Source organism: Coregonus clupeaformis, chromosome 27 (assembly GCF_020615455.1).
Source record: "Coregonus clupeaformis isolate EN_2021a chromosome 27, ASM2061545v1, whole genome shotgun sequence".
NCBI lineage: Eukaryota > Metazoa > Chordata > Actinopteri > Salmoniformes > Salmonidae > Coregonus > Coregonus clupeaformis.
This window is the reverse complement of record NC_059218.1, coordinates 28,009,989-28,082,077: the sequence shown is the minus strand read 5'-3', so window position 1 is coordinate 28,082,077 and position 72,089 is coordinate 28,009,989. Positions and strand designations below refer to the sequence as shown.

At 45.0% G+C, this 72,089-nt stretch overlaps 1 protein-coding gene across 3 annotated transcripts; it reads right to left on the bottom strand.

The window, feature by feature from the left end:
* Nucleotides 1–56,998: 56,998 nt before the first annotated feature.
* On the bottom strand, nucleotides 56,999–71,886 carry LOC121541693 (LIM/homeobox protein Lhx3-like). 3 transcript variants are annotated; one of them, XM_041850935.2, is made up of 6 exons: nucleotides 71,414–71,886; nucleotides 63,613–63,784; nucleotides 63,200–63,399; nucleotides 61,689–61,840; nucleotides 60,294–60,465; nucleotides 56,999–59,910 (listed from the first exon to the last, which is right to left on the bottom strand). In XM_041850935.2, exons 1-6 carry the CDS (start codon nucleotides 71,481–71,483, stop codon nucleotides 59,480–59,482), a joined length of 1,197 nt encoding a protein of 398 aa, XP_041706869.1. In that variant the 5' UTR covers nucleotides 71,484–71,886; the 3' UTR covers nucleotides 56,999–59,479. The 3 variants fall into 3 exon arrangements, with proteins under 3 accessions (XP_041706869.1, XP_041706868.1, XP_041706870.1); XM_041850934.2 differs by having other exon boundaries at nucleotides 63,200–63,402; nucleotides 71,414–71,885; XM_041850936.2 differs by lacking the exon at nucleotides 71,414–71,886 and adding an exon at nucleotides 65,574–65,835 and having other exon boundaries at nucleotides 63,200–63,402.
* Between the last annotated feature and the right edge of the window lie 203 nt (nucleotides 71,887–72,089).

Here is a 72,089-nt window from a genome sequence, read left to right as displayed (position 1 = left end):
GTGAAGATGCTGGAGGAAACGGGTACAAAAGTATCTATATCCACAGTAAAACGAGTCCTATATCGACATAACCTGAAAGGCCGCTCAGCAAGGAAGAAGCCACTGCTCCAAAACCGCCATAAAAAAGCCAGACTACGGTTTGCAACTGCACATGGGGACAAAGATTGTACTTTATGGAGGAATGTCCTCTGGTCTGATGAAACAAAAATAGAACTGTTTGGCCATAATGACCATCATTATGTTTGGAGGAAAAGGGGGGATACTTGCAAAACGAAGAACACCATCCCAACCGTGAAGCAAGGTGTTGGCAGCATCATGCAGTGGGGGTGCTTTGCTGCAGGAGGGACTGGTGCATTTCACAAAATAGATGGCATCATGAGGAAGGAAAATTAGGTGGATATATTGAAGCAACATCTCAAGACATCAGTCAGGAAGTTAAAGCTTGGTCGCAAATGGGTCTTCCAAATGGACAATGACCCCAAGCATTCTTCCAAAGTTGTGGCAAAATGGCTTAAGGACAACAAAGTCAAGGTATTGGAGTGGCCATCACAAAGCCCTGACCTCAATCCTATAGAAAATGTGTGGGCAGAACTGAAAAAGCGTGTGTGAGCAAGGAGGCCTACAAACCTGACTCAGTTACACCAGCTCTGTCAGGAGGAATGGGCCAAAATTCACCCAACTTATTGTGGGAAGCTTGTGGAAGGCTACCCGAAACATTTGACCCAAGTTAAACAATTTAAAAACAATGCTACCAAATACTAATTGAGTGTATGTAAACTTTTGACCAACTGGGAATGTGATGAAATAAATAAAAGCTGAAATAAATAATTCTCTCTACTATTATTCTGACATTTCACATTCTTAAAATAAAGTGGTGATCCTAACTGACCTAAGACAGGGAATATTTACTAGGATTAAATGTCAGGAATTGTGAAAAACTGAGTTTAAATGTATTTGGTTAAGGTGTATGTAAATTCCGACTTCAACTGTTGCTCTGGACTTCGTCACTGGCCTTCCCCCATCTAACGGTAACTCCGTCATCCTCACCATTATTGACAGGTTTTCCAAACTGGCTCACTTCATTCCCCTCTCCAAGCTCCCGTCCTCCAGGGAGACTGCAGACCTATTAGTATCCCATGTATTTCGTCTGCATGCATCCCCACCGACATCGTTTCTGACAGAGGACCCCAGTTTACCTCCCAGGTATGGAGATCCTTCGGTTCAGCTCTTGGTATCAGTGTCAGTCTGTCTTCTGGATATCACCCCCAGACCAACGGCCAGACCGAATGGGAGACTGCCATACGCTGCGTGACTTCTGCTAACCCTTCCTCCTGGAGCGCTCAGCTACCCTGGGTTGAATATTCCCACAACACCCTCACCATGGCTCGTCAGGTATGTCACCCTTCGAGTGTGCTCTAGGTTACCAACCCCCCTTGTTCCCCGCCCAAGAGGTTGAGGTTGCGGTTCCCTCTGTCCAGGACCATCTGCACCGTTGTCACCGTACCAGGAGGAAGGACCGGGCTGCCCTTCTTCGTGCCTCCGACAGGACCCAGTCCCAAGCCAACCATCGCCGCGCTTCAGCTCCAGTCTACACCCTGGGTCAAAATGTATGGCTCTCATCGAAGGACCTGCCATTGAAGGTGGCATCGAATAAACTTTCCCCCCCGATTCATTGGTCCCTTTGAAATTGACCGTGTCATTAACCCCTCTGCGGTGCGCCTTAAACTCCCAGCCTCTCTCAGGATCCATCCTACCTTCCACGTATCCCTGATTAAACCTGTCTGCTCCAGTCCCCTGTCTCCTCCTGCAGCAGCTCCTCCACCCCCTCAGCTCATCAATGACCATCCTGCCTATACCGTCCAGCGGCTTCTGGACGTGCACCGTCGGGGTCGTGGCTGGCAGCACCTGGTGGACTGGGAGGGATACAGGCCTGAGGAACGCTGCTGGGTGCCCCGCCATCACATTCTGGACCCCTCCCTCTATTTCTATACCTCACACCCAGGGGGGGTGCTGTCACATCTGCTCCTGCAACACCCTCTACTGCTCATCCTGTGTCTCCTTGACCTGCCACCACTCTCTGTCTCTGTCTCTGTCTCTGTCTCTGTCTATGTCTCTGTCTCTGTGTGTGTGTGTGATTGTGTGGGTGGGTGGAGACAGGTGTGATGGAGTCAGAGCAGATCCCCACCAGCTGCAACCTGTTCCATAATCAAGGCCTCTACAAATACTCAGTCCTGCCACTTCTACACTGCCAGATCGTAATCTCTGCTCATTCTGCCCGCTCTGACTCTGGTCCCTGTCTCCAGCCCCACGTCTCATCATCCTGCTACTCTGTCCTGGATTCCCCACTATTACTCCCTTGGATTCCCGTCCGGACCTGCTCACCCTGTCTCAACCCCCCTCGCTTCAGACTCAGCCTCCGCACCTGGTTTCCAGCAGTTTCACTTGACCTGCACTCCATCTTGCCCCTGTGTTTCAATAAATACCTTGGTTACTTCATCCCAGTGTCATCGTCTGAGTCTGCTCTTGGGTTCCGCGTAACAATACGTTAATGACAGTAGGCCTATAAGGTGACTCTTTCGGTTAGAATCATTCGATTTTGCAATGGCATAGGCCTACATTATTTGAATTTGTGTGCCCATGAGAACTGTTTTCACGGCGAAACCTAATGAAATGTTATGATGTAGGCATAATTACACTTACAGTGCATTTTCCAAGATCCGTGATTCGTACAGGGTTTAAGTTCAATGTTCTAATGAAATTGTGAAATGCTTAATAATGACAAATAACACTGACATAAATGTCATTAATGTAAGGAAAGAAAGGTTGTGTTTTATGTCACACGATCTGTGAAGACTCCAAGCATTAACACATAAATTAAAGACAAGAATGAACTAAGGTGTGAAACATGTTTTGATTCAACTTATGTATTATATTGAATGTAGGCTACCTGTTCTGCATGTGTTCATGTGTGTAAAATTGCCTCGGCTGAGAGGGTAGGCTACCGGCAGTTGTGTAGGCCTAGTGGAGGACGCCGTTTACCCAACTCTTTCAGAAAAATGCTTTTAAAGTATAGGGAGCTTTCCTTTTTTTGGGGGGGGGCAATCAGAGTTTACCCACCTATTTTTACCACTACATCACTGGTTTCTATTCATCAAATGGCATGAGTATACATGCAGTTTAGATGCTGGAATTATTTTGGAGTGGACAAACAAGCACAGGTAGCCTACTTTTTTAAGTGATTTGACAATCAGAGGAAAATATTATGACTGGTTGTGTTCATGCCACATTAAAAGGTCATTCATTCTTACTGTTTAAATGACATCTTTATTTTTAGGCCCATCCATTTTTTGTTTTACACTCAATAGAGACCCCTGAATGTCATGGTGTAATTCGCACTGATTACAGACGTGAGTCTTCATGGGTAAATCTATAAGAGCTTTGCACACCTGGATTGTGCAACATTTGCCCATTATTCTTTTCTAAATTCTTCAAGCTCTGTCAAGATGTTGGTGATCATGGCTAGACAGCTATTTAAGTCTTGCCATAGCTTTTTGAGCAGATTTAAGTCAAAACTGTAACTTAGCCACTCAGGAACATTCACTGTCTTCTTGGTAAGCAACTCCAGTGTATATTTGGCCTTCTTGTAGGTTATTGTCCTAGTGAAAGGTGAATTCCTCTCCCAGTCTCTGGTGTAAAGCAGACTGAAGCAGGTTATCCTCTAGGATTTTGCTTGTTCTTAGCTCCATCCCGTTTCTTTTTATCCTGGAAAAACTCCCAAGTATTTGCCGATGTCAAGCATACCCACCCAATGATGCAGCCACCACCATGCTTGAAAATAAGGAGGCAGTAAATCAGTGATGTGTTTTGTTGGATTTGCCCCAAACATAAGGCTTTGCATTCAGGCCAAAAAGTGTATCCCTTTGCTATGTTTTTGTTGCATTATAACTTTAGTGCCTTGTTGCATACGTATATTTGTATTCTTCTTTTCACTCTGTCATTTAGCCCATTATTGTGGAGTAACTATAATGTTGTTGATCCATCCTCAGTTTTCTCCAATCACAGCCATTGTACTCTGTAGCTGTTTTAAAATCACCAATGTCCTCATGATAACATTCATGAGCAGTTTCATTCCTGTCCTGCAGCTTAGTTCAGAAGGATGACTGTATCTTTGATGTATCTGGGTGGTTTAATACATAATCCACAGCATAATTATTAACTTGACCATGCTTAAAGAGATATTCAATGTTTGATTTGTTATTGTTACCCATCTACCAATCACTGCCCTTCTTTATGAGCCTTTGGAAAAGCTCCCTGGTCTTTGTAGTTGAATCTGTGCTTTAAATTCAATACTTGACTGAGGGACCTTACAGATGTTGTATGTATAGGGGACAGGGTTAGTTGGACAGAGTGAGTCCATGTAACTTATTATCACATTTCAGGTTGAAGACCCAGATGCAGACAGTGTCGAAGTAACAAAAGTGTATTACAAAAACAGGGGGCAGGCAAACGACAGGTCAAGGGCAGGCAGAGGTCAGTAATCTAGATCAGAGTCCAAAAGGAACAGAATGACAGGCAGTCTCAGGGCAGGCAGAGGTCAATAATCCAGGGTGGTGTGACAAGGTACAGAACGGCAGGCAGGCTCAGGGCAGGCAGAATGGTCAAAACCGGGAAAACTAGAAAACAGGAACTTGAAAACAACAGGAACAAGGGGAAACCCGCTGGTAGGCTTGATGAAACAAAACAAACTGGCAACAGAAAAAACAGAGAACACAGGTATAAATACACTGGGGATAATGGGGAAGATGGGCGACACCTGGAAGGGGGTGGAGACAATAACAAAGACAGGTGGAACAGATCAGGGTGTGACACCTGATTTGTTAAGCCACATTTTATTCCTGAAATAATTTAGGCTTGCCTGAACAAAGAGGCTGAATACTTATGCAATGACTATATTTTAGTTATGAATTTGTATTTATCTTAAATAAATATAAATCTTCCATTTCGACATTACAGAGTATTTTGTGTAGATTGTTGACAAAAAAAAAAAGACAATTAAATCCATTTGAATCCCACTTTGTAACACAATAAAATGTAAAGAAATCTAAGGGGTCTGAATACCTTTGCAAGGAACTGTACATTGTGGGTTATGTATTGTACCCAATGGTTTGTTGATATTCTGCTATTTTCCCCATATAGGAGCACAAGCCTGAAAAATATACATACAGTGGGGAGAACAAGTATTTGATACACTGCCGATTTTTCAGGTATTCCTACTTACAAAGCCTGTAGAGGTAGGTACACTTCAACTGTGAGAGACGGAATCTAAAACAAAAATCCAGAAAATCACATTGTATGATTTTTAAGTAATTAATTTGCATTTTATTGCATGACATAAGTATTTGATACATCAGAAAAGCAGAACTTAATATTTGGTACAGAAACCTTTGTTTGCAATTACAAAGATCATACGTTTCATGTAGGTCTTGACCAGGTTTGCACACACTGCAGCAGGGATTTTGGCCCACTCCTCCATACAGACCTTCTCCAGATCCTTCAGGTTTCGGGGCTGTCGCTGGGCAATACGGACTTTCTGCTCCCTCCAAAGATGTTCTATTGGGTTCAGGTCTGGAGACTGGCTAGGCCACTCCAGGACCTTGAGATGCTTCTTACGGAGCCACTCCTTAGTTGCCCTGGCTGTGTGTTTCGGGTCGTTGTCATGCTGGAAGACCCAGCCACGACCCATCTTCAATGCTCTTACTGAGGGACGGCGGTTGTTGGCCAAGATCTTGCGATACATGGCCCCATCCATCCTCCCCTCAATACGGTGCAGTCGTCCTGTCCCCTTTGCAGAAAAGCATCCCCAAAGAATGATGTTTCCACCTCCATGCTTCACGGTTGGGATGGTGTTCTTGGGGTTGTACTCATCCTTCTTCTTCCTCCAAACACGGCGAGTGGAGTTTAGACCAAAAAGCTCTATTTTTGTCTCATCAGACCACATGACCTTCTCCCATTCCTCCTCTGGATCATCCAGATGGTCATTGGCAAACTTCAGACGGGCCTGGACATGCGCTGGCTTGAGCAGGGGGACCTTGCGTGCGCTGCAGGATTTTAATCCATGATGGCGTAGTGTGTTACTAATGGTTTTCTTTGAGACTGTGGTCCCAGCTCTCTTCAGGTCATTGACCAGGTCCTGCCGTGTAGTTCTGGGCTGATCGCTCACCTTCCTCATGATCATTGATGCCCCACGAGGTGAGATCTTGCATGGAGCCCCAGACCGAGGGTGATTGACCGTCATCTTGAACTTCTTCCATTTTCTAATAATTGCGCCAACAGTTGTTGCCTTCTCACCAAGCTGCTTGCTTATTGTCCTGTAGCCCATCCCAGCCTTGTGCAGGTCTACAATTTTATCCCTGATGTCCTTACACAGCTCTCTGGTCTTGGCCATTGTGGAGAGGTTGGAGTCTGTTTGATTGAGTGTGTGGACAGGTGTCTTTTATACAGGTAACGAGTTCAAACAGTTGCAGTTAATACAGGTAATGAGTGGAGAACAGGAGGGCTTCTTAAAGAAAAACGAACAGGTCTGTGAGAGCCGGAATTCTTACTGGTTGGTAGGTGATCAAATACTTATGTCATGCAATAAAATGCAAATTAATTACTTAAAAATCATACAATGTGATTTTCTGGATTTTTGTTTTAGACTCCGTCTCTCACAGTTGAAGTGTACCTATGATAAAAATTACAGACCTCTACATGCTTTGTAAGTAGGAAAACCTGCAAAATCGGCAGTGTATCAAATACTTGTTCTCCCCACTGTAAATAATATCATGTCAGTCTGCACTTTCACCACTAGACAGAGCTGTTTGTCCAGGATTTCATCCATCTCTGCATGCTGCCTTCTCAAACGCAGTAAGTAGACGATGTACAACGAGAGGTATGGTGAGCTTCACTATTTTATTGTGATAACAATGTACATTATAACTCACAGCTTCTTTGTCTAGCATATTTCACATGTTGCTTTCTGGTCTGTTCTTAGAATAACATAATATAAAAAGTTGTATTAGGTTACATTTCCCTTATACCAACTTACACTTAAAATATACAAATGTAGCACACACACTCACTCATATACAAACTAATGCACCCACACACACTTGGGTCAATAGTAAAGAGCTCTTCCATGGGCATGGCAGCAAAGTGCCTTTTTTCATATAAGTGGGCAAATTTGAACAATGTCCAGCTTATACATTAACAACATATCCTTTGATAAATGGGCAGATTCAGCCGCTATTACAGTTTCTACCTCCTTAAAGCAAACAGCACTAAAATGGTGCCAAAAGTTGATGTCCTTTCCTCCTACAGCGTCTCCTTAATTAATGCATCTAGTCCAGTGCCCACACTGTTATTAAGAAAAACGACTTCCATAAACCGGTGTCTGTGATTTTGGTATCCAAGCCCCTCGTAAAGGAGGTATACTGGTCCTAATAATTAATTACGGCAATATTAGCACCTCATATGTTGTTCCCTTAAAACTCGAGGGCATTTGGAACACAAATCCGCTGGCTACTACATCCTTCCAAAGTTCTAGGGCCACAAATACTGTGTGCAGTTTTTCTTTGGGATTGAAGTTGTTCATTACACTGAATAAACTCTGACGTCAACCCTGAACCACATACAAATGGCAGTACTTTTATATTTATTTATTTCACTAAGAAAAATGCCTGATGCGAAGTTTGCAGTTGTGTGAAAGGCCTGAGAATATGACCTTGTTCGTCAAGCGCTGTTGGCCTAAATCTACAGCAAAATCCCAGCAGCATTTCCCAATACATCGTCGTCCAGCCCTTGAGTGACCACACGGCATAAGATTAAAGGGTTAAGATGTCAAAATCCTCTTAGAAACCCAAATACACTTGGGGTAAATCAATTAATTCATTAACTAAGTAGAGGTCACAGCCAATAGTTGAGGAAAGAGAGACTTTAATTAGAGGAAGTTTAATTAAAAGTGTGTTTGGGGGTGTGGCGTTATGAGCTAGTTCAATGCATCTCCCTCTAAAGATCCATGAGGGCTGTCGCCAAACGCCAGAGGTCCACTGTTCTGTGTCTGGGTGTATTGGCTGGCTCCTTAGAAACCAGGATATGGACTTAAGTGGAATTTGTTTTTAAAGTATTTGGGTTTTCACAGTTTTTATCAAATTGTTTTGAGTTGAGTTTTGTGTCGAGTTGAGCTTTGTTTCATTAGTTTGTTATAAGATGTGAAGAGCTTGTGTGTGTACGCGTGCACAAGAGTGTGTCTGGGTCTGAGGGACAATTTCAGTTTGGGTAAAAAACAAATGGATTTGCAAAGAAATATATAAAGAAATCCCTTTGAAAGATTGAATGTCTCTCCTCCTTCCCTCTACTTTCCCACAATCTTGGATGATGGTATTCCATGTAATTAGAAGCTGGGAAGAGGTTAAAAACACACTGATCCTTTTCGCAGGGATTTGAATTGCTTTTCTGTGAGTAGTTCTGCCTAAGGGCACAGACCTTTGGGGGGGCAAGGTGCTCAAAATAAAAAAGGCCAATTTATTTTCTGCATCATCACACATTGTAAGCAAGCTAGTGCCAGTGACTCATAGGCCTAGAGGCCACGAGAAACGATTGACATCGGGAAAAGAGTGGCTATCAGCTAATCAGACCGAATGATGTAAATATGCTACCTAATCAAATCAAATCAAATTGTATACACGTGTTTAGCAGATGTTATAGCGGGTGTAGCGAAATGCTTGTGCTTCTAGCTCCGACAGTGCAGTAATATCTAACAATTTCACAACATACAGTGGGGGAAAAAAGTATTTAGTCAGCCACCAATTGTGCAAATTCTCCCACTTAAAAAGATGAGAGAGGCCTGTAATTTTCATCATAGGTACACGTCAACTATGACAGACAAAATGAGAAAAAAAAATCCAGAAAATCACATTGTAGGATTTTTTATGAATTTATTTGCAAATGATGGTGGAAAATAAGTATTTGGTCAATAACAAAAGTTTCTCAATACTTTGTTATATACCCTTTGTTGGCAATGACACAGGTCAAACGTTTTCTGTAAGTCTTCACAAGGTTTTCACACACTGTTGCTGGTATTTTGGCCCATTCCTCCATGCAGATCTCCTCTAGAGCAGTGATGTTTTGGGGCTGTCGCTGGGCAACACAGACTTTCTACTCCCTCCAAAGATTTTCTATGGGGTTGAGATCTGGAGACTGGCTAGGCCACTACAGGACCTTGAAATGCTTCTTACGAAGCCACTCCTTCGTTGCCCGGGTGGTGTGTTTGGGATCATTGTCATGCTGAAAGACCCAGCCACGTTTCATCTTCAATGGCCTTGCTGATGGAAGGAGGTTTTCACTCAAAATCTCACGATACATGGCCCCATTCATTCTTTCCTTTACATGGATCAGTCGTCCTGGTCCCTTTGCAGAAAAACAGCCCCAAAGTATGATGTTTCCACCCCCATGCTTCACAGTAGGTATGGTGTTCTTTGGATGCAACTCAGCATTCTTTGTCCTCCAAACACGACGAGTTGAGTTTTTACCAAAAAGTTATATTTTGGTTTCATCTGACCATATGACATTCTCCCAATTCTCTTCTGGATCATCCAAATGCACTCTAGCAAACTTCAGACGGGCCTGGACATGTACTGGCTTAAGCAGGGGGACACGTCTGGCACTGCAGGATTTGAGTCCCTGGTGGCGTAGTGTGTTACTGATGGTAGGCTTTGTTACTTTGGTCCCAGCTCTCTGCAGGTCATTCACTAGGTCCCCCCCGTGTGGTTCTGGGATTTTTGCTCACCGTTCTTGTGATCATTTTGACCCCACGGGGTGAGATCTTGCGTGGAGCCCCAGATCGAGGGAGATTATCAGTGGTCTTGTATGTCTTCCATTTCCTAATAATTGCTCCCACAGTTGATTTCTTCAAACCAAGCTGCTTACCTATTGCAGATTCAGTCTTCCCAGCCTGGTGCAGGTCTACAATTTTGTTTCTGGTGTCCTTTGACAGCTCTTTGGTCTTGGCCATAGAGGAGTTTGGAGTGTGACTGTTTGAGGTTGTGGACAGGTGTCTTTTATACTGATAACAAGTTCAAACAGGTGCTATTAATACAGGTAACGAGTGGAGGACAGAGGAGCCTCTTAAAGAAGAAGTTACAGGTCTGTGAGAGCCAGAAATCTTCCTTGTTTGTAGGTGACCAAATACTTATTTTCCACCATAATTTGCAAATAAATTAATTAAAAATCCTACAATGTGATTTTCTGGAAAAAAAATTCTCAATTTGTCTGTCATAGTTGACGTGTACCTATGATGAAAATTACAGGCCTCTCTCATCTTTTTAAGTGGGAGAACTTGCACAATTGGTGGCTGACTAAATACTTTTTCCCCCCACTGTATACCCAATACACACAAAAAAGTAAGGAATTTAAGAATATATACATATATGGCAAGTGTTACGGATACAGGTATCCTGTGTTACTCTGTTTGGTAACTATTGTGTGTTTCTGGGAAAAGGGGAGTTTGAGCTAGCTGCCCTTGGGCATACATTTCCCGTAGAAAGAACTGTCTATAAACACTAGTTAGACCTGAGCGGACCACCCACTGTATTTTTGTATGGTAGCAGTAGCCTAGCGGTTCTTGAGGCAGGCACGATCAGCTTAGGGGGTTTTACACTATTGTTTCATTTCTTGGGTCCTGCTCAGCCCTTTTTCCCAAATCCTTACCGTGTGTTCAGAAATAAACCATTTGTGTTTGACGGTAGTTCATGGTTGTTGTGTCATATTTGTTCTCACTGTTCCATGCCACACTCCTAATTTGCATAATTTATGTTACGGGTCTCATGTCCATCCACCCTAGATGTTTAGAGCCACGGGGTTCGTAACACAAGCAATGACAGAGCGGCATGGACTAAGCGGCATGGACTAAGATACAGAAGAATATTATAGAATAGAATGCAGTATATACATATGAGATGAGTAGTGCAAGATATGTAAACATTATTAAAGTGACTAGTGTTCCATTTCTTAAAGTGGCCAGTGATTTCAATAGGCAGCAGCAGCCTCTAATGTGCTAGTGATGGCTATTTAACAGTCTGATGGCCTTGAGATAGAAGCTGTTTTTCATTCTCTCTGTGCCAGCTTTGATGCACCTGTACTGACCTCGCCTTCTGGATGATAGCGAAGTGAACAGGCAGTGGCTCGGGTGGTTGATGTCCTTGATGGTCTTTTTGGCCTTCCTGTGACATCGGGTGCTGTATGTGTCTTGGAGGGTGGGTAGTTTGCCCCCGGTAATGCGTTCAGCAGACCGCACCACCCTCTGGAGAGCCCTGCGGGCAGTGCAGTTGCCGTCCAAGGCGGTGATACAGCCCGACAGGATGCTCTCAATTGTGCATCTGTAAAGGTTTGTGAGGGTTTTAGGTGATAAGCCACATTTCTTCAGCCTCCTGAGGTTGAAGAGGCTCTGTTGCGCCTTCTTCACCACACTGTCTGCGTGGGTGGACCATTTCAGTTTGTTGGTGATGTGTATGCCAAGGAACTTGAAGCTTTCCACCTTCTCCACTGCAGTCCCGTTGATGTGGATAGGGGAGTGCACCCTCTGCTGTTTCCTGAAGTCCACGATCATCTCTTTTGTTTTGTTGATGTTGAGTGAGAGGTTATTTTCCTGGCACCACACTCCCAGGGCCCTCATCTCCTCCCTGTAGGCGGTCTCGTCATTGTTGGTAATCAAGCCTACTACTGTTGTGTCGTCTGCAAACTTGATGATTGAGTTGGAGGAGTGCTTGGCCACGCAGTCATGGGTGAACAGGGAGTACAGGAGGGGGCTGAGCACGCACCCTTGTGGGGCCCCAGTGTTGAGAATCAGCGAAGTGGAGATGTTGTTTACTACCTTCACCACCTGGGGGCGGCCCGTCAGGAAGTGCAGGACCCAGTTGCACAGGGCGGGGTTCAGACCCAGGGCCTCGAGCTTAATGATGAGCTTCGAGGGTACTATGGTGTTGAATGCTGAGCTATAGTCAATGAACAGCATTCTTCCATACTGTAGGTATTCCTCTTGTCCAGATGGGATAGGACAGTGTGCAGTGTGATGGCGATTGCATCGTCTGTGGATCTATTGGGGCGGTAAGCAAATTGAAGTGGGTCTAGGGTGACAGGTAAGGTAGAGGTGATATGATCCTTGACTAGTCTCTCAAAGCACTTCATGATGACAGAGGTGAGTGTTACAGGGCGATAGTCATTTAGTTCAGTTACCTTTGCTTTCTTGGGTACAGGAACAATGGTGGCCCTCTTGAAGCATGTGGGAACAGCAGACTGGGAAAGGGAGAGATTGAATATGTCCATGAACACACCAGCCAGCTGGTCTGCGCATGCTCTGAGGACGCGGCTAGGGATGCTGTCTGGGCCGGCTGCCTTGTGGGGGTTAACATGCTTAAATGTCTTAATCACGTCGGCCATGCAGAAGGAGAGGCCACAGTCCTTGGTAGTGGGCCTCGTCAGTGGCACTGTGTTTTCCTCAAAGCGGGCGAAGAAGGTGTTTAGCTTGTCTGGAAGCGAGACGTCGGTGTCGGCGACGTGGCTGGTTTTATTTTTGTAGTCCGTGATTGTCTGTAGACCCTGCCACATACGTCTCGTGTCTGAGCCGTTGAATTGCGACTCCACTTTGTCTATATACTGATGTTTTGCCACTTTAATTGCCTTGTGGAGTGAGTAGCTACACTGTTTGTATTCTGCCATATTCCCAGTCACCTTGCCATGGTTGAATGCGGTGGTTCGCGTTTTCAGATTTGCGCGAATGCTGCCGTCTATCCACGGTTTCTGGTTCGGGTAGGTTTTAATAGTCACAGTGGGCACAACATCACCTATACACTTCCTGATAAACTCAGTCACTGTTTCAGTGTATATGTCTAAATTATTTTTCTTGAAGAGTGGATTCCGATTGGTCAGACCAGCGTTGAATAGTCCTTAGCACAGATACTTCCTGTTTGAGTTTCTGCCTATAGGAAGGGTGAAGCAAAATGGAGTCGTGGTCAGATTTGCCGAAAGGAGGGCGGGGGAGGGCTTTATAACCATCCCGGAAGTTTGAATAGCAACGGTCGAGGATTTTAGCAGCGCGAGTACAAAGTCGATATGTTGATAGAACTTCGGCAGTCTAGTCCTCAAATTTGCTTTGTTAAAATCCCCGGCTACAATAAATGCAGCCTCAGGATATGTGGTTTCCAGTTTGCATAAGGTCCAGAGAAGTTCTTTGAGGGCCGTCGTGGTATCGGCTTGAGGGGGGATATACACAGCCGTGACTATAACCGAATAAAATTATATTGGGAGATAATACGGTCGGCATTTGATTGTGAGATATTCTAGGTCGTGTGAACAGAAGGACTCGAGTTCCTCTATGTTACTACAATTACACCACGAGTCGTTAATCATGAAACACACACCTCCGCCCTTCTGCTTCCCGGAGAGATATTTATTCCTGTCTGCGCGATGAACTGAGAACCCATCTGGCTGGACCGATTCCGACAGAATATCCCAAGAGAGCCATGTTTCCATGAAACAGAGTATGTTACAGGCCTTGATGTCTCTCTGGAAAGAAATCCTTGCCCGTAGTTCGTCAACTTTGTTAAACAAAGATTGAACATTAGCGAGTAGAATACTTGGAAGCGGTGGGTGGTGTGCGCACCTCCTAAGTCGGACCAGCAGGCCGCTCCGAGTGCCTCTCCTCCGCCGGCGATGTTTTGGGTCAGCCGCTGGATTCAGTTCAGTTGCCCTGGGGAGAGCAAACAAAGGATCTGCTTCGGGAAAGTCGTATTCCTGGTCGTAATGCTGGTGAGTTACCGCCGCTCTGATATCCAATAGTTTTTCCCGGCTGTATGTAATGACGCAAAACACTTTCTGAGCTAATAATGTACAAAATAATACATAAAAAAACAAAATACTAAGAGCTAGTCGCGAGGCCGCCATCCTCGTCAGCGCCAGGTCTATCTAGCTAGCTGGTTACCTATGCTGTCGAAACAAACTCATTTTTAGTTGATTTGAGTTTGTTCTGTTGCTGACATCTGCCTCTTACTACCAAGCAGTCATTTCTCCATAACAGCAGCTATGTTTCCATTAACTTGTCCAGTGATTTTTTTGTAGACATTTAGTTCACATATAAACTAGATGCGACAATTGCCTGCTACGGCACTCTCACTCTCACACACAAGCACACACACACACACACACACACACACACACACACACTACGCACTTGCAGTGTTATAGCACCAAAAAATGTGCTTAGGGGCAAATATGTACAATTATTGTATTCATTCAATTAAGTCATTTTACCTGTGAATTCCCTGTGTAATTGATTAATGACAATTAATTACTTTTAGGCTTACTTTTAAAAAAATCAAACCACTTTTCAGTTGAGTAGAAAACAAGATAGAAGTCAAGATGTTAAAACAAAATATATATATATATTTTTTAAAGACATCAGTCTTGGTTTGGGGCGAACGGGAGCAATTCCCTCCTCTCCTCTCTCCATCCCTGTCCCCATGCATCCTCAGATTGGGCCTGGTGTTAATCCCTGGCATAAGGGAGCTTGGCTGGATTACAAACTGATGTGGAAACATCTGTATGGGGGCTGGATCAGCAGGGATAGGGCCTGGGGGGAGCAGGGGTGTGTTTGTGCGTGTGTGCGTGCGTGTTTGCGTTTGTGTGTTTGCTGATGTTGGGGCTATGATGTGATTGGGAGTGGGGTTTGAGCCCAATATTTCCTGGATTTCCTAGGATGTTAATTTTACTGTAGGGGGATGTCTATATGGTCAGGAATTATAGCCTTGATCTATTTATGTGTTCACTGCAACAACCTGCTTAGCAGTTCACATGGTCAAACTGTGTGTGTGTGTTTTTGTGTGTGTGTGCTAGTGTGTTTGTACTAGTATGTGTGTGTTCTTGTATTCTTGTGTACTAGTGTGTGTTTACGTGTGTGTGTTTGGGGGCGGGGGGGGCAGCTGGAGCTCTTTGACATTTTACCCTTTTGAGCTTGACATGTTACAGTGATGAAAAAAAGTATTTGATCCCCTGCTGATTTTGTACGTTTGCCCACTGTCACGCCCTGACTCTGGGGACTCGTATATGTTGAGTCAGGGTGTGTATGTTCTATGTGGTGTATTTCTATGTTGGGTTTCTATTATGTGTAGATCTATGTTGGCCGGTGTGGTTCCCAATCAGAGGCAGCTGTAGCTCGTTGTCTCTGATTGGGGACCATACTTAGGCAGCCTATTGGCACTAGTGGGTTGTGGGATCTTGTTCCGTGTTAGGTATGTTTGTTTTGTGTACCTTGGACTTCACGTTTCGTTTATTGTTTTGTCATTGTGTTTATTCTGAAAAATAAACATGTACGCATATCACGCTGCGCCTTGGTCCGTCCCGTCTGTAAACAAACGTGACAGAAGATCCCACCAAACGAGGACCAAGCAGCGTGTCCAGGAGCAGACAGCCTGGACCTGGGAGGAGATCCTGGACGGTAAGGGATCCTGGACTTGGGAGGAGATTCAGGCCGGGATGGATCGCCGTCCTTGGGAGGAGACAGTGGAGGCGCGGTATAGAGAGGAGCAGCGGCAACGCAGAAGGCGCCGGCCGAGGAAGAATGCCCGAGAGACAGCCCCAATAAAAAAAATTTGGGGGGCTAAAAGGGTGGTTGGCGGAGCCTAGTGTTAGAGCAGAGCCAACTCCCCGTACTCACGCGAGGAGGCGTGTGACTGGGCAGGCTCCGTGTTATGCGGAGCTACGTACTGTGTCGCCAGTGCGCCGGCACAGTCCTGTACGTCCTGTGCTTGCACCACGCACGTGCCGTGCGAAGATGGGCATCCAGCCAGGACGGGGTGTGCCGGCTCAACGCTCCTGGTCTCCAGTACGCCTCCTCGGTCCCGCATATCCTGCACCGGTTCTACGTACTGTATCGCCAGTACGCGTGCACAGCCCAGTGCGTCCTGTGCCAGGGCCCCGCACGTGTAGTGCGAAAGTGGGTAGCCAGCCAGGACGGGTTGTGCCAGCTCTCCGCTCCAGACCTCCAGTCCGCCTTCGCAGTCCGGTTCGGCCCGTTCCTGCTCCCCGCACTAAGCCAGTGGTGCGCGTCGCCAGCCCGGTCCGGCCTGTTCCTGCCCCTCGCACCAAGCCAGTGGTGCACGTCGCCAGCCCGGCCCGGCCTGTTCCTGCCCCTCGCACCGAGGCAGTGGTGCGCGTCGCCAGCCCGTCCCAGCCTGTTCCTGCCCCTCGCACCGAGGCAGTGGTGCGCGTCGCCAGCCCGGTCCGGCCTGTTCCTGTCCCTCGCACCAAGCCAGTGGTGCGCGTCGCCAGCCCGGCCCGACCTGTTCCTGCCCCTCGCACCAAGCCAGTGGTGCGCGTCGCCAGCCCGGCCCGGCCTATTCCTGCCCCTCGCACCAAGCCAGTGGTGCGTGTGTCCAGTCTGGCACAGCCCGTGCCTGTTCCACCGGTGCCTGGTCCGGCACCAGTCAGCTGCTCCACTCCGGAGCCAGAGCAGTCCGCTCCACCGGTGCCCAGTTCAGCTCCGGTCAGCTGCTCCACTCCGGAGCCAGAGCAATCCGCTTCACCGGGGTCTAGTCCAGCTCCGGTCAGCGGCTCCACTCCGGAGCCAGAGCAGTCCGCTCCACCGGTGCCTGATCCAGCTCCGGTCAGCTGCTCCACTCCGGAGCCAGAGCAGTCCGCTCCACCGGGGTCCAGTCCAGATCCGGTCAGAGGCTCCAGTCCGGAGCCTGAGCAGTCCGCTATACCGGTGCCTTGTCCAGCTCCGGTCAGCGGCTCCAGTCCAGACCCAGACGTCAGCCCCTCTCCAGGTTCGGGGTCTCCCACACCAGGGTCCAGACAGGGCTTGGTACTTCGTGGGAGGAAGGAGAGGGGAAGCAGCGCGCCGAGGTCCAGACCAGACCAGGGGCGCAACAGGGAGGCGGAGAGTAAGTGGTCGTCACGCCCTGAGCCGGATCCGCCTCCGAGGCGGAATGCCCACCCGGCCCCTACCCTGTTATGTTTATGTTGTGCGGTCGGAGTCCGCACCTTTGGGGGGGGGGGTACTGTCACGCCCTGACTCTGGGGACTCGTATATGTTGAGTCAGGGTGTGTATGTTCTATGTGGTGTATTTCTATGTTGGGTTTCTATTATGTGTAGATCTATGTTGGCCGGTGTGGTTCCCAATCAGAGGCAGCTGTAGCTCGTTGTCTCTGATTGGAGACCATACTTAGGCAGCCTATTGGCACTAGTGGGTTGTGGGATCTTGTTCCGTGTTAGGTATGTTTGTTTTGTGTACCTTGGACTTCACGTTTCGTTTGTTGTTTTGTCATTGTGTTTATTCGGAAAAATAAACATGTACGGATATCACGCTGCGCCTTGGTCCGTCCCGTCTGTAAACAAACGTGACACCCACTGACAAATAAATTATCAGTCTATAATTTTAATGGTAGGTTTATTTGAACAGTGAGAGACAGAATAACAACATAGAAATCCAGAAAAATGCATGTCAAAAATGTTATAAATTGATTTGCATTTTAATGAGGGAAATAAGTATTTGACCCCCTCTCAATCAGAAAGATTTCTGGCTCCCAGGTGTCTTTTATACAGGTAACGAGCTGAGATTAGGAGCACACTCTTAAAGGGAGTGCTCCTAATCTCAGCTTGTTACCTGTATAAAAGACACCTGTCCACAGAAGCAATCAATCAATCCGATTCCAAACTCTCCACCATGGCCAAGACCAAAGAGCTCTCCAAGGATGTAAGGGACAAGATTGTAGACCTACACAAGGCTGGAATTGTCAAGGCGTGCTGTAGGTGCAGTGGCGGAATCAAACGCAGGACGCAGACGGATAATCCAACAGACTTGTATTAAGCCGAAACACGGCAAACGGACAACACTTGCCCGAAGGCGAAATACGCACGAAGGCAAAAAAGAAACAAAACAGCGCACAAACAGGTGCGTAAACTCCAGCGCAGTGGAGAGAAGCTCAACCGAGCGAAAACACGTCTGACACAATCAATAATACACAACACCTGACAAACACAACGGGAACTAAATAGGACACTAATGACACTAAATGAAAACAGGTGTGACAACACTCAGACAAAAGCAAACGAACATGAAACATACAACGGTGGCAGCTAGTATTCCGGAGACAACGAACGCCGAAGCCTGCCCGAACAAGGGAGAGAGGCAGCCTCGGCCGAAACCGTGACATTACCCCCCCCTTGACGCGCGGCTCCAGACGTGCGCTGACTCCGGCCTCGGGGACGACCCGGAGGACGCGGAGCCGGGCGCGTCGGGTGCCCACGATGGAATTCCGTCAGAATTCTCCTCGGCACCCAGCACCGCTCCTCCGGACCGTACCCCTCCCACTCCACTAGATACTGGAGACCCCCCATCCGACGTCTCGAATCCAAGATGGACCTCACGGAGTACGCCGGTGCCCCCTCGATGTCCAATGGGGGCGGAGGAGTCTCCCTGATCTCACTGTCTTGGAGTGGGCCAGCTACCACCGGCCTGAGAAGGGACACATGGAACGAGGGGTTAATACTTTTATATTCAACAGGTAGCTGTAATTTATAACACACCTCGTTCAACCTTCCCAGGACTTTAAATGGCCCTACAAACCGCCGACCCAGTTTCCGACAGGGCAGGCGGAGGGGCAGGTTCCTGGTAGAGAGCCAGACTCGATCACCAGGTACGTACACCGGTCCCTCACTGCGGTGGAGATCAGCGCTCGCCTTATGACGTCGGAGGGCCCGCTGCAGGTGGACGTGTGCAGCGTTCCATGTCTCCTCCGAGCGCCTCGCCCACTCATCCACCGCAGGAGCCTCGATCTGGCTCTGCTGCCAGGGTGCCAGAACCGGCTGGTAACCTAACACACATTGGAAAGGGGTTAGGTTAGTGGAGGAATGGCGTAGGGAATTCTGGGCCATTTCGGCCCAGGGAACGTACCTTGCCCACTCCTCCGGCCGGTCCTGGCAGTATGTTCTAAGAAACCTGCTCACATCCTGGTTTACACATTCCACCTGCCCATTACTCTCCGGGTGGTAACCCGAGGTGAGGCTCACCGAGACCCCCAACCGCTCCATAAAGGCCCTCCAGACTCTGGAGGTAAATTGGGGACCCCGATCAGACACAATATCCTCGGGTACCCCGTAGTGCCGGAACACATGGGTGAATAGGGCTTCGGCAGTTTGCAGGGCGGTAGGAAGGCCCGGCATGGGGAGCAAACGACAGGCCTTAGAAAACCGGTCCACAACGACCAGTATAGTGGTATTCCCCTGTGAAGGAGGAAGGTCAGTAAGGAAATCCACCGAGAGGTGGGACCATGGTCGTTGTGGCACGGGCAGGGGTAGTAACTTACCCCTAGGCAGATGTCTAGGCGCCTTACACTGGGCGCACACCGAGCAGGAGGAAACATAAACCCTCACATCCCTTGCCAACGTGGGCCACCAGTACTTGGCACTAAGACAGTGCACTGTCCGGCCGATACCCGGATGTCCAGAGGAGGGTGACGTGTGAGCCCAATAGATCAATCGATCCCCGAACCTCGAGCGGAACGTACTTCCGACCCTCCGGGCACTGTGGTGGACTAGGGTCGGTGCGTAACGCCCGCTCGAGTTCAGCATCGACCTCCCACACTACCGGTGCCACCAGACATGACTCCGGCAGTATGGGAGTGGGCTCCACGGACCTCTCCTCCGTGTCATACCGCCGAGACAGCGCATCTGCCTTACCATTCTGTGACCCAGGGATGTACGTGATCTTAAAAGTAAACCTGGTCAAGAACATATTCCATCTTGCCTGGCGAGGGTTCAACCTCCTCGCTGCCCGGATGTACTCCAGGTTACGGTGGTCCGTCAAAATGAGGAAAGGGTGTTGAGCCCCCTCAAGCCAGTGCCTCCACACCTTTAGGGCCTGTACCACGGCTAACAGCTCCCTGTCCCCTACGTCATAGTTCCGCTCCGCCGGACTGAGCTTCTTAGAATAAAAGGCACAGGGGCGGAGTTTAGGTGGCGCGCCAGACCGTTGTGAAAGCCACGGCTCCTAGACCGGCCTCTGACGCGTCCACCTCTACCTGGAACGGCAAAGAGGGATCCGGATGCGCCAGCACCGGGGCCGAGGTAAACAGGTCCTTCAGCCTCCCAAACGCCCTGTCCGCCTCGGCCGACCACTGCAGACGCACCGGACCCCCCTTCAAAAGAGACGTGATGAGAGCTGCCACCTGTCCAAAACCCCGGATAAACCTCCGGTAGTAATTCGCAAACCCCAAAAACTGCTGCACCTCCTTCACAGTGGTTGGTGTTTGCCAATTACGCACGGCCGACACCCGGTCTACCTCCATCTTCACCCCTGACGCAGACAACTGATACCCCCAAAAAGGAGACCGACTCCTGGAAAAACAGACACTTCTCTGCCTTCACATACAGGTCGTGCTCCACCAGCCTCCGCAACACTCTACGCACCAGGGCCACATGCTCGACACGGGTAGGCGAGTACACGAGAATGTCATCAATGTACACAACCACCCCTGCCCCTGCATGTCCCTGAAGATCTCATCCACGAATGATTGGAAAACTGACGGAGCGTTCATCAACCCGTATGGCATGACCAGATACTCGTAATGGCCCGAGGTGGTACTAAAGGCTGTCTTCCATTCATCGCCCTCCCTGATGCGCACCAAGTTGTATGCGCGCTCCTGAGATCTAATTTAGTGAAGAAACGCGCCCCATGCAACGACTCAGTCATGGTCGCAATCAGCGGGAGTGGATAACTGTACTTCACCGTAATCTGATTGAGACCACGGTAATCGATGCACGGGCGCAAACCACCATCCTTTTTCTTCACAAAAAAGAAACTCGAGGACGCAGGGGAAGTGGAAGGCCGTATGTATCCTTGTCTCAGAGATTCTTCTATGTAAGTCTCCATAGCTTTCTTCTCCTCTTGAGACAGAGGATACACATGGCTCCGTGGGAGCGCAGCTCCTGCCTGGAGGTCTATCGCACAATCTCCCTGCCTATGGGGCGGCAACTGCGTCACCCTCGCCTTACTAAACGCAATAGCCAAATCCCCATACTCAGGGGGAACGTGCAATGCGGGCACCTGGTTTGGACTCTCCACCGAGGTAGCCCCTACGGAAACGCCCAAACATCTACCCACACACTGAGCAGACCACTCCATCAGAGCCCTCTCCTGCCACGAAATGGATGGGTTATGGGTACTCAACCAGGGCATGCCCAGCACCACCGGATACGCAGGAGAGTCAATCAGAAATAGCTGAATCATCTCCTGATGACCCCCCTGCGCACACATCCTAAGTGGCGCCGTGACCTCCCTGATCAAGCCCGTACCCAACGGACGGCTATCTAGGGCATGAACGGGGAAAGGAACATCAACAGGAAGAAGGGGAATCCCTAACGCTAAACAAAACTTTTTATCAATAAAATTCCCAGCCGCGCCTGAATCTACCAGCGCCTTATGCTGGGAATGAGGTGCTACCTGTGGAAAACGCACAGGCATACAAAAATGTGCAACAGAGAGCTCTGGGTGAGTGGGGCGCCTACTCACCTGGAGGGAATCCCCAGTGCGGGACCTGTCGTCCTCTCCCCTAGGAGGCCATCCCCAGCACCTAGCCGCGGTGTGTCCTCCCCGACCACAGTTGGTGCAAGGGATGGACCCCCTAGTAAGCCGACCCCTCCTCTCTCTAGCGCCAGCGTCCCCGAGCTCCATGGGGCACGGCTCGGAAGCGCTGGAGGGTGAAATGGACGGACCCCCTCGGACGCCCGCGGGTAGCTAGCAGGTTATCCAGCCTGATGGACATGTCGACCAACTGGTCGAGCGTGAGGCTGGTGTCCCTACAGGCCAGCTCCCGACGGACGTCCTCTCGTAGACTACACCTGTAGTGATCGACGAGGGCCCGATCATTCCACCCTGCATCTGCCGCTAGAGTACGGAATTCGAGGGCGAACTCCTGAGCACTCCTCCTCCCCTGCCGGAGGAAGACCAGACGCTCCCCCGCCGCTTTCCCCTCCGGGGGATGGTCAAACACCGCCTTGAAGCGGCGGGAGAACTCGTTGTACGTTATGGTGTCCGCGTCGATCCTCCTCCACTCCGCGTTGGCCCATTCCAACGCCTTCCCGGACAGGCAGGAGATCAGGGCGGACACGCTCTCATGTCCCGAGGGCGCCGGATAAACGGTGGCCAGGTACAGCTCCACCTGGAGAAGGAAACCCTGGCACCCGGCCGCGGTCCCATCGTAAGCCCTCGGGAGCGAGAGTCGGACTCCTCGGGGTTCTGGTGCGGGAATAGGCTGACTGGCCGATGGTGCTGGCACGGAGGGTGGCGGTGGAGGCGTCCCCCAGCCTCGGATGGTGGTGATCACCTCCTGCAGTGCGGTCCCCATCTGCAGGATCTGGTCCCCTGCTCCCGGACCCTGTCCTCCAGAGTCGCCTGGGCTGCTGCGGCTCCTGCTGATTCCATTGTGGTGTATTATTCTGTCAAGGCGTGCTGTAGGTGCAGTGGCGGAATCAAACGCAGGACGCAGACGGATAATCCAACAGACTTGTATTAAGCCGAAACACGGCAAACGGACAACACTTGCCCGAAGGCGAAATACGCATGAAGGCGAAAAGAAACAAAACAGCGCACAAACAGGTGCGTAAACTCCAGCGCAGTGGAGAGAAGCTCAACCGAGCGAAAACACGTCTGACACAATCAATAATACACAACACCTGACAAACACAACGGGAACTAAATAGGACACTAATGACACTAAATGAAAACAGGTGTGACAACACTCAGACAAAAGCAAACGAACATGAAACATACAACGGTGGCAGCTAGTATTCCGGAGACAACGAACGCCGAAGCCTGCCCGAACAAGGGAGAGAGGCAGCCTCGGCCGAAACCGTGACAGGAATGGGCTACAAGACCATCGCCAAGCAGCTTGGTGAGAAGGTGACAACAGTTGATGCGATTATTTGCAAATGGAAGAAACACAAAAGAACTGTCAATCTCCCTCGGCCTGGGGCTCCATGCAAGATCTCACCTCGTGGAGTTGCAATGATCATGAGAACGGTGAGGAATCAGCCCAGAACTACACGGGAGGATCTTGTCAATGATCTCAAGGCAGCTGGGACCATAGTCACCAAGAAAACAATTGGTAACACACTACGCCGTGAAGGACTGAAATCCTGCAGTGCCCGCAAGGTCCCCCTGCTCAAGAAAGCACATATACAGGCCCGTCTGAAGTTTGCCAATGAACATCTGAATGATTCAGAGGAGAACTGGGTGAAAGTGTTGTGGTCAGATGAGACCAAACACTTTCAACTCAACTCGCCGTGTTTGGAGGCGGAGGAATGTTGCCTATGACCCCAAGAACACCATCCCCACCGTCAAACATGGAGGTGGAAAAATTATGCTTTGGGGGTGTTTTTCTGCTAAGGGGACAGGACAACTTTACCGCATCAAAGGGACGATGGACGGGGCCATGAACCGTCAAATCTTGTGTGAGAACTTCCTTCCCTCAGCCAGGGCATTGAAAATGGGTCGTGGATGGATATTCCAGCATGACAATGACCCAAAACACACGGCCAAGGCAACAAAGGAGTGGCTCATGAAGAAGCACATTAAGGTCCTGGAGTGGCCTAGCCAGTCTCCAGACCTTAATCCCATAGAAAATCTGTGGAGGGAGCTGAAGGTTCAAGTTGCCAAACTTCAGCCTCGAAACCTTAATGACTTGGAGAAGATCTGCAAAGAGGAGTGGGACAAAATCCCTCCTGAGATGTGTGCAAACCTGGTGGCCAACTACAAGAAACGTCTGACCTCTGTGATTGCCAACAAGGGTTTTGCCACCAAGTACTAAGTCATGTTTTGCAGAGGTGTCAAATACTTATTTCCCTCATTAAAATGCAAATCAATTCATAACATTTTTGACATGCGTTTTTCTGGATTTTTTTGTTGTTATTCTGTCTCTCACTGTTCAAATAAACCTACCATTAAAATTATAGACTGATCATGTCTTTGTCAGTGGGCAAACGTACAAAATCAGCAGGGGATCAAATACTTTTTTCCCTCACTGTATATTTGTTACAATAATTTCAGTATGTTAATGTCTGTATGAGTTATTGTAATGCAATAATCAATAGATATATTTCTGAATATTGAATAGAGAGTGCAATGTATTGTGTTTAGCAGGTTAGATTTTTGTATGAAAATAGTAAGGAAAGTGGTATGAGAGTGATACGGTAAATGACTGCATTGCATGTTAAATTTGAATAGAAAAATCTTTAAATAATCATAGTTTTACTATATTAAATCTAATATAAAAAAACTGACACAAATCAGATTTCTATGGTATGATGGAACCATGTGAGTCTTGGTTTAGAGAAAGATCTATTTTACCTGCCTATGTATTGTTATTGAGGTGTACCTTCACAATTTCATTGTTTAGAATTGTTTTATTTTTACCTTCATTTCACCTGTTATCGTAAGCTTCATTCAACATCATTAGTAAGTCATGGAGAACATAAAACAATATTGTCCATTCAAAAGATAATACATATGGAACACGTCCAGACTTTTTGTTTGCTTACTTCCATCCCACAATAACAACTTGTTCATAAACACTGTTCTCCGCTCTCGGAACACTATACAACTTACATACAAAATACACAATTTGAAGGAGGACCATTTGTTAAGAACAACATATCCACAATTGAACAATTAGAGAAACTGCTGGTTTCCAATGAGACCACACAGTAGGCGCTAGTGAAGCATTTAGCATATATTCATATTTCATAGGTAACATAGGCTACATAGAGCTATTAATATCTCTGGATGATTTAGAAGCCAAGGGAGACAGGGGATTAGACCTTTGGCTCCCACCGTAGCTGAGGACTTTACAGAAGGAGGAGGTTTGCATCAACAAGACATGTTTTACATTGCAGAGCAGATGGCAGAGAAATTGCTCTGTTTGGAAAATATGTGCAATTTATTCCTCATGACATTGTCTGTATCGCAGGAGAAGGCTCTCTTGGCATGCAACTACACACAAAGGAGGAAGGAGAGTTGGTGTAGAGAGACAGTTTTTGTTTTGGTGCGTGTGATGATGAGAAAAGCCAGCTTTGAGACCATTAGGTGGATGTCAGGGAAGAGGGATGGGGGGGATGAGGGGAGAGACATCCGTGAGGGAGTGGTGAGGAGGCTGTGCGTGGGTGGTGCGTTGCAGTTGTGTGTATGAGTGAGTGCCAGCAAAAGCAGCTGTGGTGGGGCTGATGAACCACACACACATACTCACATACACATACATGTTAGAACAAACACACACACAAACCTGTGGAGCTGTCCCCCACTGGCCAGCTTAATTCCCTCTGACACGTCGCCTGCCAGGCCGGAGGGCTCAGGAAGAGAAGACCGATCAGGAAACTTAGTGTGGAGCTTACAGTGGCTAATCCTCCTCCCAGGCCTGCAGCCTGCAGCCTCACAGCTTCTCATCAACTTCCTCTAACCCAAATCAATGGGATTTACAGTACACCCTACCAGCCTTATTTCACCACTCGCCAACTAGTGCTCCCTCCACATCCCACTGGAAGGAGATGATGTGTGGAGTGGAGGCCTTTCAAGTCATGGAGTCAACTTGGTGCTGGTCCTGTGGTTCCTTGTTGTCTTCATAGAAAGGAATGGAATTCAACCAAACCTGCACTGCAGGTGTATACTTTTTTGCGTTGTGAAAGTGACGCTTTTGTGTTGTTCGTTTTTTTGACAATGCTCACTGTGTCCAACATGAAACTGTGTATTGTTGTGAATTGTTAGATACTACTGCACTGTTGGAGCTAGGAACACAAGCATTTAGCTTCACCCGCAATAACATCTGTTAAATATGTGTATGTGACCAATACAATTTGATTTGATTTGGAACTGCAATGTTGCCGTAGTCTCTAATCAATGTGCTGTAATACTGGGTTCCATGCCATAGTCCTTACCCCCACCACATCCAACTCCCTTAGTTTTATGGGGTAATTGTTTTATACAGATTCCCACTGCAGAAACCTATTGATCAAGATGAGGTGGTCTGGATGGAATATGGTGATTTCTAGGTTTCATGGTACACCTTACGATACTCAAGTGGCTATTGGGATTCCCCCTCAAATCTCACTGTTTTGGCCTAGAAGTTTGTTTAGAACTGAATTTGGCTTCCTTTGCAATGTAAACACTAGTGAAAGCCCCTATGGCTTAGCTTAGAGGTCTTCATGGATCCACCTGTACCCGAATACCCAAGACCGGATCCAGAATTCTAAATAATGGCACGGGTCTGGGTCGGATCTGATATGATTGTCACATGTCTCGGGTATGTGTAATTTCAACTGACTTGTCCGGAAGGGCCCATACAGATCTGAACTAATCTAGTTTGTTGGCCAATCATGAGTCATCAAAGTGGCAATAGGCTACAGTCATAGAGAATCACTCCATGTGTGGCAAAAGTTAGGAGACATCAAATCAATGAAAGATGGAATTAAAATGACGGAATTAAAAGTTAAAGAAGAAGGATAGGCTACAATGACCAAGAGCCAACAGGTAGGATGCTCCTTAATATTCTGAATGGAGTTGTTGTTATTTGTAACTGTATGATTAGCTAACATTAGCTAGCTTAACTAGCTTCTCCTGGTTAGATGCAGTCAAGACAGGTAATACGCAATCATATTTGAGGATAAATAACCTAGCTATGGCAGCTTCAGTATTAGTCTACTATAGTGCGAGTAGGCTTGGTTGGTAGCTGTCTCTCGCTCCTTCCTCCCTGTGTCACTCGCTCACAGTATGGCACCTCTCTCCCTCCTCTCGCGTTTTATCAGCTCAGGTTAATAAAGTAGCTGCTGCTTCCCTTACTCGGATCGGATCCCTGGTCCATTTCGGAACGGGTCCAACTTTTTGGAACCATGAAGACCTCTAGTTTAGCTGGTCTCTTTGGCTGCATTATTATGAAGTGGTCGACGGCAGGGGCTGTTGATTTGAACTACCCTGCAGAGAAGGAGAGAGGTCAGCACTAACGAGACTGCCTCAATGAAGAAAAGCGTCAATACAGGCAGTTGAAGTTGAGACAGGTTAGACACCCGGGGTGTGACATCACGCGGTGGTGTGAAGGGTGTGGGTATGTGTGTGTGTGTGTGTGCGTGTGTGTGTGTGTATGGTGAGGGTGGGTCACTGAGGACCATCAGACCACTGCCACCATTAGTCTGATTGGCCAAAGGGGTCAACAGGGGTCAATCAAGGGGTAAATCACATTGTCGATTGGATGATCCGCCCCATTGGAGTGCACGGAAGGCCGGTCCTTTAGCTCTACCAGCCCGAGTTATTGGCCATGCCAAGACCTGGCTACATCAACACAGAAAAATCTATCAGGTCACATATTGTGATTTACGCTTGGGCTACTGAGCCCCACAAACCTCTTGACCAGCTCAAGTGAACAGATTTATGTCGTAGTTACTTGACTGTAGTTAGACATTGGGGAGTGTTTCGATATGTGAACAATGTACGTTTTTTTATGTTAGATGATTGCTTTTAAAAATAAGACTTTGAAAGAAATGGTTGAGTGTCAAGTAAGAATTTATAACCCCGGTATACCGGTAGCTCCTAAAATCAAAAAGATTCTTATAGAATAATCCCAATGAATGTTGTTTTAAATCCTAGCTCTAACCCAGCTCAAAAGTTCATACATGAATAATAAACTAATAAAATCCACGTGACATGAACCAAAACATGACCTGGCTAGATATAGAATAAGATAAAAGCAGTTTCCGAACCGAGCGACGTAATCCATTGCCCGTGCTACGGGATCTATATTCCTCAGGGCCCATTAGTGTTACAGCAAGTACAAAAATATCGTAGCTCGGATACCACGCTTCCTTTAACCCGTCCAAACCGGATCTCCAACAGCCGCCGGAAAGAAATACCTCAACACTCTGCTCTGACTGAGGGACATGATGTCAGAGGTCAGGTGGTTAAGGATGGGGAAACGGCCTTACCGGTGACCTAACCCTGTGGTTGCATCACCCTGAATGGGGGGATGAAGGGATGAGAGGATGGATGAGGGGAAGATGAGGGGAATGGGGACTGTGGTCTTACTCGCTCTTCCTCCTTCATTCTCTCATTCTGTTGTCATTTTATGCTTTACTCCTCTCTCTTCTCCTTCACTCCTTATAACACGTATCCCTCTCCCTACAGTATAACTCCTCCCCTCCCTTTCCCTTCCTCCCTCTGCCTCACTCCTTTTCCAGCACCTGACTGAGGCTTTACCACCTCTCCCACCTCCTCCTCTCCTCCTCCCCCCTCCCTCCTTCCAGATGTCAGTACAGGGCTCTAAGTATCTGATTGATCACTCTCTGTGGTCATATTTCTCTACTCTGTGGCAGGAGATTACCAAAGGTAATTTGTGTTCATAGGATTCCCGAAATTCGCTTAACAACTGGCCTCTTATTATAAGGTCAGGCGGCGAGGTGGGAAGGAGATGTTTCCCGGTTTTTGCTCTGCTTCTCTATATGTCCCTGCGTGTCTGTCATTCCAGTCTGCAGATAGATATGGCTCATAAATGGGAGGATTGGTTCTGTCTGAGTTAAGGGCAGGGAAGACACCCATCTCAGGGACAGTCTGTGTGGATAGGTCATTCTGCAGGTGAACCACCTGTGAGTGTGTCTCATCACTGGCTTATTGGAGACATTTTCTGAAGTTATATATTCTTCAGGAATTTAGGGGGGGCATAACCTCAAGAAATTGGAAGTTGTAGGCTGAAGCTCTGCATGTTTCGTGTTAATGTACAGTAGGGTATAGCTTATCACAGGTAAACCACATTTCTTGTAATCTGATTATGCCAATACAGTACATAGCCTATTCTCACAGTAATTCAAGATAAGATTTCTAATACATACGGTACCAGTATATAAGAAAACAAATAAGAGTACAAAAATACAACCATAATCAGGTTAAAGATATGCCTGTGGCTGTGTTTAGAATGGCTGCCGGTCTGGTTTCAAGTTTCACACATGGTGACCCCAGGTTGGGAGGTTTGCGGTTACCTCAGCTCCTCCAATATTAATCACACCCCTCCATTATGCCCACACAGGCAGGGACAATGTGCTCTTTACCACACACACACAGGAAGACGGACAGGCCCAGAATAAAATATTTATAAAAGCACAGCACATAGGCTGTGAGGTGTTAAAGGTCGGATAGCCAAAAGAGAGGAGGAGGAAGATAAACAAGAGGGAGTGGAGTTATACCCTGACATGCACAGTGAAACTCCATGATGGTGTGTGCGCTGCTTTTTTAAGTGTCTTTACTAGAGGTCTTCATGGGTCCAAAAAGTTGGACCCGTTCTGAAATGGACCAGGGGCTTTCCCACCCGGACCCGATATGCATAAATTAACTTTTTCAAATATAGAGACCCGTTCTGAATGGACCCGAGGACAACTAGACCCGTTCCGTATAGACCTTGTCGGATCCAGACCTGGTCCGATCCGAGTGAGGGAAGCAGCAGAAAAGTCATTTTATAAGCTACGATATTAACCAGAGCTAATAAAGCACGAGAGGAGGTCGAGAGGTGCTGCTCTAGCAGGCGGGGAGGGACCATACTGTGAGCGAGTGAAACGGGGAGGAGGGAGCGAGAAACTAGAGACAGCAACCAACAAAGCCTACTTGCGCTATTGTAGACTAATAGTTGCCATAGCTAGGTTATTTATGATCAAATATGATTATGTAGTAACTGTCTTGACTGCATCAAATCGGGAGAAACCATATAGTTAAGCTAGCTAACGTTAGCTAGCTAGGCTAACTGAGGCTGCAATGAATACGCTTTCTAATCCTACAGTTACAAATAACAACAACTCCATTCAGAATATTTAGTAGCAGCCTACCTGTTGGCTCTTGGTCGATGTAGCCTATCCTTCTCCTTTAACTTTTAATTCCATCTTCCACTGATTAGAGATCTCCTCACTTTTGCCACAGAAGGAGTGAGGCTCTATGACTGTAGCCTATTGCCGCTTTGATTGGCCATTAACAAGCCACACTCACCACGCTCCACTCTCGTAAAAAGCAAGAGCAGCAGCATAAATGAAAATATTTCTCTCTCTCTCTACTGCAGCAGTCATGACTGGATCTGTATGGGTCCTTCCAGACAAGTCAGTTAAAAATACACATACCCAAGACCCGTGACAATCATATCAGATCCGACCCAAACCCGTGACATTATTTAGAATTCTGGATCCGGACCCGCTCGGGTCCCGGATCGGGTCTCGGGTATTCGGGTACAGGTGGATCCCTGAAGACCTCTAGTCTCTAATGCATCGCTGCACAGTGTCCAAATAAGCATTTATTTGGTTTATCTAAAGCACAGTAAAGCTAAAACTGCATCTCCACGGTGTGGCTCAGGCTGTGGGCTTGCAGCAGAGCCCTAGTGGCTTAGTGGTCCTGCTGGAGTTTTGTCCCAGTCAGGTCACTACAAAGAGCGTTTAGCCACTCCTGGCAGATGGGGACCTGGGGTTGGTTGAAACAGGAGAGGGACACCTGAGGAGGGAAAAGGCAGAGACCTGGGGACTGGCTGGTCCTTAGGTGTGGTCACGGAAGACAGAGACAGAGAGGGTCGTGGCTAGGTTAAATACACTCATCCACCTGGCTATGTGAGGAGTGTCTGGTTTCGGTTGATTGTCTTGGGATGCTTGTTGTGCCAATAGTGTGGTGGTGGTATTTTACGTGTGTGTGCGTGCACGTGTGTGTGGAGGGAATTATGGTGTTTTTTATGTTTGACAATAAAAGTAGAAAAATTGTCTCAAAATGCCTCAGGTAGATGGTGTATTATGGTTTGTAACTTATCATGAGGTACATTATTTCCCATGAAACAATGTTGACGACTATCCATGACAATGCAAGGTTGTTCTCTGCATCTTTTAAGTGCAGTTCCCGCCAAACACAGCAGGTGCAACACCCCAAAGTGTTTCATGTTCCAAGCTGTCAAGCCATCACATTTAGGGCTGGATTCAATCTGCAGCGCGGAAGAGCTGCGCTACAGTGCGAAATAAATTGAAAAGCAATGTTCCTGAGTTAGCGGAGACTGCATTCAAGGTAAACGCTGCTCAGTAACTTATCCCCCTGTCCCTAACCTTTCTGTGCAGGAGGGGTATCCATCATGTCAAAGTGCGATCCATTCCAGCCCAACTTAAGCCGGTGGAAAGGCCTTAGCCAGCTTGAGTGTGGGTACAACTTATGAGCTGTCACTGCAAAGTGCAGAGCCTTGCCGGAAACTGACAACCAGGGAATGACTGACACTGACATTGCAGCGAAGAAATGTGTGTGTGCGTGTGTGCATGTGTGAAGGCAAAGTGCTCACTCTCACTTATTTCTTATTTTTTATTTGTTCTCTCTCCTTTTCTCTCTTTCTCGTGTTTTGCATCTCCTCCCTCTACCCCATCCCCTCCGCTCTCATCCCTCCTTGTGATGTTGTGCAAAAAAAGTCCCACTTATCACTGATACTGCTTAATCAGTGTCACCTCCTGAACTCCCACTGAACTGGGGCTAGGCAGGGTATTAACGCTCCCACTGAACTGGGGCTAGGCAGGGTATTAATGCTCCAACCAAACTTTGAGATATCAGGGTATTAACGATCCAACTGAACTGGGGCTAGGCAGGGTATTAACGCTCCAACTGAACTGGGGCTAGGCAGGGTATTAACGCTCCAACTGAACTGGGGCTAGACAGGGTATTAACGCTCCAACTGAACTGGGACTAGGCAGGGTATTAACGCTCCAACTGAACTGGGGCTAGACAGGGTATTAACGCTCCAACTGAACTGGGACTAGGCAGGGTATTAACGCTCCAACTGAACTGGGGCTAGACAGGGTATTAACACTCCAACTGAACTGGGACTAGGCAGGGTATTAACGCTCCAACTGAACTGGGGCTAGACAGGGTATTAACGCTCCAACTGAACTGGGGCTAGGCAGGGTATTAACGCTCCAACTGAACTGGGGCTTGGGAGGGTAGCAATGCTCCCACTGAACTGGGGCTAGGCAGGGTATTAACGCTCCAACTGAACTGGGGCTAAGCAGGGTATTAACGCTCCAACTGAACTGGGGCTAGACAGGGTATTAACGCTCCCACTGAACTGGGGCTAGGCAGGGTATTAACGCTCCATCTTAACTGGGGCTTGGAAGGGTAGCAATGCTCCAACTGAACTGGGGCTAGGCAGGGTATTAACGCTCCAACTGAACTGGGGCTAAGCAGGGTATTAACACTCCAACTGAACTGGGGCTAGACAGGGTATTAACACTCCCACTGAACTGGAGCTAGGCAGGGTATTAACGCTCCCACTGAACTGGGGCTAGGCAGGGTATTAATGCTCCAACCGAACTGGAGATATCAGGGTATTAACGATCCAACTGAACTGGGGCTAGACAGGGTATTAACGCTCCAAGTAAATTGGGGCTAGGCAGGGTATTAACGCTCCAACTGAACTGGGGCTAGGCAGGGTATTAACGCTCCAACTGAACTGGGGCTAGACAGGGTATTAATGCTCCAACTGAACTGGGACTAGGCAGGGTATTAACGCTCCAACTGAACTGGGGCTAGACAGGGTATTAACGCTCCAACTGAACTGGGACTAGGCAGGGTATTAACGCTCCAACTGAACTGGGGCTAGACAGGGTATTAACACTCCAACTGAACTGGGACTAGGCAGGGTATTAACGCTCCAACTGAACTGGGGCTAGGCAGGGTATTAACGCTCCAACTGAACTGGGGCTTGGGAGGGTAGCAATGCTCCCACTGAACTGGGGCTAGGCAGGGTATTAACGCTCCAACTGAACTGGGGCTAAGCAGGGTATTAACGCTCCAACTGAACTGGGGCTAGACAGGGTATTAACGCTCCCACTGAACTGGGGCTAGGCAGGGTATTAACGCTCCATCTTAACTGGGGCTTGGGAGGGTAGCAATGCTCCAACTGAACTGGGGCTAGGCAGGGTATTAACGCTCCAACTGAACTGGGGCTAAGCAGGGTATTAACACTCCAACTGAACTGGGGCTAGACAGGGTATTAACACTCCCACTGAACTGGAGCTAGGCAGGGTATTAACGCTCCATCTGAACTGGGGCTTGGGAGGGTAGCAATGCTCCCACTGAACTGGGGCTAGACAGGGTATTAAGGCTCCAACTGAACTGGGCGTAGGCAGGGTATTAACGCTCCAACTGTACTGGGGCTAGACAGGGTTTTAACGCTCCAACTGAACTGGGGCTAGACAGGGTATTAACGCTCCAACTGAATTGGGGCTAGACAGGGTATTAACGCTCAAACTGAACTGGGGCTAGGCAGGGTTTTAACGCTCCAACCGAACTGGGGCTAGGCAGGGTATTAACGCTCCAACAGAACTGGTGCTAGGGAGGGTAGCAATGCTCCCACTGAACTGGGGCTATAGGGACTCAGCAGCACCTCTATTCCTGGCCTCAAACTCTTCAACATTCATGTGTCAGATCCTAGGTGCTCTCCAAGGATCTATGTTGTAACTTTTATTTTGTTTAGTTTTCAAGTTAACATAGAGTTTCTATCTTGACTAACGTTTTTTTCCCCAGTTGGTAATTCTCCAAACCACTGCCCAAACCACGTGATCCCCCCCACCCCTCCTCACCCCCTTCACTCACTTCTCTCCTCCCCCTACCTCTTCCCATCAGCACCCAAGGCTGATGAATGTGCGGCCTCCTATTGATCGCGATGGGTGATGGATGATGGGCCTGAGATGAGTGATGGGGTGCAGGGGAAGGTGCCAATAAGGGGGCCTCGAGTGGGCGGGGCCTCCCCCGCTGAGCCTAATGCCACGAGACTGGGGCCACGACTGCTGTGGAAACCACTCTGCCCCGCCCCTTAACCCCCCACCCACACACACACGCACACTCACCCGTTTGCGTTTCTTCCCACACACCACCCCCATGTCGTCCTTACCACTCTTTCTCTTTCAGCTTTGTGCTATGTGGATGTATTGTGGAGGGAGGGGTGCGAGGCGGAGGTGGAGAAAAGTGGAACATGATGTGGGTGAAGGGGGATGAGGAGTAAGGGGGATGTGGGGGGTGTAGTGGAGTGGTGAGCTCGCGAAAAGATGATGGATGACGGGGCAGAGGGGGAAGACTGCTTCGCCGCTCGAAATTGATATCCAGGCAAATGTTTTTGTCTGCTGTGAAAAATGTTGCCGCAACACTCATCTCTACTACCCCCACTCCTCCTTCCCTCCTTCTCTCCTCTCACTCCTCTCTCTTCCTCCTCTCATTTCCTTCTCCCATCCTTCCCTCTTTAGCTTTCTCTGACTGCAGTGAATCAAACACAGCAATCAAATCCCGGCCCATGCTTTTCCCTCTTGCGTTCCGACAGTGCCAGATCATTGCTCCGGCTTCCCGCTATTCCTCTGCTTTTATTTCCTCGTCGTTATGGAAACCCACACGGATTACTGCCCAGCACTTTTCGTTTCTCATTCCTCTCCCCACGTCTCCCTCTTGATGTACCATTTACAGAACACCATGCAAAGCCTACTATCAATTGCGGGCGGAGAGGTAGCTATTGGGGACCAGAGGTAATGCTAAAAGGCCACTTGGGATAGCATTGTTGATTTGCAATGTTTTCAATTTCCCTGCTAAAAGTCGCAGATGAATGATCTTTAGACCTTTCAAAGCTCAGGGTAAATTTTTTGAATACAGTCTTTTAGGTGTTTAACATTTCTGGTGGTTTGAAGGGTGCTTCATTGAAATCATTTTCTTCTGTTTGTTTTTTTGACTGTTTGACTGTATGTAGGTTTTGGGCTGGATGGGCATGGGGAGGCCTGGTGCTTCCACCTCTGACATCTGTGATTAGGGGAGAGAGGGAGAGAGAAAGCGAGAGAGAGGGAGAGGGAGAGGGATGAGCGCAGTTCTTGTGCGGTGATTAAGGAGAGAACCATCTGCAGGAGAGATTCAGGGTTAGATTAGGAGCGAGGCGAGGCTCCAGCACCAGGATTACGGGTGCGAGACAGCAGCAACACGATTAGGAGAAAATTCAGCCGCCTGGAACAAACTCTGCCACCCATCCACCATGGGAACACACACAGCCGGACATCAGTGGATTTGGTCAGCGGTGTGTGTATGTGTGGCTTAAGCAGCAGTGTGGCCGTGATCCAGGGGTCACATCTGGATGATACGTCATAAATCAACCTCATAATGCCCCACCTTCATTATTATAAAACTGAGATGATGTGCTAATTGTCATTTATATCTTGGACTTTGTCCTCATAATAGGATTATCGAACGTTCATGGTTCTACATTATATTACTGTAAAGACTATCAGAGACTGGGTCAAATGAATGAACGTAGTGAAATCCACATTTCTAATAATATTTAACAACTTGCAAATGCAAGTCGGTAGCTTTGTGAAATATGCCATGCCATGTGTAAACAATATAGTTTCATGCATCTTTCATGCATGATCAGATATGGAAGCAGGGCACCAGTTGTGCCAGGGCACCGGATGTGCTGTAACTGTAATCCCAGTTCACCCACTGGGCGGCCCAGTGAAGGATCAGGCCAAGCAGGAACAGGATGCCACCATGTTTCTCCTATAAGACCACTCTTCCTGACATCTGGGCCTCAGCCTTTCTCCTGACTCCAGACAGATGTTGGCCTCTGATGCTGCAGCTCTTTTAAGCTCAGCGTTTTAGGGAGTATAGAGACATTACTGTTCTTTACTGAGGTTTACAATTAGGTTTACACTACAGAAACCTATAGGTTCAAGGTCAAAAGGGCACAGGAGGGATTTAAAATAAAGGGTGACATAAAATAAAGGGCGTCCTTAAAGATGTGGGTGGATAGGAAGTAGGTGAATGTGTTCTAGGTCTGTGTGTTTTTTGTCTGCTGTAGTTTAGTGTTTATATGCTGTGTGTATTGTGTACAAATATTATGGAGGATTAAGGCAGATGTAGCAGATTTCAGTCTGAAAGGTAGCTTTGCTTCCTGCATAGAAGTAACTGTGGCCCAGAAGTGACTAGGTTTCATTGTTTCAACTTTAGGGGTACTGTTGGTTGACTTTGGAATGTGCAGTGCTTGTATTGCATATAAGTATGATTGGTACATAGTACATATTAACCTATCACATATAAAACGGCCATGCTAGGCATCTTACCAGTATAGTTTTTACAAACAGGTCATTAATAAGTTAACTTCACAGAAACTACCTCTTCCACCTTGCCATTGTACCATAATCATAACAGAATAACCTACCCCAAAATCAAACATTTAAACATTGGTTAAAGTCTTATCAGTTTAGTATCCTGCCCTTCAGCAACTTTTACAGCCTCTCCCAGATTTACAGTTGGGGGTCAAATCCCTTGTTATTCCCAGTCTCAGTGGATTTATAGAGTTTTGGCCAGTCTGTTTGGTAGGCCACCACTGTAATAATTAAATGGATGATTTGCTGAGCTGAACTGAAGGGTCAATTATGATCATAAATCTGGATTATGTAATTAATAAAGATGAAAACCCTCTTGGGCACACACATATGGAAGCACGCACGCACGCACACGGAAGCAAGCACGCACACGGAAGCAAGCACACACATGCACACACACACACACACACACACACCTGCATGCATACACACACATTCAGATGCTGTTTTATATATAAATTGCAGCACTGCACGTGGAAATATGAATATCTATTTTTTGTATGTGAAGTAATTTATTAAGTGTTTTATACACAAAGTGGACTAACACAGGTCAAGTTATGATACCTCACATCACATCAAAACATTTTGTTATGGAATACACACGTTTGGAGAAAGTCATACAGTATTGCCTCATTTCAGCACTGGACAGCTCCTGTTGAAGCATAGCCTGTATGTTACATGATATAGAAAACCAGCCTGCTTGGTAGTGTCATTATTATGTAGTCGGCCATGTTATGAGACTGAGGTAATGGAGGCTACTGTACTGTAGATGTTATGGAAATGGATAGGTGTTATGCAGTAAGAAAGGAGACACTTTCAACAGGTGGTAAAGCAATAGCTGGCAGGGGGTCTGCTTATCGTTGCTCAAATCCTCCCTAACGCATGACACAGACCCTACCACCCACACACACACACACACACACACACACCCCTGTATATAGCGTACTTACTTACTTACTTATTGTGCTCTTCATATTTCTTCTTATTTCTAGTGGGTTAATTTCTAGTATTACATTATTATTGATTATTGCATTGTTGGGTTTTGAGTTTGCAAGAAAGGCATTTCACTGTACTTGTGCATGTCATGTGACATTAAAAACTTCATGTTGTGATCCACTCTTTTCACATATTGTACATCAGAAATCTACCAAAGCCACAACAGTCTGGCAGACAGTGCCAGTAGGGCCTATCTCTCTTCACAATGGCCAATCTCTGCCTCTAGCTAAAGAAAACCAGGTGATCTATCCATCCCCAGGGTGATCTAAGGGAGTCCCAGCCTCAGCCACAATCTCCAAATCATCCGCTGCCGAAATCTATGCTGTTGTAAGGTAAGGGATTACACTGGTACTGGTTATATGAGATCCCTCAATACTTCCTCCCTGCTCTTGTATTCAGAGATGAACAGAAATCTTTGGGAGGAGAAGTTTCTACAGAACACATGTTCATAGATGGGATCATGTGGCTGAGTTCTGTCATGTGGAGTTCTTTAAATTCTCTACTGATATGCTGTGTGTATTGCTTTTTTTATCCTGTGCATATCTTCTTTATAGGTACAATATGAGTACTCAAAAGTCAAATTCAGACATGTCACTCACAGGGACCTATTACCCGTCTGAGGATTATACAGATAATACAGTTTGATTGGCAAATTAAATGACAACTCCTCCCTCTAATCTGCCTCATCGATTCCCTCCCACCGCCTCCCTGACACCCTTAAAGGTGAGGTGGATGCTCACTCTGATAAATGGCCAAGGATTGATTTGTATTTAATTAACAATTTGCCAGAGACATTTGAAAACGTTCTCTCTCTCTCTCTCTCTCTCTCTCTCTCTCTCTCTATCTCTCTATCTCTCTCTCTCTCTCTCTCTCTCTCTCTCTCTTTCTCTCACTCTCACTCTTTTTTTCTCTCTATTTCTTTCTCTCTCTCTGTTATTCACCTGGTCTCTGATTTCTGGCGAGGCGCGCAGGGGTGGGGAGGAGAAGGGATGCATATGTAATTTACGGTGTGATCAATAAGTCCTGGCCTAACATCCACGGGCTGGGATAAGAGGGAGGACTGTCATGGTCTACACACTGAAGGGAGTGTGAATGGAGAGATACTGTATGAGAGAGAGGGAGAAAAAAAGGAGTGATGGGAATTTATATTCAGGAAGAAGAAAGATGGGACAGGGAGAGGAGAGAAAGGAGAGAGGGACACAGGAAGAAAGGGAAGGAGAGAAGGTTCACTAAGGAAGAGAGGAGAGCTGGAAGAAAGGATGAAGTGAATAGAGGATAAGGAACGTGTGAGGAAGGTAAGGAGGGAGGGAGAAAAAGAGTGAGAGATAAAGGAAGAGCTCTGCACATAAGGATAGTGTGAGAGGCAGGGAGAGGGATAAGTGCCATTAAGGACAAGGCAAGTGACTGCAAAGCTTGTAGACTTGGCTAAAACATCTGATAGCACTCTAAAATCAATGACTACTTGTGTATCCAGTCCAACAAGTTAAACTCTTAGAGACTGAGAACCATTTGTGTTCAATCCAAATACAAAGAAGATGTTAATAAGCTAGCATAGTTGAAGTATCCATACATATTGTTCTACTACATTATTTACCTGCCATCATCCCCTACTGACAGTGTTATTCTGTGCCATCCCCAACAGGGGGCAATAGTGGATTTAGGTACCAGTATCCCCATTTCAATACCACACTGCACTCCTCCAGAGAGCATCCTCTGTGCAAAGATAGATAGCACAACCGTCTCTCTCCAAATGGAAAAACAAAAACACCTTTTGGGGCCAACCTGTACAAACTTATATAACGCCTGCTGCACGCTGTAAAATGAATGTCTCATTACGGTAAAATCCCTAAGAGAGAAGAGACACCCGTAAAAGTAATGCACTTCAAGACACAATGACACATCCTCCATCAGAGAGGCTCATAACAGGTATACACACAAGGCGAGGAATGCGCCGACCCATTTTTGCAGCAGAACTTGGGCCAAGGTGAGAACAAAAACATTAGTCATATGCAGCACTCACCCCGGCGATCGTCGGTCCCTGGTTCCTGACCCATTTTATGGATGTGGCCTTCAAATGGGGCCCTGAACGGGCCCGGTGCAGGACTACACCGTACCTTTTACTACCAGCCCATAAAAGTGTTTTATAACATATCTTGTAGTGCAGCACGTTAAGGTTGCTGTTGTTATTTCTAGCAAGGTCATTTTTCCTCCCTTCCTCCATCCCTCGAATGAACCCCCCTCTCGTCTTGCTGTGATGGGCCATACTTAGCATGCTGTGACATCAAACTGTGATGTTACTATACACATAAATAGATGAACATGGAGAAAATATACACACGTATGAATAACTATGAGGACGGTATCATGACAAGGTTATCTATAGTACCGGACGCAGATTACCTGTGTTGACCGGACACTTGGTAGCCATTGGTTAGTGGGCCTGGGTGTGTGTGTGTGTGCGTGTGTATGTGGCCCCGTGTAGCTCAATTGGTAAAGCATGACGCTTGCAACGCCAGGGTTATGGGATCGATTCCCACGGGGGGCCAGTATGAAAATAAATGTATGCACCCACTAACTGTAAGTCGCTCTGGATAAGAGCATCTGCTAAATGACGTAAATGTATGTGTGGGTAACTATTAGCATATCTATGTGTGAATCACTGATTGGTCATATCCTGTCTTTTGTCTTAGTTCTAGCTAACCTCCACCATTAAAGATAAGCTAAGGATTAGCACTCCATCCACAGTAGACCTAGTTCTACCTTTTTTATTTATAGCTTTTCATCATTCATATTTGTCCTCTGCTTGTCTTCATACTTTTTATTATTCCTCTCTTCAATATTAAGTCCCAGGGCTTTTCTTCCTAATCCTGTCAGTCAGACCAGCCCCCCACCCCTCTGTTCTGTTGAGCAGTAATAAAGAAATGTATAATCCAGTGTTTAAAAATATGAGATTTGCTTGTTGGAATCCAGTGGTGCATGTTAGATTATGGTTGACCTGGCCTTGACCTGGATTGGCCTGACTGGTGAGGCTGTGGCTCATGCCCCCTGGTGACTCCTCAACCCAGGGTTCAACCCTCAGCTCTGGATGGAGAGAATGAGAGGAGAGATTGGAGAGAGAGAGGAGCGAGAGAGAGCAAAAGAGAGTGAGAAAAAGAAGAGGGAAAGAAAACTATTGAGTGTAGTATTACAATTTCCTTTTACCAGCTCCTCTTATAATCCCCCATCAGGATCTTTTCAACCGCACGTCTGATTGAATGTACTGGAAGTCACATAATAAGTGTTTAGGTGGGAATCATTTAGTTTAGCATTTAAAGGGAATATCAAAAAGCTACAAGGCAGATTTTCCTTTGAAGAAAACACAGGCTAAAGAGATTAATAAATAAACACAGTTTTTCCTATTTGATTCAGGAAAAGTATCATGGCCATTTAGGATCTTTTGTAGGTTGATATCAACCTCAGATCTCCATAAGGTGTAGGCACTTATCATCAGGGCTTTATTAATGCAGGGAAAACAACAGGCATCTTCCATTGTGTGTGTGTGTGTGTGTGTGTGTGTGTGTGTGTGTGTTGTGTGTGTGTGTCTGGGAGTTTACTGTTATTTCTAACTGCCCGGATCTAAGATTATTGGGACTGGAAACTGACACTTTTCCCTCTTTCTTTTGTTTTTGTTTTTATGTTCCTTTTTGTATTGTATTTTTTTGTTTATTTTTTTCACCCCTTTTCTCCCCAATTTTGTGGTATCCGATTGGTAGTTACAGTCTCGTCCCATCGCTGCAACTCCCGTACAGACTCGGGAGAGGCGAAGGTCGAGAGCTGTGCGTCCTCCGAAATATAACCCAACCGAGCCGCACTGCTTCTTGACACAATGCCCGCTTAACCCGGAAGCCAGCCGCACCAATGTGTCGGAGTAAACACCGTACACCTGGCGACCGTGTCAGCGTGCACTGCGCCCCGCCCGCCACAGGAGTCGCTAGTGCGCGATGGGACAAGAACATCCCTGCCGTGCAAACCCTCCCCTAACCTAGAAGTGGCGGGGCCAATTGTGCGCTGCCCAATGGGTCTCCTGGTCGCAGCCGGCTGCGACAGAGCCTGGACTCGAACCAGGATCTCTAGTGGTACAGCGCCACTCGGGAGGCCACTTTTCCCTCTTTCTTTTCTATTTTTTCTGTGCCACGCTCATTTCTTTAATACGTTCTATAATGTAAATCCGTATGCACACATGCATCCCCAACAATGCCCCCGATATGAATTTTATGTAAATCGTACCTATAACTCTAGCCAATGATGGAACATATGAGCGCTTGTAATTTCATTACGTAAAAGGGTTGTGTGTTTGTGGGAGAGTGTGTGTGTGTGTGGGGGGGGTGGAGGTCTTTATAAGCCAAGGATTGTGTGTGTGTGTGTGTGTGTGTAGATTTAAGTAAGGATGGGGATAGCATCAAGATCAGTGAAGGACCATCACATTAAATAAAGGGGAGAGCCTTTTACCAACATTAGAATAATCTAAGCATGGATAGTAGCCTGGCATGGGGGGCCCATCTTAGATTTAAAATGCACTTATGCAGGTGAGCAATCTGAATATAGAACCGAATGAAAAAGGACAATTTCAATAATTATAATATTTTAAGAAAAAGCAGAAAGGGGACTGAGTGACCTCGGTCTGATCCTCAATCAACCGTAATAATAAAACACACAGAGAGTGGAGGGGTGGATGTTCTCACTTATTTGTGTTTAGTTGTGGGCTGTGCTTTACCTACTGTATCTATTATATCAAAAACAATTAATCGTTACAATTTATGCATCTATTTGTTCATCTATGTTGAAAATGTCCATGTCTGCAAACAGTTGTTGCTAATTTTCAAAGCCTTATTGATACCCAATACTCAGTCGTGAATTCCCCTTGTAAGGTTGAAAGCCATAAGTTACGCCATGAAGGTGTGTGTATACAGTATGTGTGTGTGTATAGCACTGTGCGTGTACAGTGGGGAGAGCAAGTATTTGATACACTGCCGATTTTGCAGGTTTTCCTACTTACAAAGCATGTAGAGGTCTGTAATTTTTATCATAGGTACACTTCAACTGTGAGAGACGGAATCTAAAACAAAAATCCAGAAAATCACATTGTATGATTTTTAAGTAATTCATTTGCATTTTATTGCATGACATAAGTATTGGATACATCAGAAAAGCAGAACTTAATATTTGATACAGAAACCTTTGTTTGCAATTACAGAGATCATACGTTTCCTGTAGGTCTTGACCAGGTTTGCACACACTGTAGCAGGGATTTTGGCCCACTCCTCCATACAGACCTTCTCCAGATCCTTCAGGTTTCGGGGCTGTCGCTGGGCAATACGGACTTTCAGCTCCCTCCAAAGATTTTCTATTGGATTCAGGTCTGGAGACTGGCTAGGCCACTCCAGGATCTTGAGATGCTTCTTACGGAGCTACTCCTTAGTTGCCCTGGCTGTGTGTTTCGGGTCGTTGTCATGCTGGAAGACCCAGCCACGACCCATCTTCAATGCTCTTACTGAGGGAAGGAGGTTGTTGGCCAAGATTTCGTGATACATGGCCCCATCCATCCTTCCCTCAATACGGTGCAGTCGTCCTGTCCCCTTTGCAGAAAAGCATCCCCAAAGAATGATGTTTCCACCTCCATGCTTCACGGTTGGGATGGTGTTCTTGGGGTTGTACTCATCCTTTTCTTCCTCCAAACATGGCAAGTGGAGTTTAGACCAAAAAGCTCTATTTTTGTCTCATCAGACCACATGACCTTCTCCCATTCCTCCTCTGGATCATCCAGATGGTCATTGGCAAACTTCAGATGGGCCTGGACATGCACTGGCTTGATCAGGGGGACCTTGCGTGCGCTGCAGGATTTTAATCCATGACGGCGTAGTGTGTTAGTAATGGTTTTCTTTGAGACTGTGGTCCCAGCTCTCTTCAGGTCATTGACCAGGTCCTGCCGTGTAGTTCTGGGCTGATCCCTCACCTTCCTCATGATCATTGATGCCCCACGAGGTGTGATCTTGCATGGAGCCCCAGACCGAGGGTGATTGACCGTCATCTTGAACTTCTTCCATTTTCTAATAATTGCGCCAACAGTTGATGCCTTCTCACCAAGCTGCTTGCCTATTGTCCTGTAGCCCATCCCAGCCTTGTGCAGGTCTACAATTTTATCCCTGATGTCCTTACACAGCTCTCTGGTCTTGGTCATTGTGGAGAGGTTGGAGTCTGTTTGATTGAGTGTGTGGACAGGTGTCTTTTATACAGGTAACGAGTTCAAACAGGTGCAGTTAATACAGGTAATGAGTGGAGAACAGGAGGGCTTCTTAAAGAAAAACTAACAGGTCTGTGAGAGCCGGAATTCTTACTGGTTGGTAGGTGATCAAATACTTATGTCATGCAATAAAATGCAAATTAATTACTTAAAAATCATACAATGTGATTTTCTGGATTTTTGTTTTAGATTCCGTCTCTCACAGTTGAAGTGTACCTATGATAAAAATTACAGACCTCTACATGCTTTGTAAGTAGGAAAACCTGCAAAATCGGCAGTGTATCAAATACTTGTTCTCCCCACTCTATATATCCATGTGAGAGTCTGTATATGTTTTATATGTGTGTCTCTAGTGTTTAAAGGCCTTGATTGTTTAATTCTATCATTAGATTATTCAAATATATAATACAAATCTCCAAACTTCTTTTGGTTTTGTTTTATAGCACTATTAAATGCACCAGCGCTAATTTTGTTAGCATTTTGGCATGTTTTTCTAGATTTAGAATATAAAACAACATTTATAAAGCAAACATTATCCCTTAGGTGTAGCACAGCAAATAGTTCAATTGTTTAAGTATATGTTGCAGAACAGTGATAAAAATATTTTTTCTCAATATTGACAAAAATATACTGACTCCATCAGTGACAGAGTTGACAAGCCACTGACGTGGTTGACAACAGGACTGGGCCTCCCTCTCTACACCTCTCCCCCTCCAAGGCCCAGCATGCGTTTGTCAAGCTGCTGTTTGATGCTGTCCACTGAGCCGCCCATTGGGCCGTCTGCCTTTTGAACTTGGAAGTGTCCCAGAGGAATTAATTTTTTAATGGCTGCTTGGATTGGAAGATTAAATAGCCCCTTCAGTCAGATCCACAGTCACCACACAGGGTAAGATAGGAGCTCATCTGGCCCACAAACACAGTCCTGAAATGTCTAGTTTGGTGTTGTGGTATCTGGCCAATACTAGTTCTATGTAGATTTATGAACTGAGTGTGGAACTGTTTTTGTCACATTTTGAAATGATCCCCATCCGCTTCTGGAATTCACATTTTTGAATGTGCTCAGGATAATAGGCATAACTGAATGGAGAATATCAAGTAAAGTAAAGGGCACACACACACACACACGCACGCACACACACACACACACGCACACACACACACACACACACACACACACACGCACGTACACACACACACACACACACACACACACACACACGCACGCACGCACGCACGCGCGCCGCACGCACACACACACACACACACACACACACACACACACACACACACACACACACACACACACACTCACACACACACACCTATTCTATTAATAAGGAGGCTGCCAATCCATAATGTGGGAATCATGCTCTGGTGGTATCGATCGTGGGGGGCCGAAGGGGAAGTGCGTGTGTGTGATGGTGATGGTGGTGGTGGGGGGGGGGCGGGCTGGACCAAGGAGCCCAGACACTCCAGTCTATTGGATTGAGATTCATTCGCTATTTAAAGGTCAGGGATCAGGCCATGGGCACGGTGCGAGTCTCTCTGATCAATACCAACGCCACACACCCTGTCTGACCTGGGCATATTGTCACCATAAATACACCGCTTGCTTTTTCCCTCCTGCACCTGCTCTTTTTTTCTCTTAACACACAGTCATTTAAAAGAAGAGATGGAGTCAACCGGGATCTTTGTAAGAGCTAAATACATGTAATATATCTAAGGATGGCTGTTGAAGGTTGGATGGCCAGTGCTGGGCTGATCTTGGAGAACTTGCCTTGAAATGTTTGAGCTGGAAGAGAATATCCTCATCTAGTTATCTGTATTGAGTATCAGCCTGTCATTTCTATTCCTAATAAATCATATGTTTTATTTGATTTCAATTTTCATTATTGACATCAGATTTTCATTGTATAGTTTATTTATTTAACCTTTATTTTGACAGGGAGTCATGCTGAGACCAAGGTCTCTTTTACAGATGGGCCCTGTATACTCATCAATATACACTATATTTTTTTACATTTACATTTTAGTCATTTAGCAGAAAATGTTATCCAGAGCGACTTACAGTTAGTGAGTGCATACATTTTTCATACTGGGCCCCGTGGGAAACAAACCCACAACCCTGGCATTGCAAGCGCCATGCTCTACCAACTGAGCTACAGGGGACTACACCTCAATATACACTATACACATCAATATGCACATCAATATTCATCAATATACATTATACACATTCATATACACTCAATACACATCAATATACACTATACACATCAATACACACATCAATAATATACACATCAATACATATCAATATACACATCAATATTCACATCAATAAATGAAAAGTAAAACATTTCATATGAATAGTCCCCTTCATATGAATATGCAGTACAGTATATCTCTATCTCTGAAGTGGTTTCCCTAGCCAACGATGAAACATATGAGCATGTGTGTGTGTGTGTGTGTGGGTGGGTGGGTGTGTGTGTGTGTGTGTGTGTGTGTGCCTGCATGCATGCGAGTGTGTGTGTTTGTATGTGTGTGTGTGTCCAGAATGGAGTAAGGAGGGCGGAGGGGATAGCATCTAGATCAGTGAATTGCAAAGAGGACCATCATATTAAATAAAGGGGAGAGCCTTTCTTAGGCAACACACACACACACACACACACACACACACCCCTTCCTTAGTGTCCTTCACACACCCTTCAGCTCCTCCTCATTTCCATACAGAATGCAAACAAGATGCCCCGCCACACCACTCCCCCCACCTCTACTCCTCTACATGGTCCTTCCATCCCTCCCTCCTTCTTTCCTATCCTCCCCCATCTCCAGGCTGACAGTGGGACAGACATCAGACAGCACAACATTCCGCTCCCTGCCTGCCTGCCTGCCCGTCTGTCTGTCTGTCTGTCTGTCTACCTGCCCTGATATAGTGGGATGAGGTTTCGATGAACACCAAGGTCAGGGACGACCAATCTATTCAATCCACTCACTTATTAGGGATATAAATTTTTTTGGATTGGGACTGAACCTTGAACCTTGTACCCTTACCCTGAGAGATAATAATAACAATAATACTTTTTTTCTCTACTACCCCTGTATCTCCATCCCTCGCTCCCTGGCCTGGTGTGCATGCATTTGATCCATTAGACATCGCAACTCTGCACATTTTGTTATGGTGAGAAAATAAAATATTTTCTTCTCCATGCACTGTTGCTGGGCAAGTAGATTAACATGTGACTATTTAGGGTGCTGTGTTTATGGGGTGAATGCCCTTTTCTAGAAGTCCCAAATATAAGAGAAGAGGGGGGGGATTTAAATAGTGTGACACCTCTAAGAGGAACATATATGGTCCGTGACAAGGTGAACACAAACAACGGTGTCCCACTGCTCCATAAGTGTTGCGTATAAAAGTGAGAATTATGTTTTACTTGGGGCTTCACATATAATAATTTCACCATTAGGATGACGGCCTGTTGAAATATGCATATGTCTTAGAGATATAACATCCCATTGATATGAGAGGTCAGGCTAGTTCTTTACATTCAGTATGTTGAATTATCAGAGAGGAGGGGAAGATATTAATAGTTACACATCATGTCCCAGAAGGCCACATAAACCTCTCTCCGTACCTTTTCAGATATTAATTTAGTTCCCTAAAGCTGAAAATCTATTGTAGCCTGCCAGTCAATATGGCCCCTACCTCTGTCTTTGCCACGGAACAACATTATAAAATCATAGGAAGCATGATGAGATTGCTGTTCTGTTATTAATCTTCAATAAATACATCTTGACCCAGGGATTAACTCCTCCCCCTCCTCCCCCCTTCCTCTCCCCCGCCCATTTCTCTAGAGATAAGGCGATCTGATCTTGCTGACATTAATTATGAAAACACAATGGATTGGGAGAACAAATGTTCTAACCTAGATTGAGTGCGGTATTCCGTGTCACTGAGGCCTGTGTCTAGATTACTTCTGCCCAGGGAAAAATGGTATCAAGGGAATACTAGTACTAGGGAATCTTTGACTTGTGTGGGTGTTGATATTAATAGCACTTTTATTGCACAAAATTGTTTCTGCCAAAACCCCAAATAAAGAAACAAAAGACAAGGATGCTAGTGAAATGGAATAAGACAACATTTTGCATGACATAAGGTAAATGCAAGGTAAATGAAGGAAAAGGGTGTACCAGGTATGTTGTAGATACAGGTAGTTAAAAAATCTGCCAAACGTGTATTCTGGTTTGCAACAATATAAAAAATGGAGCACAAGAAAGCAGGTAGTTCCAGACTGTGGTAGAGGTCTAGGTATGACCTGGAATACATACAGTATTACTCCTCCAGAAACCATTCAAATCTCTTCGATTTCAAATAGCATTCATAAACGATCAGTCACCTCACCATGTCGCCTATGTATCCATCTAGCATGTTAATGATGTCCCCCTGTTACCCTTAGCCTAATGCGAGGAGACCTGGGCCCTGCCTGCTGCTGCTGGCCTCATCGATTACCTGTCCCCCCGCCACAACATGGTATCATTGAATATAATACGAGGAGGAAACAGACAATGGCTGCCATCGCTTAAAAACAGTTTGCTTATGTTCACTAGTCAAGCTCTGACGACTGTGATGGAATGTAGATGGATTATGGTGTTTTTGGTGCTCAGGTAGAGTATCTACTGATGTGCTCTCTTAATTTGATCAGTCTGTTGTTACAGATTATTTTCCTGTGCAGTTAATTCAAGGTTTATAAAAGCTTCTAAAGTTTGTAATTTCCACTTTAAAATGTCAGTCATGATTTGCCCTAATGAAAAATGTATCAATCCCTACAAAAATGGCTATTCTAGTTTCAAAATTGACTACAACGTGTAAATAGGATAGTTTTGGTCATAAAGTCTCATCTAAAAGGGAATTTGGAACGTCAGTGCGTCACAACGAGTAAATTAAGGTTGGGTTTGGATTACAATTATGTCAACAAATCATGCCCCCTTTTGCAAAGCTCCACGTGCTAATCGCCCCTCCACCCACTTCGCTTCCGTTGTTTCATCGCCCCCAAATGCGTTCAAAGTATCACGTGTCCTATTCGGATTGACCATGCTTTCACAGCTTCACAGTGCTATGGTTTGCATGCCGTGCACTGGTATGTAGTCGGAATAGGAGCTTGGAGTTAGTTGGTCCCCAAGTCTGCACCAGTAACACTAGCTTGGTGTGCAACGACCAGTGGTGGTAAGTATAACCAGAGATACAGGAATATAATGACCTCTCTGGTATCACTTAGTGTGGCGCCCCCGGTGATGCGCCCCTGGAAAGTCACTGTTTGGAGTGTCAGTCACACCCCACAACCAGCATTGTAGGCTGCAGCAAGCTAGGCTGCAGCAAGCTAGGCTGCAGCAAGCTAGGCTGCAGCAAGCTAGGCTGCAGGGCTACGCCCACACCTGAGGCCACCCGGCCTCGTTAGGCTGCAAAGCACCTGGGGAAATGTAAGGGGCTGCTTTAGTTCAGCACAGGGGAGCTCCTGGCTGGACGCTGGAGGCTGAGCTCTACAGACATTTGTTTGAAGCCCTGGACGTTGTGTTCTTCACAGGAAGAAGTGACCGGCCCATAAGTAAGCTGTGTAGCAGCCCAGCTAGTTTTCTTTAAGTTAAGGCTAACTCTAGGTTCAGTTAAGTAGCCACGCCTAGCAAGTCGTTACATTGGTGGAGAATGCAGGCAGTGCGACATCATGTGGCTTGGAGGCTTAATGCATGAGGAATAATACAGAGCTCAACCACATGGCAAAATGGCTCTTTCAGAGCATTGGACCTCAGATCCTCAAACCCTCCAATGGCTGGAGAGCCAATGAAGCTGTTTCCTCTCCATAGAGCACCAGCACTTCATAAAAGTTTTCTTGACTGCAAGCCCAGCTATTCAGCGTCCTTTCTTGCATGGCATGGCCCCTGAGGTCTCGGACGCTATCAATGCCATGGAGAGAGTGCAAGAACAGCTGAAGAAGGCAAAGGAATATGCCTCCTGCTGGCTGTGTAGTGAACCACAGGTTGAAGCGGGAAAAGTAAAAAGGGAGGCCACTCAGCCTCATTAGGCTGCAACGCACCTGGGGAAATGTAAGGGCTAGATCTTTAAGGCTAACTCTAGGTTCAGTAGTAGAGTGGGAGAGTGTTTTGTTTTCAGTTCATGTTTGAGAACCAGCTTTGTTAAACTTTTATTTTGAATAAATATGCTAGCCTAGCCTGGTTTAAGCTGTGCCCCTGTGTGTTGGACTTCTGTCAATGTTCCTCTTTGATGCCTTCCTACCAGCCATGCCTAACCTCATTATACTGTAACTTAGTTAGGTTGTAGCTCATACAAGTGTATTGTATAGATACTGCTGGTTATGTAACGTTATCATTTGATAATGCTTTACAAATGTGGACTGACCATAGCTCCAGATTGGATTAGATTCAGGCCGGTGACGCCGTTATGGTTTGTTACTCTTAGTTCACTGTATTAGTCAGACTCAGACATGAGTTAGCTACCACCATAGCTGCATCCATTATTTAGTTTTGCCCTAGACAATACAGAATGCACTTGTATGAACTACGAACTAACTTGGAAATCCAACTTGTAGGCTGACATTAGCAAATGAACATTGCTAATGGTCAGTCCACATTTGTAAAGCATGGGATTTGGGTTTCCACTAGTTGCCACAAAGTCAAATTGGCCTATATCGTCCAAATTCATGAATTGTTTTTTTTTGCTTTTTGGTCTTAATTTAGGGTTAAGCATAAGGTTAGCAGTGTGATTAAGGTTAGGTTTAAAATCAAGTTTTAAGAACATAAATTGTCTATGTAGGCAGCCTGTATGACTTTGTGGCTGTGGTAACTAGTGACAACCTAGAATTAGCTTGACCTGAGTTACTGCCCTGATGACAGACTGCTTCATCAACAATGGTAATGTGTGTTATGTGAAAAGTTGTATAACAAAAATACCCGGTTTGATAAACTAGTAGGTTAATTACCCAGCCAAGCAGATACAAGTAGTGTCATTTTGGTTGTGAAGTGCATTATCAAAAAGCTTTGTCCTTTATAACAAAATGCAATTTACCACTTGGCTGTCTATTGTATCACCCTGTTACAGGCCCTGCCAGTCAACACCACCTCATAAGATGAAGTACATTGTTTATGAGGATTGCCTGCTGCAGTTGTTCGAGAGATGTCCAGTTTGCAGCCAAACATGCAACATCGAGAAGACTAGCAAGGGGACCATCAGCATCACATAGACATGCCCTCGCTGTGAGCATTCCTATAAATGGAACAGGGAGGACACTTGAATCAGTTTGGTGACATTTGACTTGATCAAAGGTCAAAACAGTTTAGAGTTTTGTCCCAATTCACCTTCATAACCTAGCCTGGTGGAACCATTCTGATCGTTGCGTTTACCATTCTATTTCACTTCACATATCTTGATATCTGAAGTGAAATAGTAAGATGAATGCAGCAATCAGGCTGGTTCCACCATGCTAATCATAGCCACCATTGATAATGTAATCAGTGCTCTGTGTGTGTGTGTGTTTGCGTGTGACCAACCAGTATGTTTGATTAGGGGCCAGGAGCTGATCTACGCTGCCATGCCCATCAATGGGACTCTGGCAAAGATCCTCCAGCCTCAACTCTTGCCTGCTCACCAACGGTCGTCAATGGGGAGACCAGAATTAGGTAGGTTTAGTCTGACCTGTCCAAACTTCAACATAGTATACATACACTGAGTATACAAAACATTAAGAACTGCTTTTCCATGACATAGACTGACCAGGTGAATCCAGGTGAAAGTTATGAACCATTATTGATGTCACCTGTTAAATCCACTTCAATCAGTGTAGATGAAGGGGAGGAGACAGGTTAAAGAAGGATTTTTAAGCCTAGAGACAATTCAGACATGGATTGTGTATGTGTGCCATTCAGAGGGTGAATGGGCAAGACAAAATATTTAAGTGCCTTTGAACGGGGTATGTTAGTAGGTGCCAGGTGCACCGGTTTGTGTCAAGAACTGCAACGCTGTCCACTACCCAAAGGACATCCAGCCTACTTGACACAACTGTGGGAAGCATTGGAGTCAACATGGGCCAGCATCCCTGTGGAATGCTTTCGACACCTTGTAGAGTCCATGCCCTGATGAATTGAGGCTGTTCTGAGGGCAAAAGGGGGCGCAGCTCAATATTCGGAAGGTGTTCCTAATGTTTGGTATACTCAGTGTATGTTTGTTTGTCAGATATCACCTATCCTAACTGCCATTGGTAATACAACAGTGACTGTGTATGTGTTCACAGATGCATCTATGGAGCCAGTGTAGCACATGGGGATGTGTGAAACTTACTCCTCAGCCTGAAGTGTCCCCACTTGAGCCAGCGAATAGCTAGCTTTTCGCGTGGCGCCGACTGGTAAGACTCTTCAGGAGGGCGGTCACGTGTGCTAGCAAGGCAGAGGTCCCGAGTTCGCGCCAGGTATGGGCCGAATCGGGAGGAAGTGGTACTCGTTAAGCAAGCAGTGTGACGTCCTTTACAGTGGTGCCTAGTGACTCGGATCTACAGTTGCGCTTAGCTCAAAGCTGGGGTCGCTGTTGAGTAAGTTTGAGGGGTGAATGTAGCACATGGGGATATGTGAAACTTACTCCTCAGCCTGAAGTGTCCCCACCAGCGAATAGCTAGGCTGAGGTCCCAAGTTTGCGCCAGGTATGGGAGGAAGTGGTACTTTGGTGTTATGATGAGATTGGCTGTCATGGACAAAGTGTAGTTTTTATGTGACGTCCTTTACACCAGCACTTGGAGATTTGCAAGATGATGTGATAAAGTCCAGACTGGTAGACGGGCTTGATACTGATGTCTCTAAATGGAGAGAGACCTGGCATCCGGAATTAAAATGTTACTAGACACAGCTTTTAATTGTATCGTCTTTTTTTTGATTGAATTGAATGGTATCAGTCTAAATGGGGATGGAGAAACCCTGTGTATTCTGCACCAGGATCAGGGAACTCCTGTTGTATACGGGACACCACACAGGAAGGTATGACCACTGACATGTTCGCCAAGGTAGCCCCATTACCACCAGACAAACTGCCAATAGGCACAGTATCTGTATCGGTTGGGAATGACAATGAAAGGTGAAAGGTGCACGTTGTTATATTAGCAGAACACTGCTTCTATGGTATTATGTAAAGGGTTGCTTATTCTACATGGACCTGTTACTACATTTGAAAGTTATCAAAACACTTAGTTTAGAATATCTACATAAATTCAGCAATTGCATTCTTCTCATATTACTCTGTAGGCTACTGACCTATTCAAAGCTTCCTCCGGCATCTCACCATACATCTGCCTGTAGTTATTGAACTCAACCTGTAGGAGGTTTGTTGTGATTGAGTGGGGGGAAACAGCTGTGGACAAGGTTCTGACAGGTGGGTGTGTCTTGGTGGTGGCAAGGACACACCCAAGAAACATCCACATCAAACCACACCCCCAAGCCATCTCATGTTTAGCTTTTGTCATGGCCGCCAGCATTTCTTGAGGAGGAAGCCAAAAAACGAGGCCAGATCAGCAGGTGCAGTTCCCCTTTAATTATTATCCACATAATAATTCACATTTCCTGTTGCTGCAGAATTATTTTCCTGCTGTGAGAAACCAGTCAAATTAAGAGAGCATATCTGTATACATATGAAAGGACTTTCATATTTTGTTTGGGAGTGTTCATTGGTTTGGCATTCCACTTGCATTTCACTCGTAAGCAAGGTATGTGGTTATAACTGCCAAAGCTTGCTTAATGGAAACTTTAAAATGAAATATAAAACATGTACTATTGTCTCAAGAACTAGCTGTATAAATGAGACCTTATGAATTTCGTAGCCAGAACAAAATAGAAAACCTTTGGTGGCGATACCAAGAACGTTTTTTTGAATGTTCTGGAAAAATGGGTTGACATTTTTCTAACTGGATAAGAGTGTCTGCTAAATGACTAAAATGTCAAATGTAAAGAGGGCCTGGTGAGGTTATGTTCAGAAATATTATTTGAATAAACCTATTTCTGAAAAATGAAAATAGGATCCCACAAAAGCGGTCTGGAGGGTAGAGTCCTAATGCTAATGAGGGATGGACAATATGAGGGATGCTGGCACCTAGTGCTTTAACACCCCCAAGCCCTGTAAAGCCATATTTAAATTAAAAACTCACAAGTGTGTACAGGGGTGTCAGCTGAGCCCGTGCCCCTTGGACCCCACCCCAGCTCCCGGACTCGCTCTCCACGCCTTGGAGGAGACATGCGTGGGCAGGAGTGCCCAGACTTCCCCCTCCCGTCTCCCCTCCTCTCCACTGGAGCAACAATCTCACTAAGTGATTTATCACCTCCTCCAATCAGATATCAGGCTGATACTAGGCTTGGAAGGCCTCTTTTGTTCCTGGACTGAGACACTCTACCATCCACCATAGACATGCTGCTGCTCACTTATACCAAACAAAGTAATTCCCCTGTTGTCAACATGTCGCTGCCTCAGTCCCTCTGCTACAAGGGGAATGTGTAATCTATGCAGATCAATATACTGTCAGGTGTGTGCCGGGAGACATGCTGAATTTTTCTCTACCTTTTTTCTCGTTCTCCTGTTCTCATTTCTATTTTTCCCTCACCCCCTTCTCTGTTTTTCTGTGTATATCGCCTTTTTTCCACCCCCCATCTTCCTCTCTCTTCTCTCTTCTCTCTTCAACCATTCCTCTCTTTACCCCCCTCCCTCCCTACCTTCCTTTCCCTGTACTGTCACAGAGTGGTGGCTGGTGAGGAATGGCCTCTGCTGGTGGGATGGTAATTGAAAAGCGTGGCGGATGGAGGGCGGCTGTTGGGCCCATCTGTGTCTGTGAGCCGTGTGGCTGGCTGTGGGGTCGTGGGGGGTCTGGCAGGGCCAGACAGGGCCCCCCTGGGAGCTGTTAACAGCTCATAGACGTCAGGGCCCCCCAGGGACCCGCAGAGCAGCCCCGGCGCCTTAATGAGAAAGCAGGTGATTATCCCACCTTGGGAAAATAAATGTGTGCCATTATGAATCGTGATGACAACTCTGTGAGGTACTACTGTGTCAACCACAGCATGCAGCCACAGGGTTAAGGAGCAGTGTGTAGCGGCAGTAGGACCCATTGGTAATGAGTAAACCAATACTGTGACATGATACAACAAGTGCTACTCTTAGTTAGTTAGTAAATGTCAGTCAAATAATGATTAAATAAAAATATTATGCTAACAGTGTAAAGCAACAATTTACATTACACAGAGTCCCCAGGAATAACCTATGTTATATTATCCTGCAACAAGCTAGTAAGTACATGAAGTGCTTACCACATTTTCTTGGAAAATCATACTTACCATTTTAACAATGGTAAGTATTACATAAATGATGTGTTTCCCAGTGATATTACATAAATGAAAAATGGCCGACATCTAAGAGCCAGCTTGAGGAGGTCGAGAGATGAGATGATACATAGCTTACACATTCGCTATATGAATGGTCCTCAATACATTTCAGTCAACCATTCCAGATTACCAGACATTGTATTCCAGTCAAAGTATGAAATGAAGAGACAATTATGCTGAGAGCGGATTATCGCGAGGCAGGTCTGTAATGGATTTGATTAAAGTCGTCAGTAAAAACATGGTAATGGGCGTGATGATTAGTTTGATCGCTCTAACAATGCTGTGGACATTAATCTGCGGTATAAACAAAAGTGTTGATGCTGTGTTTGCAGTTTTTACGCGTTTGTGTGTGTGTGTGTCACAGGTGGCTGGTGTATTTTTCTAAACTATGATATGCGCTAACATTTAGATGCCTGTCAAATTGTTAAGAAGCAACATTCCTGTCAAACCATTATCAAACCATTTCTAGAAACCAAAACCACACTCTATCCTTGTAGCCTGTTAGAACATCTCTACCAAACACAACGACACAACACTCCCCCTCCTCAACCAACAACTTAACCACTGCATCTGTGCTGCTACAGGGCCACAGAGACACCACCACCACAGGCTGCTATTCATTAACAGTTTGAGTTAATTGATTGTTTACTGAAATCAGCGCCTGGGGTAATCCTTTGAGCCCCTCCTCTCCTCCCTCTCCCTCTTCCCCCCTCCCTCTCTCCCTCTCCCTCCAACCCTCCTACCCTCCTCCTCTCTACCCTCAGCAACAGGACTGGCTGGTGGCTCCCCCCCACGACTGGCTGTGACATGAGGGGCCCAGTGGAGGTGTTACTGTCAGGCCTGATTTACTCCCAGCCATCTGACATGAGGCGGACACTCGCTGGGGTCTTAGAGGGAAGGAGGGAGAGGAGAGAGGAGAGAGCCAGCAGCCAGGCATCAAGCTGCTTAGGGCAGGGACAGCTCAATACAACAGCTTAAACCAACAGTACACTGCTACAGTGCAACAGTAAACAGCAACAACCTCATGCAAAATACCAATGTTACAGTCAACTAATGTAACAGCCTGTTAACAGCTGACATTAAAAGTCAAAGTAACATTATATCCTGAAACCACTGATTGTGACAGTGATATTTTTGTTACTGAATGTCTCGTATCTATCGATATAAAATATAATTTGTGAAATGAAAAAGTGTGTGGATGTCAGTTGTATTTCATTTTCTTTTTTTTATTGTCAATTTTAATTCATTTTTGCACATCTGACTTTGAATGATTTTTCTAAATGCTCCATTGGGGATTATATATCTGGTTGAGTAGCTTTCAATCAAATACTCCTACTGCCAACAACAATCTATACCTCCTGGGAGGTGGTCTACACACTACAGGATCCAGCTATTGTCTGCAGAAGAATATGTGCCAGTCACCTGTCATGTCAAACATGTAACACACACACACATACACACTGAGGCCTTTCACTAACATTGAACCCGTACAACAAATGATTATACCCTAAATACTTACAACATACACCTGATATCATCACAATACATTCACACTCAACACATTCCCTTTCCCCAAAAGATAACACACATTTGTCTAATTCCTTTTCCTCCATCCACTTAAAACTACCCAGCCACATTCAACCCCCAAAATTACTTACACATACAAAGCCACGGAGGAAACCCAAATTAATCTGAAAGAGTGGAGGGGATAATCTCACTTGTTTACATTGTACACAGTTCATCGTCAGGTCATCCCGATCTCACCTTTTTTCTCCCAGGGTTCCTCATACCAGTCGAGGGAGTAGAGGGAAGGGGTGGGGCAATATTAAACCAGGAAGCTGGTAGGGCTTAGAAAGGCTGTTGTGGGAGCTTGAGACATCCTGATGTGTTGTGTTCCTCCGTCTCATTGACAAATCCGCCTGGCTCAGCCCAAATGGGAACTGCTCAGTAAACTGACCATGGCAGGGATCGGGGGAGATTAGTACTGCCTTTGACACTTCACTCTCACCCAGTCTTTGCAGGGCACCCTGGGATAGGGTTACGCACCTGTTGCCTTAGCATGGCAATAGTGACAGCCGCCACTCAGGTGGAAGGATTGGATTTTAAGTTGAAGTGTTGTGTTCTTGTTCTGGCAACCTGAGAACAAGAGCCAGCCGTCCAACCCTAAACTGAAGAAGTTACGGGCTTGTGTCAAAAAATCTAAAATACCTGTGTCAAAAAGACTATTAAAAGGCCATTTTAATTTTGGGACTAATATGTCTATGTCAAAACACACACAATGCACAGTCTGAGAAACTTTCTTCAGCCAATGTTTCTAAAAGCATCTATCTTCCAACCCCTGGAAATAATATTTAGTTGCAGCAATTATGGTAAGTGCTTAGGTTAAATCTGACAATGCACAGTTATTCAAACACAGCGCCTATTGTTTATCAACATGCTTGGTATTCTACTCTCATATTAAGGTGAGATGGGGTGAATCCTCATGTTACAGTGCTGCCATAGGCAGATCATTATTATTAGACCAGGGAGGTACGTCTTTTGGACAAACATCAGTTTGTGCAGAGAGTTTGTGAGATCTTGTTGGTTTTACTTACCCCCCAAAATCTAAAATTGTACTAATATTTAGGACGTCTTAGGTTATAAAGCATTAGCTAAGTAAAGTCCAGAGTTGTTCATGATCAGGTCTCCTGGAACACTCTGCAAATTGCTGGTAGATGGCGAAAGGGTCAATCTAAAAGATGGTACAGATTGATGGTCTTCGTCAGGGTGAGCATGGTTTTAAATGTGTCATCTATGATGCTACGCACAGATAAAACTGCAATGCAAGTCTTCTCTGTCACTGGGTGAAAAAAATAAGAAATTGACGTCACACAGACGCATGCACGCCCCAAGCACGCACGCGCGCACACACACACACCACACTGTTTAATCTATTTAATTGAACCCGACTTTGAATAAGTAAACAAATGAGGAAATTCACAAGGGGCATTCGATCCCTCCTAAGCTAATGGATTGAAGATTTTTATCCCGTAGGGGCATTTGGGCAAACAAGGCACGGTTATCTCTAAATCGACATGTTGCCTCTCAGTCTGCATCAAATTTCTGCACTAAAGAGCCGTTGAACTCTTGATACGGCTTTGGTAATTAGCCAGACGGCCCATCTGCAGACTCAGCCAGATCTCCAGATCTCCTTTTCTCCTACAGTATCTGTAGTCTGATGTAAGATCAATGCAATTAATACTCCAGGAAAATAAATGATGAATATGAAAGATAAGCTACCAACCCAATTACCCTAGCTTCTGTTAGTGTTTTGCAGAATTAAGATATGTGTAAAACATTTATTTTTAATCTAACATAGAAGAGAACCAAAGATACAGCCCATAGTCAATATAATAAAGATGTGATACAAGAGCCAGTGGTCAGTTTGGATTTAGCTGACACATTTATTAAAGACCTGTATCACTTAATCATCATCATCATCATCATCAACATCAGAGAGAATAAATAAGACATAAAACATCTTCCACCTAAACAAACACGTTCCCCCGCCTGGGTTTCAGCATGCCCAGGTAGCTTAGAACGAAAAGAACAAGATACATCTGAAAACACACAAATGCATAGAAGTAACTGCACCTCTAGTTATCGGTGGGAGGCGACATCTACAAAATGTCTAGATCCCTGGCTGTCAATGTACAAAGTAATAATATCTGTGGTATTCATATTGTTGAAGGGTTGTATAAAAATAAATTCTCCACAATGATAAACCGTAATATATATAGACATTTGGCAACAACCAGACACGTAAAGACTCTGACTTGAACGAAAACCTGCATCGGTACACATAAGAAAAACAAAGGGAAGAATAAGGTGGAAAGGATTGGCGATAGAGTCTATCGCAATCCAATTGGGCAGGAGTCTGACTTTGTTATGTTGTCACAACGATATCACAGCTGGAAATAGTGTGTATCTGTGAGCTTCCTCTGGTGTAATATTGATGACACCATAGGGATCAAAAGCATGACCGTCCAAAGCCGCTGTACACATAGTTCAATGGTGGAGGACAGTTTGAGCAGTGCTGTGAAAACTTAAGACAGAGATGGAGTAGTCTGTCTGTCTGACCGTTAAAAGTTCTGATTGTAGAAGTGAGGTGCTTTCCTTTCAGACCCTACTCTTGACGCTATCGAAGCGACATATCAACACCCCGTCAGTAGCGCTAAATGATCATTCATAACAGGTCTGCACGCCATATTTCTCAGTCTGGTTCTCTTTGAGGAGTGGAGTGTGTGAGTTCAAGGTGCAACCATTCATACTTTTTGATGGCCCAATCCTTCCTTCCAGTCCACTCAGATGAGGAGAAATGAAAAAGATTGACAGTTAATTGATAGAGAGCGATTGAGTGATCCAAGGAGGGTGAAAGACATCAACCGTCCGACCCGGTCTCTCTGTTTCACAGGTCATGTGTGACTGTCTCTTTCCAGTTCGTGACACCCGCCAGGAGAAGTCCTTAGACCACATTGACCAATCAACCCAGCTCATCAAAACTGGCCGTGGTCCACTTCGTCCAACCAGGAAGCTGGGCTTGCTGGGAAGTCTGGGTAGCCCCCACTGCTGCCAGTGGACAGATCCGAGCTGGGGCCGTTAGCGCCCACCAACACTCCTCTCATGCCTGTGTTCAGCCCGGGGGGCCCGCCTTGGGTCATGATGGACAGGCCGGAGTCAGGGTAGACCAGGCTGGAGATGGGGGGCTGGTGCCTGGGCAGGGCCTGAAGCGAGCCTGGGGACTGGGGTAGGCTGTAGGGGCTGCTGGAGCGGATGTTGTGGTACTGGTCTTGGGACGGGAGGACTCCATGCTCCAGGGGGAAGGGGCCGTGGCTGCCATCCTGGCGGCCCCCCATGGCCAGGGACGACTCGCTCAGGCCGCTGTAGATGCCGTTGGAGTGGCTGAGCTCTGACATGGGTGGCTCGTCTGGAACACAAGGGAGGATACTTAGTCAGGGTGTGGCTTTATTTAAGTGCTAGTTCAATTTCCTGCTGATATTAGTTTGATTCTGGTCATTCATATACAATTTAGATGTAATAATTAAAATTATTTGGGTAAATAGAGGTTTCATTCAAATTTGAATGGGAATAAACCAAAATGTGTGGTTTATAAATTTGCTATGTCCATTTCCGCCATGCACTTTAGGGGATAACAAATAATTTCAAGAAGACATTTGTATTATAATTGTGATAATAATATTTCTCATAATTCCTCAAATAGGAGCGTAAAGGCTGCCATCTGTATCCCTTTCGTTAGATTCCTGTGAATACATCATCTCAGATGTCTGTCTGTTAGTTTTCCCATCATACCTGTAAAGGAGACCTCAGCGTCGCTGTCCATGCCCTCCTCCTGGATGCTGTCCTTGTCTGATTTTGAACTGCCTCGCGATCTCTTCATGTTGCGGAAGTACTGACCCCACCTCTGTCTGCCTGCATCCTTCTTCAGCCTCTTCTCTTTTGCTCGCCTGTTCTGAAACCAGACCTGGAGGGCAAACAAGGTGTTTGGTACATATTGGTTTTGTTTTATTTATTTGAGGTATATAATTGGGAAGTTGGGAATTTCCCGTTGAAGGCAGCTCCTCCAATAAGCCTTCTCCTACAATACACTTGTGAGTGAAGTTAAATTGATTTCTTAAAATTAGAAATATATAATTTAGTGTTACATTTGCAGAAGAGTAGGCTATGCACAAGTATTCCGTTTTATAACATGATCAATTTTGTTTCTTTTGAACTGCATTTTTCGTTAATAGACTATAGGACATATCTGTCCTGATGCCAAACTCCTTTCCACTTACTGGACAATTCCAGACATCATTTTTCTTGACTCTTTCTTCAGTGCAACTGCAATGCTTTTAAGCGGTCAGGTACAGCACATGAACATTAAAACAAAATTAATTTTCAAGGACTGTCTGGGGACCAGGTCACCTCTTTTTAACTCAAGAGGGAGATTAAAACAGTGGGGCAGAACACTAATGTTGGGACCGACATGCCCTGAGATTTATCACGCGCTTAATTAACTTCGCGACAACTACAAGTTGTCCTTAACACTGGGAGCAGACAGGTTGCATGTTACCCTCTCACTGGGATCTACTAACCGAAGTTTCTTTTAATTATTAACATTTCACTATGGCCACGTTCTAAATTGTAGCTGTAAATGTGTGTGATAATGTTGAAAACATTTGTATTTCATTTTTAAGAGACACTTGATTGACGAACCATTCAATGTAAGAACATATTTTGTTGTTTACAATCCACATCATGCAAAGCCTAATTGAATTTATCCTTTCTCCCCTACATATTGGCTAAGGCCTATTTCATTAATGATATGGAGCCGAAGTGAACCCTCTTAACCCCCATTTCCCCTTCCGTGAATAATGAAGCGCGATAGTGGCTTCCGTACCTACTTTAAGTGTCCTTGCAAATAAAACAATATATATGACCATAGTCAACCACAGTAGGGATCTTTCACAGACAGACAATATGCGAGGCTCCCTCTTAGCATTGTTAACGAGCTCGTTCTTACAGTTCTGACTTTCAAGTGTGTGGACATCATTTTAATCCATCTCACCGTAAATTCTAACCATTCAAACCCGCTGGGAGGCCATTTCAAGCACTATTTCAATGGAATCCCATGCATGTCCTTAGATAATAATAAAATAAGGACGCTAATGAAATGGTCTATAATGGAGGGGAATGGACAGTTACCTGAACAACCCGCATATCGAGCCCGGTTTCTGACGATAGCTGTTCTCGTACGTGGCGGGCAGGTTTGGGAGAGTTGTTGTAAGCGTTTTTCAGGGTCTCGAGCTGTTTGGCGGTGATAGTCGTTCGTGGCCTTTTTGCTGTTGAGTCTGCCTCTGAATAGAAAATACAAGACACACAATGTTTACCAGACCTTACACAAAAATGCACCCCAATAGGGCTACTTTATGCTAAAAGACCTCATATTCGATTCCAAGCTGTTGACAAATAGGCTATTTATAGATATGCATGTTCAGCCATTGAAAAGTGTAAGCGACATACCAGAACTGAAAAAATAAAATTGTAGAAAACAATGGACAGACAAGTAAACTTCATAATTTGGCACCATAGACATTTTCTGACTTATTACGTTCGTAGGCCTAATTAAACCCAAATAAATGCTAACTCATAAACAAAAAGCCTACGAACAAAAACATATGCAAGACCATCCTCCAAGTGGGCAAATGCACAAGTAATGGCGCCCTCTCATTACCAAAATAAACGTGTGTGTTTTTCCATGAAAACTCATCTTAACTCAATGCGTAAATCAGCAGTTGGTTTAGGCAGTAAATTCACACAAACAGATGGGGAAGATAAAACTTGAGTAACGCATAAACTATTCACAAAGAAAATGTAGGCCTACACTTGCTGGATTTCGTTGTGTTAAAACAGATTCTCTGAGGTCAGTTGTAATCAATTTAGCATGCAATAAATAAGCCTTTTTATTAAACAATTATTAATTTCAAATTTAGTGAGAAAAAAAAATCTCGTAAACTTGATTTCGTTTTCCCAAAAAGACGTTTGTGATAGAAAACATGGCCATTTTGGTCATAGCATTTGACATCATTATATCAGCCTAATTCAATTATTTTACTTGAAATATGAGGCCTTATTATAGCCTATGAGCTATTTTAGCAAAACATGGTCACCAGCGCTTTTAACACCTTTGAAACAAACCTTCTGAATAATCTGTTGTGCAGATAAGGCTGAATTTAATATTTTTAGTCACTGTCGGTCTGCTAATAAAATGAAACAGAATGAACTACGTTTTCTCTCTTCACTGCAATTGGATAGGCTGTATCCATATTGCTATCGATTGGGATACGGGATACGACGCAATTAGCGCAGGTGGGTCAAGTGTTTATGGGTGACCTCATAGTCTTGGAGATCAAGTTCACAGCTCCAAGCAGTTGCTCAATAAAAGGTAAATGGATCAAATAAGTAAAACATTACATAACTTATTGGGTGATGCGGTGCTTGATAGCCTATAATAGGTATAATCCTTTTTCACGTTGTTATTTAGCAGACAGAAATTAAGATGTGGGGATTGTAGGATATCCACATTCTTTGATATGGCTGAAATATCAAAAACAGTGGATTCATGCGTAATTACTCGTTAGAGTCTAGGCACTCAGATCTTGGGGACACTAATTAGGTGTGATACAGTTATGTTCAGGTATACCGTGACCTCTCACCTCTCTGTTTGGCGGTCTCGTAGTCAGCCTTGCACACGAGCCTGCTGTCCTCCATCAAGTAGTACTCGTCACCTGTAGCGAGCTGCCTTTTGCACACGATGCACGCGAAGCAGTGCAGGTGGTACACGAAATCCTGCGCCCTCCTCACCACCTGCGTCGGCGGAATACCTTGCTGACACGCGGCGCATTTGGTCCCAAATCTCCTTTTAGGAAATAAGAAGGTTATCATCAATAAATTGACAAGTGTTTCATCATATTCACAACCTCAAAATAAAATGCAGACCGTGTGATTCTATCGAATAATTAGGCTTGTTTTCCATGAAATATTAGGCTACACACCTAAAATATTTTCTATAATTTGTCTTTCATGAAATAATAAATTATGTATTTCATGGCGTATTTCTTGCACTCACTTAAAGAAGTCTTCTTTGCAGTAGACGCGATCTCCCCGGCTGAAGCACTTGTCCGCTAGTTGGGATTGGCAGTCGCTGCATTTCAGGCACTTGCTGTGCCAATGGCGGTCCAGCACTTTGAGGATGAAGCGGTCCACGATGTGTTGATTACAGCCCGCGCATACAGGAATCTCTGGAGGGGAGAAGACAGGATAACCATGAAGCCATTTTGAATTTAAACACTGCTTAAGAGATCATGTGGCACCGAGAAAAATTATACAGTGGTCAAATTGTTTTACGACTCAAAAATAGCTAGGCCTATTTAGAATATACTTACTTGGGATAACATCTAATAACATTTACATATTTTGTTTTATAGTTGACACTACTGAAACTTCACATGTATACATTTGCATCGAAAGGGATGAGTAAATAGAAACGAATGGGAAAACCACAATGCAGTCTATTTCAGGGCAAATATGAGACAATTTTGTCACTGATCTAGTATCTATAATATTGTATAATTTTATTTTTATCGATAGCCTATATATTGTCACATAGTTGAGAATTGAAGAGTTTCATTCCAAAACGTTATATATCCATTTTCAGAAATGTTAGTAAATTAGCTTTTATTATTTAAATAAATGATGAAAGAGATTGATTCGTTTTTTTCCACTATATAATCATGGCACGGGGGTTGTTCAATGACAGACATGTTTTTGTTTAAAATCTATCACTTGATGGTTTAACAATTTCAGAGAGACAAATTATTTTTGCAAAATGCTATATATCCGCCTCACGCTGAGATAAATAAGTAGTAGAGCTAGATTTAATAACTACATTTTTAATAAAGAAATGTACAAATGATACATTTGTGACATCAATATGGAATATATGTTTTTATTCAATACAGTAATATGTGATCTATATGTTAAACTTTTACATTTTAGTCATTTAGCAGATGCTCTTATCCAGAGCACTTAAAGTACATTCATCTTAAGATAGCTAGGTGAGACAACCACATATCACAGTCAAATATGCAGGATAAGAACATTCCATTCCATCTAAATAATGGATATATAGCGTTTTGCATACACATCTAAAATCTATGAATTACACATCGCAGAACAGTAATATTTTACACATATATGAAGATGAAGGTACCCATAAGCAATCATTTCTGATGAAAAAACACACATTTGATAAACTGGTGGATATAGCTTTTTGGAAATAAACTCTTCAATTGTTATCTATTCAATTAAAAAGATGTAGGCCTAATACAATAATCTGGCTGAATGAAAAGCATAAATGCATCGCCGATGTAACATGGGCTAACTGAAAAACCATCACCAAAAGGCACATTTCGAAGAGTGGATTTAAGTTGACTAAGGTGTTGTGGACTCATTATTGATGTATAAATGTAGGGACACAATTATTTCAGTAGTATCAGATGTAAGTAAATACACTATGCTGCCTATAAATTACAGCCATTCATTCGTTTTTGTCCTCCTCCTCCTCCTCCTCCTCCTCCTCCTCCTCCTCCTCCTCCTCCTCCTCCTCATCATCATCATTTCTTTCATAACCCATAACTTACAGTAAACGCCAATGGTTATTTTGTTCCTCCCATGATTATTGAAAACTGGCAACATACGTTGCCATTTTCCACGTGTGGGTGCCAGATGTGCAGCATTACAAAAGAACACACACAGCTGAAATCCAACTAGTAAAGCCATCTCACTGGGCACATACGTAAATTCAGTTGGTTAAATGTAATTAAATTGAAATTACGTGGAAACAACGTTAATTCAACCAGTGTGTGCCCAGTGGGATAGCATCGAATATTACGAAGACCACAGCCAACACCTTTTGGCTGATTGAGTTATCATGGGTTTGATCTGCTGAATCAATGAAGAAGCCATCAAAAAGTACCCTTCTACTATCACTCCTCGAAAAAGCGCATGCCATGAAACAAACACTCTTACTTTGCATGGTAACCAGCTGATCCAAGTCCAGACCAGAAACGACAGTGGATCCCGGAAAACTCTCTCTCTCTCTAATCCTTTCCCACTCTATCTCTCCCTGTTTCCCTTCTAGTTCTTGCTACCATGGGCTATCCTATTGCTATCCCTCTGTTTGAGGTTACAACAGGCGCATGGGTCCCTCTCTCTTTAAAACACTGGTCCATTTGTTCCCACTAAAGAATCACTAGGGATAATAAAAAGGAGAGAAAAAAACAAGCCCTCTGTAGCGACACTGGTCAAATCCCCTTGTGTATGCTCAGCCGCCCAATCAACGCTGTCCGAAAGGCTGCTCATGAGGTTTTACTTTACATCCGATTTCCAAATCACGTGGAAGCAGGCCCGCTTCCCGGAGTGGGCAAGGAGGGTTTCATTAATGTAAACGAGACCACAGCTAAATTTGATCCACGGTTCGAACACAGAATATGTTGGCAATATTCCCGCATTTGATTAACAAAACACCATCCAAGCCTTTCCCACCAAACATGTTTTACGCATGAAATTACGCTGAAAATGCACACTTGGATGAGGTGAAATGTGTTTTGATGTCAGATTTAGTTTGAGTCAGAGCTAAATGCTACACGTTGTGTGTTCAGTAGGCCTATTTACATGAGTTTATTGACAATTTAGGGATGCTGATGATACCGTGCAAATGATCACATTGACACATAATTACTATAAATTGTTTCAGGTAGGCCTATATGCTGCAAGAAGCCTATTTGCTCTAGAATTAGCAATAAGACACGGTAGGATATGTAGGAATGATGAATCCGGCCTTCCATATGGCCAAATTTGTATACTTTATCATTACTAATTTACGCATGACATTTGACCATATCTCTCAGAGGACCAATCGTTCCAACGTATTACAGCTAATAGTCAGCCCATGTCTTCATCAAGTTCAGGATTAGCTCTAACTCATATAATTAACTGAACATCAATAGACAGAATATGACCATTTAGAATTTGCAGGCCAATTTTTACCCATGGCCTTCATCAAGACAACACAAAGCACGAAAGCAAAATGGCCCTCTTTCAGCAAAGAATGTTTCATTACAACTCACAACAAGCGACTTCATGTTAAACTATAAACAAACACTTGTCGAGTGAAATTGCATCACTGGCTATTTAAATACGATTTGAGATGTTATCACTTGGCTTTCTTATTTATTCAAAAGTCCAAGCACTTCGTGTTTCATCCGTCTAAGGAATCACATTCCTATTGTTCGTTTGTGGGCAATTTATGAAAAATTAATGGACCATTTTTCCTGCCACCAAGAGCAAGCACTGGACAACAGCGAGGGAGCCACGTCACGAACAGGTGCATCAAATTCATTATTAATTCAATAGTTTCTGTAAAACTAGAATACGCAGCCTTGTCTCACGCCACAATACAAGGTGTCTTGCTCACCAAGATTATAACCTGTAGCCTATATGTCAGCCCATGGAAGCCAATTCAATCCCTAGAAATTGCAGTAATATTTATAAAAATATCGTTAACAGGTTTCAAACCTCGTATACATATTTGTCACATAATGCACAGATATGGGCCGGTTGTTACATAGGCGTAGTTGGTACAATCTAAACCATCCCCCCCAAAACGCAAACATATCTTTAAGCATTTAAGACAATAATGTTCTGATATTTTGTAAAATATCAGAAACGTTTTTAAATGTTCAGGTAGGCCTCCGCTCTACAGCAAACAAAGAAAGTAGGAGGAATGCTTGACAACAAAAGGTCTTTAATATCCTTAACCCTTATGCAATGAATGGAGAAATTGCAACCCGATTAAAACTGTGCTTACAAATTTAAAAACTTGCTTTGTGGAGTTCAGGAGCAAAAAGATAAGACATATGCCTATGTCATTTCGTAGATTCACCGTCTTTAGCCTTAATCCTTCCCCATACAGATTTAGCCCTAATCCATTGTAATACAAGAGACAGAAGCGAAAAGTAGAAACAAATTAAAGGGATGTGCCCATTATTTCGGCTAACCACTGACTAGTCTAAAAGTGATGTTGTATGGATGCAAGAATAGCGTTAATGGACATATGCATGTAGGAAAAATAAGCATTTCATTGCAGTTACTATACAAATATTCAAAAATGCAAAAGAGGAAAGTATCACTATCGAAATATTCGAAGAACGTTATATTTTGTATTCATCATACCGCATGCATTATAGCAATAAGCTTATGCGATACATGAAGGTGTTGGAACGAAATAAAACAACATCCCTTATTCTGAGTTGTATAAACAGCGACAACAAATGATTGATTAAATATCTAGGCCTACCCATTGTAATGTGCAAACCAATAGCAGATTCGATTAAAACACAAATCCCACTGAGCACAGACGTCAATTCAACTTTTATTCCACCCTGGTTCAACGTCATTTCAATGGAAACAACGTTGATTCAACCAGTATGTGCCCAGTGGGGTGGAAACATATGTGGTGCCCTGTTGAATACCTTTCCGTAGTTCTTCACTATGCGCCAGCAAGGCAGGTAGCTTAGTGGGTAAGAGCGTTGTGCCAGTAACCGAAAGGTCGCTGGTTCTAATCCCCGAGCCGACTAGGTGAAAAATCTGTCGATGTGCCCTTAAGCAAGGCACTTAACCCTAATTGCTCCTGTAAGTCGCTCTGGATAAGAGCGTCTGCTAAATGACTAAAATGTAAATGTAAATCTCCGTGTTATTCGGTGCTCCTTTTGGAGAGTTCTGTTCACTATTGCTCATGATCTCCTCACACGATAACGAAAAACGAATGTATTTCTGTGTTCTTTCGCTCACATTAGGATTTTATGCAGTATATCAGGAATATAAAAAAATCCGCGCGGTGTATGATAAAGATCGAGTTTCTTTATCATACAGTGTGTTGTGAGCTGTGGCTGATTATGCAACGCGGTTACCCTAGCAACTGGCCTGTTAAAGCAGAGAGATAGATTATCATCACCTAGCAGCAACTTGGAAAGAGGTGCGGGTACCAAGTGCTCGTCGGAGGAAAAAATTAACTTCATGGCACAAGATGACATTTGACCATGGTTTCGGCCATGTTGGTGTGTTTAGTTGATGCATATAGGCTATGCCATTTGAAATGTCCTTTTATCGCACGAACCTCCTACTTGACCATTAGGCTGGTTCATTTATACTAAAAAATGTTGCATTATCTTATGAACATACATTTTCACAGCACGAGTGGTAGGGCTAAGCGGCTTTAATTGGAACTTTGCAAAGGCATTTACGCACGTTTCTCTAAAACAGTGTGTAGGCCTATTTCAACTAAAATCACCGCCATAGAATAGGGCAGGCTACCCAAATGATCAAATGCAAACGAAAATTGAGCCTGACACCTCTTTTGAATGATTTAGCCTTGAAACTGTTGAGTTCCAAATGTCATGCAAGTGAAATAAAGTGACATTAGGCCTACGTGCCATTACAAATATTTGCCTGTAATGGATAACTTATGTTATGGATACGCAAAACAAGGTCTGCTCTGAGACCAAAGATTCAAATAGGCCTATACATATTTTCAAAGTGGGTAGCCTATTATAAAATACAGTTTGGCCGTGATTTTAGCATGTCTGTGGTTGATGTGTAGTTGACAAGGCAGAATGCAACTCTAATATTTGTACAGCATTCCATCCTTAACATAACGTAGGCCTAATAGTAGTATAGTTTTATATATGTTTCATTCGTTTTTTAACCTTTCTAAAATGCACATAAATAGAACGACATTTCAGGTGACTTGACCTCTATTTAGTAAAATATTGACACACTGAAATACGTTTTTACTAGCCTACAGCTTTAGCCTACAGTAATTGCATCACATTAAAAGTAAACGTTTTATATTGGATATAATTACATTTGTCTATCAATGTGAATGTGTTTTCTAGGCTTCTCCTCTCATTTAATCGAATAAGTGGAGGCATATGTCTCATGAACCTATTATTAGCCTACATTGGATCATAACATGATCCCCATTTCTTCTAATAATAGGGTCATAAAATGTACACTTTTCATTTGAAAAATCTGGATCAGACGAAAATATTCCTTTACCAAAGTTACTGTTATATTTTATTGGTTTAGTTTAATTATAAATAATATTTGATATTTGGGATGTTTCTAATATTATATCAGCCACCCCACTCATTGTATCTTATCAACTCAAAAGCAAAAGAGAAAATCTTCCCAACATGACGTCGTATTGATGGGGTCACGGTAGGTAACAATACAAAAAGCCACATCTACAATTTCCATCACGTCGTTAACGAGAATATAAACCTGGCTGGCGAATGACACACACACACGCACGCACGCACGCACGCACGCACACACACACACACACACACACACACACACACACACACACACACACACACACACACACACACACGCATACACACGCACGCACGCACACACACACACACACAAACACCATATCTTAGGCCTATAGCCTGTGCTGACATCACAAAGACAGCTGTTTACTTAGGGAAGAGATTGGGAGTTCAACAACATGTTGATCGAGGCAACACCCGGATGAATTTTATTGACACTGATCTCAGCCGTAAAATGGCGCCTTGGGAAATCATGACTAGTGCCATGGCCGCGTGGACCCCTGACGAACCTAAAATCAATGCCCCATTTGCCTGTATTTTCAGAGTATATGAAACACATTTGGTGAAAGGTGTGGGATGCTTCAGTGCTCCCTCTTACTTGTCAGCTTTATAATATTTTGTATCTCCTATTGATCGCTCACGTTTGAGGGGCTAGGCGACAGTAATGGGGTAGCATGAGCGATGCTCTACGATCAACAAAACAGTCCGTAAAAAAGAGGCAGTCATGGCCAAGTGTTTTCGTAAAGAGATTGTTGCTTTTATTTCTAAAACCATTGCTAATCTATTGATTTTGATTTGGTAATGCAATATCCCACATATAAGCCTTATTCGTTTCCCCCCATTACGCACGGCAAAACAATACATTTGGTGGCATATACCTCCTTTATTTTATTCCTAATTTACAAACATGAAGTAGGTACCGCACCTGTCGAAGGGAACCTGACACTTGTTGAGCATTTTGCCCAGGCTGTTGACTAGGGAGGGCGGGGGGCGGCCTGTGCTGTTGCATTGTCGCGTTACACAGGCGGTTTGTGTGACACTGCAAAAGCACTCTGGTGGTCTCGTGGTCTCGAGTTACAGCCATGAGCGATGGTATAAAATGACAGCACGCGCATAACATCTGTTGATATGATTCCCAACAATGCAGCTCATTACGTATGCATAACGTCTCCCGCTGACAGGGGAACATAAATAAAATATGTAATGGCCCACCTCGAAACAGTATGAATACCCCATGAAATTGGACAGTGGACACATATTTAAGTGCCATGCGCCAATATGATGAAATCCATTCGATGTGTGTAGCCTAGCAATTGATCTCTTTTCACAACTTCTCACGTCTCGAAAGGGAAAACACTAGCCTACTGTAACTCTTCTTTCAGCATATAGGCCTAATGGTGATTTGTCAAACACTTATTTGAGAAGTTTAACTGATGACGATAGGGTGTGCTGTGAGATACAATGGGCTATTTCATGCCTGTTTGGATCCTGTCAGTAAAACTTTGAGCTGCAGGCGTAGCCCCCGCTGTGCTGATTTGTTGTGGCGGCTAACTAGATATTTCATAGCTAATTAAAACCCATTAACAGATCACAGGAGACTAAACCGAGTCAAATAGACACACCAGTAGCCTACATTTCCACATGAAGTTGTATAAGTGCAAATGACTTCAAACAAGAAAGCCGGCTTCTTACCTTGACCTGCACTGTATCGGGAGAAATGCCCGGGATTTTGACAACTCGATCCAGGATGTTCAAGCAACATTCTGAGCAGTGACGCTTTTCAGCTCAGATGAACATAAAATCAATGGGCGGTTGAGTGAGATATACCGAGGAAAGGAGAGCAAGATGCGCGACTGCTGAGATTAATGATAAGTGCTTATTAGTAAAAAATCAAAACAAAAATGCAAGATACTATTGCTTTATCCTTTGAGAGTCCCCAAAATAACGCGATTGACGTTTATAAACGTACATTTAAGAGGCTAAAGTAGCATATGCCTGTCGACCTTGTCTCTCTACGTCCGTCACCGTGCAAGGAAACGTAAAAAATGCAGCAACTTGCTGTTTGATTCCATATGTTGGTCGAGAGGAGGTAGAGAAAGGGTGTGTGGTGGGTGGGGGGTAATGCCTAACCATTACCAGCGTCAGCTGACCTCACGATGGGACCAGTGTTCGTTTTTAGCACAACAAAAGTAACAGATCGAGTCGTGATGCCGAGCGTCGCGCCTGGAGAAATTTGCCCTGTCCACGGTGCTGAAAAGGGGAGTTTCTGTATGTTTACGAGGCGGGAGGCGTGTGTAGTGTACAGTCGTGGTCAAAAGTTTTGAGAATGACACAAATATAAATTTTTACAAAGTCTGCTGCCTCAGTT

Coding starts and splice junctions, on each gene's coding strand:
- LOC121541693 (XM_041850934.2), bottom strand. CDS start 71,483: ATGTTGCTTGAACATCCTGGATCGAGTTGTCAAAATCCCGGGCATTTC. Junction 63,785..71,413: donor CCGATACAGTGCAGGTCAAG/GTAAGAAGCCGG, acceptor TCTCCCCTCCAG/AGATTCCTGTATGCGCGGGC. Junction 59,911..60,293: donor CGCTGAGGTCTCCTTTACAG/GTATGATGGGAA, acceptor CTTGTGTTCCAG/ACGAGCCACCCATGTCAGAG.